General features: G+C 40.9%; 2 protein-coding genes and 1 long non-coding RNA gene across 3 annotated transcripts; 2 read left to right on the top strand and 1 right to left on the bottom strand.

The window, feature by feature from the left end:
• Positions 1-34,455: 34,455 nt before the first annotated feature.
• Positions 34,456-38,420, top strand: LOC110936135 (succinate dehydrogenase subunit 5, mitochondrial). Its single transcript, XM_022178468.2, has 4 exons — positions 34,456-34,702; positions 36,228-36,538; positions 36,632-36,817; positions 38,111-38,420. Exons 1-4 carry the CDS (start codon positions 34,552-34,554, stop codon positions 38,165-38,167), a joined length of 705 nt encoding a protein of 234 aa, XP_022034160.1. The 5' UTR covers positions 34,456-34,551; the 3' UTR covers positions 38,168-38,420.
• Positions 38,421-45,023: 6,603 nt separating this feature from the next.
• LOC110934546 lies at positions 45,024-45,403 on the top strand. The gene is made up of 2 exons (XR_002588427.2): positions 45,024-45,086; positions 45,169-45,403. It is a non-coding gene; the product is annotated as an uncharacterized LOC110934546 (long non-coding RNA).
• A 2,119-nt stretch (positions 45,404-47,522) lies between these two features.
• Positions 47,523-50,516, bottom strand: LOC110936134. Its single transcript, XM_022178467.2, has 2 exons — positions 50,270-50,516; positions 47,523-48,145 (listed from the first exon to the last, which is right to left on the bottom strand). Exon 2 carries the CDS (start codon positions 48,141-48,143, stop codon positions 47,712-47,714), a length of 432 nt encoding a protein of 143 aa, XP_022034159.1. The 5' UTR covers positions 48,144-48,145; positions 50,270-50,516; the 3' UTR covers positions 47,523-47,711.
• Positions 50,517-72,089: the final 21,573 nt, after the last annotated feature.

Genomic DNA, 72,089 nt, shown 5'->3' with positions numbered 1-72,089 from the left:
CCAATCACCTTCACTCAAATAAGTTTCGTCGGTTCTTAAACAATAGACGTATATAAACTAACCAATACAACTCCTCGAAAATCCCTGAAAATCTAAAGATCCGCAACGAATGGGAGCAGGCTCCAAAGGGCGGCAGCCCCTGGCGGGGTCCAAGGGGCAGAGCCCCTGGCTGGGGTCGAGCTGATGAAACTGTATCAGAAAATTTTATTTTTCTGGAATTTGTCACATTTTCGAAAGGATAAAAAATGGCAATTTTTTGGCAAGTTTTGACTGAAAATAGAGATAACTGTCATTAGGGAGTTATATCCCAAAAATCCCATTTCATATACAGTTTTTTCTCTTGATCTTTTTCCTGGTTCAGACAATTTTTCGCAGCAACATACACCGGTTCATTTCTCAAAATCAGAGTTGTATCCGATTGAATTATTCGGGTGAACCACCGAAATAATTTGATCTAAGAGTGACATCACGCCTCTCTGATCACCCGACAATCTGAAATTCCCCAACAGTTAGAAATCCGTGTATTACACGTGTTAAATAAATGTAATTTTATATACTAAATAATAAAATAATATATCTTTAAAAAATCTCGTGTATTACACGAGTTGAATAATATATATTAATTAAATAATAAATAAGTTATTCTTTAAGAGCCCTGTGTATTGTAAAGGTTGAATAAATGTAATTTTATATACCAAATAATAAAAAAGTTATATCTTTAAAAACCTCACGGGTTGAATAAATGTAATTTTGTATATTAAATAATCAAAAAGTTAAATCTTTAAAAAATATTATTTATTGAAAGTTATATATAAAATTTATAAGTTAAGTAATAAAATCGATATAATATGTTTTTAATTGATGAAAATAAAAATAAATAATATATTACTAAAAAGTTTGGTTTTCATGATAAATAATATATCACTTTGAACTCTACACTCACCTACATTGAAAAGTATATAGATATTTAGTCAACCTGTTATTATATTGTCAGAAATAAAGAGTATAGTTATGATTTGCAGAAAATAACAAAAATTATCTTTCCATTCCTTACATTTTTCATGCTGTATAACAGTCATCACATGCTCATAAGCTGTGGTTTTAGAGATGAACTCCTTAAACTGCAGAGCATAATCATTCCACGCAGTACATCGCAAAACCTTACCCCTACATGAAAATAATATTCGTATGACGATAAACTAAACACTAATTTATGACCATTTTTTTACAGTCTATAATATCAAAACTAACTAAATGAATAACAACACAAAATCAAAGGAAATTTATGACATTTATTAAAGTAGTAAATGAGCCACAAATTAACTAACATATTCACTTGAATAATAAATTGTTGATCTCATTTATTACCATGATTCAACATTAGATACAAACATTATTGATCTCATTTATTACCATTACCATGATTCCACATTAAATACCAACATTCTTCATCTTATTTATTAACATCATTAAATACAAACAATGATTTGTACATGACTGAACATGTAAACGCCAACTTACTCCAAGTCTTGAATATCGAAATTCATCTTCTTAGTTTCTTTTGGAGGTCGACCAAAGAATTCAAGATATCCACACCAAACCACAGATCCAGCAACATCTATATGATCACATTATACAACAGTATAATTAAAAATTTCTAATTTATACAGATAAGACATGATTACAAAAATATACACTACCAACACTCAAAGAGTTTAACGCCTCTCCTTGAAGAATATCTTGATAAGCTCTAAAGTTGAAACCATACTCAACACCTTACTAATCTCTCACAGATGTAACAGTTGTGCATCGATAAAAGTAGATTTTATAATCATGTACTACAACTTTATATAAATCTTTATTTTCACCAACACCAAATTTCGACAGAATAACAACAGCATCTTCTTGAAGTTGTCCATCAAAAACAAGTATCAAATGACTTTTAATACCTGCTTGAATCTTAGCACCCTGAAGAACATTTAAACAAAGTATTTTTTTAGCATACAAAATTACAGTCTCTGATAGAACGGAAAAACACAAATACAAATTACCTTTTCATCAATGAAGATGAGATCCATTTTATAACCTTGATTCCATTTTCGAATAATCCTCTCTTTCATGTGCTACATATCTTTCCCAGGATTCAAATCGTTAATAAAACTAAGATTGTTACTCTCAACTGATGTTGACATGCTTCTAATTCGGAATTCAGATTGTGATCAAATTTCAAAATCAGAAATCATAGAAGATGGAAGTGTGATCAAATATGAAGAGGGAAATGAGAAAAAAAATCTTATATAAGAAGATGATTGACAGGAGTTTGTGAGTGACATGAATTAATTGCAAATTACTTATTCCCATGCATTTTGAATTTGAAATTGTCGGCAATTAACCTTTAACCTCTGCTAATATAAAAGCATTATATAATACCTCAACCTCTGCTGGGTATTAAAGTATAGACGGATATATATGGGCATATGTTTACTTTGGCAGACGTTTAATTGAATTTTAAAGTGATTTATATATTAAGACTTATGATGCAATAATGACATAACAAAAGCATTGTTGGACAGCCTGTATGGCTGCCACATTTGTAACACCCCCAAAAATACCACAAGCGGAAGCACCGCGGGAGGTGCGGCACATCAGAGTACGAGCCACCAATCACATTGAACCACACAAGTATTTAAATGAACATGTCATTAATTAACCAAGCAAGTCCAATTCCAAACGTTAAATCCAAAAGATATGTTTAGCGGAAGCATAAGTGAAATAATATCCAATTGTTTAAAGTTTCAAAACCACCAAGTCAACTGTTTAATCAAAAGCCACGATCCATGACCACTCCAGCACTCCCAGATAGCAAGTCCATGTCTCCAACCCTAACGACCTGCAAGCATGCAGACAAGTGTGTCAGACGACGCTGGTGAGTTCAAAGTTTTGTTTACGGGTGATGTTACCAAATGTCTGTTAAGCCGATTCAACGTTATGGTACGATGTCGCGTATAACATGCTAGATACCCTAGGGAGTGTGCCCATATGTATCCGAGGAGTGTGCCCCTTAATAACCTGGAAGTGTCCAGACCCCAATGCCCCTAACCAAGTATTGGTAATGATGCCCAGATAATTAGTTCACGCCCGTCCTTACATCCTGGTGTGAGGTGTCAAACCTAATAGCGCTATCAACTAATTACCCCATTGCCCTACAGGCAATCCAATAATGATAGATTCCATGTTCAATAACCAAAAGCCGATTTAACTGTTTACCCAAGTTTCCCTTCCAAATGTTTACTAGTTGTCCCAAACCACCGGGACGCATGCTTGAGAAAATGCAGTGAACTCACCTGGGATTGCTCGGTATGATACACAACAATTCAGTTACGCTACAAAGTGGTCAACCACGTCCTATCACAGTTATCATACCAATCAGATTCGTACACTAGTATTGCACGTATGTTCCACATATATATTAACAAGTTGTGTACAAGCATTGATCATCATGTTCACGTATAAGCATGGCAGTTCTATAGTAACTTCACATAAGCAAAGTCCAAATACGCGGCCCAATCGATTGGGCTGGTAACAGTGGGCCAGTCCAATAACAGAGTGTGCATGTTCTCGGTCTCGAGTCGAGACTAGCAATCTCGAGTCGAGACTAGTCGGTCTCGGGTTATATTGATTTCGAAGTCTTGAGTCGCAACAGCGAGTTCTCGAGTCATCATGGTCTGGTCGAGACTACACGGTCTCGAGTCGCAACCGGACCCGCAACCTTGGTCTCGAGTTGTGTTGTTTTGTGCCGGTGTTATGGTCTCGAGTCGAGACTAGGAGTTCTCGACTCGCAATCTCTTGTCGAGACAAGGTGTGTAACTGACTTCCTGATTTGTAGTCCATGATTTCCGTAACAAGTTGTAAACAGATTTGGCAGTTTCAAATCAAATCAATTAACAGTTTTGCTATAATCCAAACGAATCAAACAACAGTTTTTATCCAGAATCATGCATGTTCATATTGTTATCAAGAACCAATAATCCCGAAATCAAACAAACATTCGATCAGACCATTAACATCTAACTCATGGTTATCAATCTATCATGCAATCGTTAATAACATCAGCAGACTAATCACCCTATCGAAACTGTGCATATCATACACCTACAGTCGGTTATATTTATTCCTTCGGTACTAATCATGCAATACCATTAATAATCATATCAACACATAAACATTCATATCAACATGTAAGCCAGATAACAATGAAAACACTAACCGGTTGGTAGAATAGTTTCGAAGGAACAAGAGCTTCGAGAGAGAGGAGTGTTCGGCTGCCTATAGTTTCGATCGAGAGAGATTGTGTGTGTTCCTTGTTGCACAAAATGAGAAGCCAAACCCTAAAGGTGTATGCTTGTAACCGTATAAGAAGGGAGTGGGCCGAATCCCTGCTTGGGCCGCCCCAGGGTCTCGAGTCCAACAACATGGACCGAATGGGTTGCGTAGGCAAGTGGGTTGTGTACTCGGGTTATGTAACATATAAACATTCATGCACATTGTCACACCCCAACCGATGGCGGAATCATCGGGGCGCGGCACTGAGCGAAACAGATTGTTCAGAAGTCTCCACAACAACTATCATACAATTCAGTTATATAACACGTCCCATACCGTGTCCCAAATAATAACAAGTTATCATAGAAATCAACTAAACAATATGGGAACTGTTCCGACAACTCAAATTCTTAATTATTACAGACCAAATGTAAATATTGTCTTAAGACCTCTAGACGGCTATCCGTAAATCTTACTGACTACAGGTGCCAGTACAAGATCTACAGATAATTATGGCCCTGGGGCAGGTACGTGGACACTGTCCTAAGGTCACAGGCTCCTAGAAGCTTATTATTGCCTCGCTTCCCTAGCACGCTAGTAGCTTAAACACCTGTCACATACGTTAAAATAAAAGTCAATACATATAATGTAAAGGTGAGTACACAAGTTTGATATAGCATATAGAGTTCGAATAGTTTACGCATAACCAAGCACGTACACAAGGGAAAACGATGCATGTAAATTATCGACATGGGACCATCGATACCAATGACTTCGAGTTGACTGTCCGAGACAGTTCGCAATACATGATTACCACCGTAATCCATGCAAGTAATTGTCCTTAGCAACCCCCGTGTGAACGGGTGCTGAGTCCAAACTATAGTACTACGTTGCTAAAGCAGGCAGATAGCACTCCACGTGTAAACATAATAGACAGCAATCATTTAGACAAGTAATACATGCAAGTAGGTTAGCGTTCAAATAGTTTGTGTTGTTTGTGAATTTGATAGATTACGTATGTAACACCCAAAAGTGCTGAAAGCAAAAAGGGATCGAGTATACTCACAGTGGTTGGTTGTGGATTGAAGGGAGCACTGAGAATAGGTTAGCCTGAATAGTTCGATAACACAACGATGAGTAACGCGGAAAAGTAAACAATGTACTTGGATCGAGTAGGCCATTCGATCGGACAGCAGTTCGATCGAGTGGGCTGTTCGATTGGTTTGAAAGTCCGTTCGAACATCCGTTCGATCGGCCGGCTGGCTCGATCGGCTGGTTCCTTCAAGTGGATTGTTTCTTCCTTTGATGTGAAGGATGTGTTTGTGTATGATGGTTTGTACTACCTTTCAAGTTGGCCGATCGAACAGCTGTTCGATCGGTTAGCCCAACCGATCGGCTAGCACTTCATTGTTTTCAAATATGTCACTCGATCGGCTGGCATGCTCGATCGGGTGACATTCCAATGTTTCGAAAAGTCTAAGTGTTTTGAAGTATAGTATCTCATGATTCGAGCAGTAATGATTACAATCGAGTGGCATAGTCGATCGAACAGTACCTCGTCAATACTACACTTCATGAGTTTGTGGGACTAAGTGCTAATCGATCGGTTAGCCTAGTCGATCGGCTGGCATAGTCGTTCGGTTGGGCTGTTCGATCGAACAGCCTAGCCGTTCGGCCAGCTTCTCGATTCGGTTAACCTATCACTTAACACTTGTTTCTTCCCGTTAATTGTTGATGTTTTAGAGATATTTTGACTACGAGTTGAACCACAAAGCTGAAGTCCCTACTTAATCTACTGACTCGAGCAGGAATCACCCAAGCTCGGCCAGAGGCGGTTTGGAACTTGAGTTTAACGTTTAACCCGGAATCGGTATATCTCTCGGTTGAACCCGAATCTTGAACCATGTGTTTGTTTAGATTGATTGTAAATCGGTTCAAGTCTCGTTTTCACCTTTTTGAGTGTAAAAGAGTTGAAAGATAGATGAAAACCCATCTTCCAATCCTTTCCCACCGTGAAATGTTAAGATCTTTGGAAGATTTTAGGTTATTTCTGTGGAAATCGGTTAGATCTAGCTTATTCATGGTTGAATGAAGTCAAGAACATGAAGTTCTTGATGAACACCAAGAACACCATGATGACATCACTCAAGAACACCTAGATCTTGGTGATTTCACGGATGAAATTCAGATTTTGAAAGATAGAAAGATGGAGAATCGATTAATGAACAAAAACGTACAAGGATTAGAGCGAAATACTTACCGGTTTGAGAGAAATCTGAGATTTAGTGAGAAGAAGAGGCTGGTCGGTCAGAGCTTTTCCAAAAGTGGAAAGGTTGACAAAGACAGCCCTATTTATAGGCTTCCAAAAGAGGAAAGGGTCAGCTGATCGAACAGCATCCCTGATCGAGCAGCTGTCCGATCGAACAGTCTGTTCGATCGGCTAGCCTGTTCGATCAGGTTGCCCTGTTCGATTGGCTAGCCTGTTCGATCAGGTTGCCCTGTTCGATCGGCTAGCCTGTTCGATCAGGTTGCCCTGTTCGATCGGCTTGCCTGGTTTTTGAGTGTTTCGCGACGATTTTCGATATTTCGAGTTCGATGAACGATGATTTGAGAATGATAGAATTCCTAATCAAATTACTTTTAATCCCAACTACTACATCTAACATACAAGCATCCTTACACCACGATTTGGATTCGATTTCGATTGAGTTTGATTCACCTTTGAGTCTTGATTGATTTGATTGATTCACCACACACTTTAACATAAAAGTAAACATGCACAAGTAACACATACGGCACACACACACGTATAAAAAGTACTAAAATCCCCACACTTGAGTTTGATGATTGATTCGATTAGCTTGATTTTTGATTGACTAGCTTTATTGCGTTGTTACTTCCTATCATTCACAGTCGGTCGTTGATTCACAGTTCGATTATCGGTCGATTAGTTTGATTATACAACACTTACTCCAAATAATACGAAAATCAAAATGAAACTAAAATGAAATTAATCTTTATTAATCTTTAATTCCAATAACAGTCAACACTTGACTTTGACTTTGACTTTGGAAAAACACGGGGTGTTACAGTCTCCCCTCCTTTAGGGAATTTCGTCCCGAAATTAGGCCGAGAACCGTACATCGCCGTGTGATTTTTACCAATTTGATGCTTCAGATCTATCTGAACAACTGCGGGTACTTGGCCTTCATGTCACTTTCGAGTTCCCAAGTGAACTCCGCGCCTCGTTTGCCTTCCCATCGTACTTTTACAATAGGAATGCGAGAGCGTCTGAGTTGCTTGGTCTGTCGGTCCATGATTTCGACAGGCTTTTCCACGAAGTGTAGTGTCTCATTGACCTGAAGATCGTCGAGTGGTATTATTGCGTCGTGGTCGGCTACGCATTTCCGAAGGTTTGAAATATGGAAAGTCGGGTGGACATTGCTGAGTTCCTCCGGTAATTCGAGTTTGTAGGCAACTTTACCGATCCTTTCCAGAATCTTAAAAGGTCCAACAAATCGAGGCGCAAGTTTCCCTCTCTTGCCGAATCGGACTACTCCCTTCCAAGGTGATACCTTTAGGAGCACGTAGTCGCCAACTGCAAATTCGCGGGGCCTGCGTCGTTTATCGGCGTACATCTTTTGTCTGTCCCGGGCCTTCACCAAATTTTCCCTTATCTGGTGGATCTTGTCAGTCGTTTCTTGCAGAATCTCGGGCCCAGTCAATTGTGAATGACCGACCTCGTGCCATACAATAGGCGAGCGACATCTCCTACCATACAAGGCTTCGAAAGGTGCCATTTCGATGCTGGAGTGATAGCTATTATTGTACGAAAATTCGACTAATGGTAGGTGTTTGCTCCAACTACCACCAAAATCGATAACACACGCACGGAGCATGTCTTCAATAGTACGAATCGTTCTTTCAGTTTGCCCGTCGGTTTGCGGGTGGAATGCGGTACTCAAATTCAGCGTCGTACCAAGAGCTGCTTGAAAAGTTTCCCACAATCTCGATGTAAACCGAGCGTCGCGATCAGAAATGACGTCTCGAGGCGTACCATGATTCTTAATGATCTCGTCGGTGTAGATTTGGGCTAGCTTGGCCACCTTATAGTCTTCTCGTATTGGCAGAAAGTGGGCTGATTTGGTTAGACGGTCGACTATAACCCAAATACTGTCGTGACCTGATGGCGTGGTCGGAAGCTTAGTTATGAAATCCATAGCTATGCTTTCCCACTTCCATACGGGTATCGGCGGTTGTTCGAGTAAGCCTGAAGGTCTTTGGTGTTCAGCCTTGACTCTTGCACAAGTTAAACAGCTACCAACATATAGAGCAATATCCCTTTTCATCCCAGGCCACCAGTACTTATAGCGAAGGTCCTGGTACATTTTGTCCGCACCGGGATGAATGGAATATCGGGATTTGTGGGCTTCGTTCATGATGATCTTTCGCAAATCTGTCCTCCTCGGAACCCAGATTCGGTCCAGATAATAGAATATCCCGTTGGCTTTGCTCACGAGCTGAGTTCCATCGTGATAGATTCGTTCTTTCTTCAACGTACGCTCGTTAAAGCAAGCGTGTTGTGCTTCGCGGATGAGAGCTTCGAGGTTATACCGAGCCTGGATGTTTCGAACACCTATCACGTAATTCTTTCTGCTGAGGGCGTCTGCAACTACATTCGCCTTGCCTGGGTGATAACGGATCTCACAGTCGTAATCGTTGAGAAGTTCTACCCATCGGCGTTGACGCATATTGAGTTCCCTCTGGTTAAAGATATGTTGTAGGCTCTTGTGATCGGTGAAGATCGTACACTTTGTACCATACAGGTAGTGTCGCCAAATCTTTAAGGCAAAGACAACTGCGCCTAGCTCGAGGTCATGGGTTGTATAGTTCTTCTCGTGGATTTTGAGCTGTCGAGATGCGTAAGCTATAACCTTGTCTCGTTGCATGAGAACACAGCCAAGTCCAAGGTTTGAAGCATCACAATAGACAACGAAGTCATCGCTTCCGTCCGGCAGTGTAAGAACCGGTGCATGGCACAGCATGTGTTTGAGGGTTTGGAAAGCAGTCTCCTGCGCGGTTCCCCACACAAAAGGCTTGTCTTTATGGGTAAGGGAGGTAAGTGGTACAGCAATCTTTGAGAATCCTTCGATGAATCGCCGGTAGTAACCAGCTAATCCGAGAAAAGAGCGAACTTCTGACGGATTCCTTGGCGTAACCCATCCCTTGACTGCCTCAATCTTTGCAGGATCAACGTGTATACCCCGACTATTCACAATATGACCCAGAAATTGAACCTCTTCCAACCAGAACTCACACTTGGAGAATTTGGCGTAGAGTTGGTTTCCCTGAAGCAACTCGAGAACCAATCGCAAATGCTGCGCATGTTCGGCCCTCGATCTGGAATAAATCAGGACATCGTCGATGAATACAATGACGAAACGGTCTAAGAACGGTTTACACACGCGATTCATCAGATCCATAAAGACCGCGGGTGCGTTGGTCAAACCAAAAGGCATGACAACAAATTCGTAGTGGCCGTATCGGGTTCGAAAAGCGGTTTTGGGTATGTCTTCCTCTTGAATCCGCAACTGATGGTAGCCTGAACGTAGATCAATTTTGGAGAAACACTGAGCACCTTGTAGTTGGTCAAACAGATCATCGATTCTTGGTAAGGGGTATCGGTTCTTGATGGTCAGCTTGTTCAATTCCCGGTAATCGATGCACATTCGGAACGACCCGTCCTTCTTTTTGACGAAAAGGACTGGTGCGCCCCATGGAGAAGTGCTCGGGCGAATGAAGCCTTTTTCAAGTAACTCTTGGAGTTGGTTCGAGAGTTCTCGCATCTCAGATGGAGCGAGTCGATACGGAGCTTTGGCCACTGGGTTGGCTCCTGGAATAAGGTCGATTCGAAAGTCGATATCACGATTAGGAGGTAATCCAGGAAGATCATCAGGGAACACCTGAGGAAATTCTCGGACAACAGGAACATCCTTGACTTCAACTTTCTTTTTCTTGTCCGTCTCTGCTACAACAATGTTGGCCAAGAAGGCTCGATATTCCTTGCGGAGATATTTGCGAGCTTGAAGACAGGACATGAGCTTGAGATCTTTTGCAGTAGTTTCACCATACACACATAGAATATCACCACTAGCTAGCACAAAACGAATCATCTTTTCGGCACACACAACTTCAGCATGGTTTTCACGAAGAAAGTCCATGCCTACTATGACATCGAAACTTCCGAGTTGCATTGGGATGAGATTAATCGGGAATATATGATTGTTGAGCTCGAGAGTACAATCACGGAGCACAGAATTGACAGCAATGGTTCTTCCGGTAGCGATTTCTACTTCGAAGGGTGTCGAAAGATAAGAGCGCTTACGTCTAAGAAGCTTCTCAAATTCAAATGACACAAAGCAGTTATCGGCTCCAGTATCAAACAAACATGATGCATATATACCATTCACAAGGAACGTACCATTGACCACGTTGTTATCAGCTTGAGCCTGGCGTGCGTTGATGTTGAAAGTTCTGGCGTGAGCGGCTTGTTGTTGAGGCTGTTGTTGTTGTTGCTGGGGTTGTTGAGCTTCTTGTTTCACCACCCTGTTCGGGCACCGGTTTGCGAAGTGGTTAGGGTCACCACATGCAAAGCAGGTCCGAACATTGTTTGCCGGGGCCTGTGCAGCTTGAGGAGCTTGAGGAGCAGGTAGCAGGGCTTGGTTAACAGCGGCTTGAGCTTGAGCTTGACGAGGACCATAGCGACAACTCGCAGTGAAATGCCCGTAGACGTTACAGTGGACACAGAAACGGCAGGCCACACCCACCGGGTGATGATAAGAACATGTAGCACAGAGTGGGTGGGGGCCGGTGTACGCACGCTTCGCTGGCGGCGCATTGATCACTGGCGCTGAACGCTGTGGCTGTTGCTGCTGGGCTGGTACAGACTGTAGTGGAGCAGCAGTGGTTGCGGCAGCGCAACTTTTGTTCTTCTTTCTTCTTCTCGAAGACTTGGAGGCTTGAGTGGTGGTGTTGTCGGTTGATGCGGCGGTGACTTGATGCAGGGGCTTGACTTGCTTATCCCAGAAACCAGCCTTCACCCGCTTGTTATTAATCTCAGCGGCGAGCAGGTAGGTCTCCTCAATCGTTGCGGGCTTTGAAGCTAGGACAAAATCCGCTACACAGTCAGGAAGAGCGCGGATGTACTTTTTAATGGTCATGTCGGGAGTCTTGACCTGGTCTGGACAGATGATGCTTAACTGCTTGAAGCGAGCAGTGAGACCGGCGTTGTCACCCTTGTCTTGTTTAATACCCCAGAATTCATCCTCCAACTTATGACGCTCATGGGAGGGACAGTATTCTTCGATCATGATTTCCTTCAGCTTCTTCCATGACAGAGCATAGGCTGCGTCGTTTCCGCGCTTGTTTCTTTCAGCAGTCCACCAGTCCAAGGCACGGGACTGGAAGACGCCAGTAGCATTGAGAGTCCGGAGATTATCTGGGCATCCACTTTGACGAAAGGTGACTTCTATCGAGTCAAACCAGTGAAACATAGCCGTTGGACCATCCTCGCCGGTGAACTCTTTTGGCCCACATGCCTTAAATTGCTTGAAGCTAAAAGCAGTCTTGCTGGATTCTTTCGGAGCATCAGCTTGTGACATCTCAGATGATTTGCTGGCGTTCTCATAAACCTCACTCACGGCCTTCGCCACGGTCTTAGAGATGATAGCAGCCAGACGTCGATCTCTTTTCTCCTGGCGGGTAAGACGCGAGCGTGATCTAGGTTGTCCAGATGACGACATGGTCTGCAATAGACATCGTCACAGGCTCAACACAACGAATTCGAGTCTCACACGTTCTTAGATCTCTAAAGCTTAGAATCACGTCGCATCTCTCGTCACGTAACACATATAATCACATAAGCACATAATCATAGAGGCACATAAGCACAGAAGCAATTAGAGCACATAAGCAATTAAACAAATAGGGCACTTAATTTCCTAACACGTACGCATTTTTATCACAGAGGCGGTCTGAAAACAGAAACCTATAACCACAAGTCGAGTGTCGTTCGTTTGCGTATCGGATAGCATCACATTGTATCGTCTAACTTAGTCGTATAGCGTAGCATAGCACACGGGTTTCGTTTAGATCACATCAACAGGGATTTGAATCGAGATAGGATAGCAACAAAGGTCACGCAGATTGATAACAGATGGAGTAACCAACAAATCTTAAAACACGTAAACAGGTAAATCATATAAAATCAACAAAACAACACTCAAAATCGGAAAATGGATTGTCTGCGGCTACTAGACTTTGACTAACCATGGCAATTTAACTATTCACAGTTGACTTGTCGTCACTTTCGACTCTAGGGGACATGTTCCTGCCTCGATTCTTGGGCATTATGCATGCGCATTCTAGGTCATACTCGTGAGTTCAGGTCGTTGGAGTCCGTCAATTGCCTTGGCGAGATAAAATAAAGTTGGAATAACTGCCAAGGTTAGGGTTTCACCCCTAGCTCAGCAATTTCTTCCTTGTTTTAAGAAATTTTAGAGGAAAGTTTTCATCAAATTACGGGTTTCAGCCCTCATTTGGTATAATTTTCCCCTGTTTGTTGATAGAAATTCACACAAAATAATTGGCAAAAATTTGTAATCTTTGGTAGGAATTTGCGGGTTTCACTCCTAATCCCGTCCAAATTACAAAATTTGGCTCGGAGTTCGGATGTAATGATAGAATAGAAGGAAACAACATAAAATAAGCACATAAACTTGGTCTCTTGGTTCCTAACTATAGTCTAGGTCTCTAAGACAGCGATCCGGACTAGATCGTGTCTAACCTAATTCCCTATAGTTATGGCTCTGATACCAATCTGTCACACCCCAACCGATGGCGGAATCATCGGGGCGCGGCACTGAGCGAAACAGATTGTTCAGAAGTCTCCACAACAACTATCATACAATTCAGTTATATAACACGTCCCATACCGTGTCCCAAATAATAACAAGTTATCATAGAAATCAACTAAACAATATGGGAACTGTTCCGACAACTCAAATTCTTAATTATTACAGACCAAATGTAAATATTGTCTTAAGACCTCTAGACGGCTATCCGTAAATCTTACTGACTACAGGTGCCAGTACAAGATCTACAGATAATTATGGCCCTGGGGCAGGTACGTGGACACTGTCCTAAGGTCACAGGCTCCTAGAAGCTTATTATTGCCTCGCTTCCCTAGCACGCTAGTAGCTTAAACACCTGTCACATACGTTAAAATAAAAGTCAATACATATAATGTAAAGGTGAGTACACAAGTTTGATATAGCATATAGAGTTCGAATAGTTTACGCATAACCAAGCACGTACACAAGGGAAAACGATGCATGTAAATTATCGACATGGGACCATCGATACCAATGACTTCGAGTTGACTGTCCGAGACAGTTCGCAATACATGATTACCACCGTAATCCATGCAAGTAATTGTCCTTAGCAACCCCCGTGTGAACGGGTGCTGAGTCCAAACTATAGTACTACGTTGCTAAAGCAGGCAGATAGCACTCCACGTGTAAACATAATAGACAGCAATCATTTAGACAAGTAATACATGCAAGTAGGTTAGCGTTCAAATAGTTTGTGTTGTTTGTGAATTTGATAGATTACGTATGTAACACCCAAAAGTGCTGAAAGCAAAAAGGGATCGAGTATACTCACAGTGGTTGGTTGTGGATTGAAGGGAGCACTGAGAATAGGTTAGCCTGAATAGTTCGATAACACAACGATGAGTAACGCGGAAAAGTAAACAATGTACTTGGATCGAGTAGGCCATTCGATCGGACAGCAGTTCGATCGAGTGGGCTGTTCGATTGGTTTGAAAGTCCGTTCGAACATCCGTTCGATCGGCCGGCTGGCTCGATCGGCTGGTTCCTTCAAGTGGATTGTTTCTTCCTTTGATGTGAAGGATGTGTTTGTGTATGATGGTTTGTACTACCTTTCAAGTTGGCCGATCGAACAGCTGTTCGATCGGTTAGCCCAACCGATCGGCTAGCACTTCATTGTTTTCAAATATGTCACTCGATCGGCTGGCATGCTCGATCGGGTGACATTCCAATGTTTCGAAAAGTCTAAGTGTTTTGAAGTATAGTATCTCATGATTCGAGCAGTAATGATTACAATCGAGTGGCATAGTCGATCGAACAGTACCTCGTCAATACTACACTTCATGAGTTTGTGGGACTAAGTGCTAATCGATCGGTTAGCCTAGTCGATCGGCTGGCATAGTCGTTCGGTTGGGCTGTTCGATCGAACAGCCTAGCCGTTCGGCCAGCTTCTCGATTCGGTTAACCTATCACTTAACACTTGTTTCTTCCCGTTAATTGTTGATGTTTTAGAGATATTTTGACTACGAGTTGAACCACAAAGCTGAAGTCCCTACTTAATCTACTGACTCGAGCAGGAATCACCCAAGCTCGGCCAGAGGCGGTTTGGAACTTGAGTTTAACGTTTAACCCGGAATCGGTATATCTCTCGGTTGAACCCGAATCTTGAACCATGTGTTTGTTTAGATTGATTGTAAATCGGTTCAAGTCTCGTTTTCACCTTTTTGAGTGTAAAAGAGTTGAAAGATAGATGAAAACCCATCTTCCAATCCTTTCCCACCGTGAAATGTTAAGATCTTTGGAAGATTTTAGGTTATTTCTGTGGAAATCGGTTAGATCTAGCTTATTCATGGTTGAATGAAGTCAAGAACATGAAGTTCTTGATGAACACCAAGAACACCATGATGACATCACTCAAGAACACCTAGATCTTGGTGATTTCACGGATGAAATTCAGATTTTGAAAGATAGAAAGATGGAGAATCGATTAATGAACAAAAACGTACAAGGATTAGAGCGAAATACTTACCGGTTTGAGAGAAATCTGAGATTTAGTGAGAAGAAGAGGCTGGTCGGTCAGAGCTTTTCCAAAAGTGGAAAGGTTGACAAAGACAGCCCTATTTATAGGCTTCCAAAAGAGGAAAGGGTCAGCTGATCGAACAGCATCCCTGATCGAGCAGCTGTCCGATCGAACAGTCTGTTCGATCGGCTAGCCTGTTCGATCAGGTTGCCCTGTTCGATTGGCTAGCCTGTTCGATCAGGTTGCCCTGTTCGATCGGCTAGCCTGTTCGATCAGGTTGCCCTGTTCGATCGGCTTGCCTGGTTTTTGAGTGTTTCGCGACGATTTTCGATATTTCGAGTTCGATGAACGATGATTTGAGAATGATAGAATTCCTAATCAAATTACTTTTAATCCCAACTACTACATCTAACATACAAGCATCCTTACACCACGATTTGGATTCGATTTCGATTGAGTTTGATTCACCTTTGAGTCTTGATTGATTTGATTGATTCACCACACACTTTAACATAAAAGTAAACATGCACAAGTAACACATACGGCACACACACACGTATAAAAAGTACTAAAATCCCCACACTTGAGTTTGATGATTGATTCGATTAGCTTGATTTTTGATTGACTAGCTTTATTGCGTTGTTACTTCCTATCATTCACAGTCGGTCGTTGATTCACAGTTCGATTATCGGTCGATTAGTTTGATTATACAACACTTACTCCAAATAATACGAAAATCAAAATGAAACTAAAATGAAATTAATCTTTATTAATCTTTAATTCCAATAACAGTCAACACTTGACTTTGACTTTGACTTTGGAAAAACACGGGGTGTTACAGTCTCCCCTCCTTTAGGGAATTTCGTCCCGAAATTAGGCCGAGAACCGTACATCGCCGTGTGATTTTACCAATTTGATGCTTCAGATCTATCTGAACAACTGCGGGTACTTGGCCTTCATGTCACTTTCGAGTTCCCAAGTGAACTCCGCGCCTCGTTTGCCTTCCCATCGTACTTTTACAATAGGAATGCGAGAGCGTCTGAGTTGCTTGGTCTGTCGGTCCATGATTTCGACAGGCTTTTCCACGAAGTGTAGTGTCTCATTGACCTGAAGATCGTCGAGTGGTATTATTGCGTCGTGGTCGGCTACGCATTTCGAAGGTTTGAAATATGGAAAGTCGGGTGGACATTGCTGAGTTCCTCCGGTAATTCGAGTTTGTAGGCAACTTTACCGATCCTTTCCAGAATCTTAAAAGGTCCAACAAATCGAGGCGCAAGTTTCCCTCTCTTGCCGAATCGGACTACTCCCTTCCAAGGTGATACCTTTAGGAGCACGTAGTCGCCAACTGCAAATTCGCGGGGCCTGCGTCGTTTATCGGCGTACATCTTTTGTCTGTCCCGGGCCTTCACCAAATTTTCCCTTATCTGGTGGATCTTGTCAGTCGTTTCTTGCAGAATCTCGGGCCCAGTCAATTGTGAATGACCGACCTCGTGCCATACAATAGGCGAGCGACATCTCCTACCATACAAGGCTTCGAAAGGTGCCATTTCGATGCTGGAGTGATAGCTATTATTGTACGAAAATTCGACTAATGGTAGGTGTTTGCTCCAACTACCACCAAAATCGATAACACACGCACGGAGCATGTCTTCAATAGTACGAATCGTTCTTTCAGTTTGCCCGTCGGTTTGCGGGTGGAATGCGGTACTCAAATTCAGCGTCGTACCAAGAGCTGCTTGAAAAGTTTCCCACAATCTCGATGTAAACCGAGCGTCGCGATCAGAAATGACGTCTCGAGGCGTACCATGATTCTTAATGATCTCGTCGGTGTAGATTTGGGCTAGCTTGGCCACCTTATAGTCTTCTCGTATTGGCAGAAAGTGGGCTGATTTGGTTAGACGGTCGACTATAACCCAAATACTGTCGTGACCTGATGGCGTGGTCGGAAGCTTAGTTATGAAATCCATAGCTATGCTTTCCCACTTCCATACGGGTATCGGCGGTTGTTCGAGTAAGCCTGAAGGTCTTTGGTGTTCAGCCTTGACTCTTGCACAAGTTAAACAGCTACCAACATATAGAGCAATATCCCTTTTCATCCCAGGCCACCAGTACTTATAGCGAAGGTCCTGGTACATTTTGTCCGCACCGGGATGAATGGAATATCGGGATTTGTGGGCTTCGTTCATGATGATCTTTCGCAAATCTGTCCTCCTCGGAACCCAGATTCGGTCCAGATAATAGAATATCCCGTTGGCTTTGCTCACGAGCTGAGTTCCATCGTGATAGATTCGTTCTTTCTTCAACGTACGCTCGTTAAAGCAAGCGTGTTGTGCTTCGCGGATGAGAGCTTCGAGGTTATACTGAGCCTGGATGTTTCGAACACCTATCACGTAATTCTTTCTGCTGAGGGCGTCTGCAACTACATTCGCCTTGCCTGGGTGATAACGGATCTCACAGTCGTAATCGTTGAGAAGTTCTACCCATCGGCGTTGACGCATATTGAGTTCCCTCTGGTTAAAGATATGTTGTAGGCTCTTGTGATCGGTGAAGATCGTACACTTTGTACCATACAGGTAGTGTCGCCAAATCTTTAAGGCAAAGACAACTGCGCCTAGCTCGAGGTCATGGGTTGTATAGTTCTTCTCGTGGATTTTGAGCTGTCGAGATGCGTAAGCTATAACCTTGTCTCGTTGCATGAGAACACAGCCAAGTCCAAGGTTTGAAGCATCACAATAGACAACGAAGTCATCGCTTCCGTCCGGCAGTGTAAGAACCGGTGCATGGCACAGCATGTGTTTGAGGGTTTGGAAAGCAGTCTCCTGCGCGGTTCCCCACACAAAAGGCTTGTCTTTATGGGTAAGGGAGGTAAGTGGTACAGCAATCTTTGAGAATCCTTCGATGAATCGCCGGTAGTAACCAGCTAATCCGAGAAAAGAGCGAACTTCTGACGGATTCCTTGGCGTAACCCATCCCTTGACTGCCTCAATCTTTGCAGGATCAACGTGTATACCCCGACTATTCACAATATGACCCAGAAATTGAACCTCTTCCAACCAGAACTCACACTTGGAGAATTTGGCGTAGAGTTGGTTTCCCTGAAGCAACTCGAGAACCAATCGCAAATGCTGCGCATGTTCGGCCCTCGATCTGGAATAAATCAGGACATCGTCGATGAATACAATGACGAAACGGTCTAAGAACGGTTTACACACGCGATTCATCAGATCCATAAAGACCGCGGGTGCGTTGGTCAAACCAAAAGGCATGACAACAAATTCGTAGTGGCCGTATCGGGTTCGAAAAGCGGTTTTGGGTATGTCTTCCTCTTGAATCCGCAACTGATGGTAGCCTGAACGTAGATCAATTTTGGAGAAACACTGAGCACCTTGTAGTTGGTCAAACAGATCATCGATTCTTGGTAAGGGGTATCGGTTCTTGATGGTCAGCTTGTTCAATTCCCGGTAATCGATGCACATTCGGAACGACCCGTCCTTCTTTTTGACGAAAAGGACTGGTGCGCCCCATGGAGAAGTGCTCGGGCGAATGAAGCCTTTTTCAAGTAACTCTTGGAGTTGGTTCGAGAGTTCTCGCATCTCAGATGGAGCGAGTCGATACGGAGCTTTGGCCACTGGGTTGGCTCCTGGAATAAGGTCGATTCGAAAGTCGATATCACGATTAGGAGGTAATCCAGGAAGATCATCAGGGAACACCTGAGGAAATTCTCGGACAACAGGAACATCCTTGACTTCAACTTTCTTTTTCTTGTCCGTCTCTGCTACAACAATGTTGGCCAAGAAGGCTCGATATTCCTTGCGGAGATATTTGCGAGCTTGAAGACAGGACATGAGCTTGAGATCTTTTGCAGTAGTTTCACCATACACACATAGAATATCACCACTAGCTAGCACAAAACGAATCATCTTTTCGGCACACACAACTTCAGCATGGTTTTCACGAAGAAAGTCCATGCCTACTATGACATCGAAACTTCCGAGTTGCATTGGGATGAGATTAATCGGGAATATATGATTGTTGAGCTCGAGAGTACAATCACGGAGCACAGAATTGACAGCAATGGTTCTTCCGGTAGCGATTTCTACTTCGAAGGGTGTCGAAAGATAAGAGCGCTTACGTCTAAGAAGCTTCTCAAATTCAAATGACACAAAGCAGTTATCGGCTCCAGTATCAAACAAACATGATGCATATATACCATTCACAAGGAACGTACCATTGACCACGTTGTTATCAGCTTGAGCCTGGCGTGCGTTGATGTTGAAAGTTCTGGCGTGAGCGGCTTGTTGTTGAGGCTGTTGTTGTTGTTGCTGGGGTTGTTGAGCTTCTTGTTTCACCACCCTGTTCGGGCACCGGTTTGCGAAGTGGTTAGGGTCACCACATGCAAAGCAGGTCCGAACATTGTTTGCCGGGGCCTGTGCAGCTTGAGGAGCTTGAGGAGCAGGTAGCAGGGCTTGGTTAACAGCGGCTTGAGCTTGAGCTTGACGAGGACCATAGCGACAACTCGCAGTGAAATGCCCGTAGACGTTACAGTGGACACAGAAACGGCAGGCCACACCCACCGGGTGATGATAAGAACATGTAGCACAGAGTGGGTGGGGGCCGGTGTACGCACGCTTCGCTGGCGGCGCATTGATCACTGGCGCTGAACGCTGTGGCTGTTGCTGCTGGGCTGGTACAGACTGTAGTGGAGCAGCAGTGGTTGCGGCAGCGCAACTTTTGTTCTTCTTTCTTCTTCTCGAAGACTTGGAGGCTTGAGTGGTGGTGTTGTCGGTTGATGCGGCGGTGACTTGATGCAGGGGCTTGACTTGCTTATCCCAGAAACCAGCCTTCACCCGCTTGTCATTAATCTCAGCGGCGAGCAGGTAGGTCTCCTCAATCGTTGCGGGCTTTGAAGCTAGGACAAAATCCGCTACATAGTCAGGAAGAGCGCGGATGTACTTTTTAATGGTCATGTCGGGAGTCTTGACCTGGTCTGGACAGATGATGCTTAACTGCTTGAAGCGAGCAGTGAGACCGGCGTTGTCACCCTTGTCTTGTTTAATACCCCAGAATTCATCCTCCAACTTATGACGCTCATGGGAGGGACAGTATTCTTCGATCATGATTTCCTTCAGCTTCTTCCATGACAGAGCATAGGCTGCGTCGTTTCCGCGCTTGTTTCTTTCAGCAGTCCACCAGTCCAAGGCACGGGACTGGAAGACGCCAGTAGCATTGAGAGTCCGGAGATTATCTGGGCATCCACTTTGACGAAAGGTGACTTCTATCGAGTCAAACCAGTGAAACATAGCCGTTGGACCATCCTCGCCGGTGAACTCTTTTGGCCCACATGCCTTAAATTGCTTGAAGCTAAAAGCAGTCTTGCTGGATTCTTTCGGAGCATCAGCTTGTGACATCTCAGATGATTTGCTGGCGTTCTCATAAACCTCACTCACGGCCTTCGCCACGGTCTTAGAGATGATAGCAGCCAGACGTCGATCTCTTTTCTCCTGGCGGGTAAGACGCGAGCGTGATCTAGGTTGTCCAGATGACGACATGGTCTGCAATAGACATCGTCACAGGCTCAACACAACGAATTCGAGTCTCACACGTTCTTAGATCTCTAAAGCTTAGAATCACGTCGCATCTCTCGTCACGTAACACATATAATCACATAAGCACATAATCATAGAGGCACATAAGCACAGAAGCAATTAGAGCACATAAGCAATTAAACAAATAGGGCACTTAATTTCCTAACACGTACGCATTTTTATCACAGAGGCGGTCTGAAAACAGAAACCTATAACCACAAGTCGAGTGTCGTTCGTTTGCGTATCGGATAGCATCACATTGTATCGTCTAACTTAGTCGTATAGCGTAGCATAGCACACGGGTTTCGTTTAGATCACATCAACAGGGATTTGAATCGAGATAGGATAGCAACAAAGGTCACGCAGATTGATAACAGATGGAGTAACCAACAAATCTTAAAACACGTAAACAGGTAAATCATATAAAATCAACAAAACAACACTCAAAATCGGAAAATGGATTGTCTGCGGCTACTAGACTTTGACTAACCATGGCAATTTAACTATTCACAGTTGACTTGTCGTCACTTTCGACTCTAGGGGACATGTTCCTGCCTCGATTCTTGGGCATTATGCATGCGCATTCTAGGTCATACTCGTGAGTTCAGGTCGTTGGAGTCCGTCAATTGCCTTGGCGAGATAAAATAAAGTTGGAATAACTGCCAAGGTTAGGGTTTCACCCCTAGCTCAGCAATTTCTTCCTTGTTTTAAGAAATTTTTAGAGGAAAGTTTTCATCAAATTACGGGTTTCAGCCCTCATTTGGTATAATTTTCCCCTGTTTGTTGATAGAAATTCACACAAAATAATTGGCAAAAATTTGTAATCTTTGGTAGGAATTTGCGGGTTTCACTCCTAATCCCGTCCAAATTACAAAATTTGGCTCGGAGTTCGGATGTAATGATAGAATAGAAGGAAACAACATAAAATAAGCACATAAACTTGGTCTCTTGGTTCCTAACTATAGTCTAGGTCTCTAAGACAGCGATCCGGACTAGATCGTGTCTAACCTAATTCCCTATAGTTATGGCTCTGATACCAATCTGTCACACCCCAACCGATGGCGGAATCATCGGGGCGCGGCACTGAGCGAAACAGATTGTTCAGAAGTCTCCACAACAACTATCATACAATTCAGTTATATAACACGTCCCATACCGTGTCCCAAATAATAACAAGTTATCATAGAAATCAACTAAACAATATGGGAACTGTTCCGACAACTCAAATTCTTAATTATTACAGACCAAATGTAAATATTGTCTTAAGACCTCTAGACGGCTATCCGTAAATCTTACTGACTACAGGTGCCAGTACAAGATCTACAGATAATTATGGCCCTGGGGCAGGTACGTGGACACTGTCCTAAGGTCACAGGCTCCTAGAAGCTTATTATTGCCTCGCTTCCCTAGCACGCTAGTAGCTTAAACACCTGTCACATACGTTAAAATAAAAGTCAATACATATAATGTAAAGGTGAGTACACAAGTTTGATATAGCATATAGAGTTCGAATAGTTTACGCATAACCAAGCACGTACACAAGGGAAAACGATGCATGTAAATTATCGACATGGGACCATCGATACCAATGACTTCGAGTTGACTGTCCGAGACAGTTCGCAATACATGATTACCACCGTAATCCATGCAAGTAATTGTCCTTAGCAACCCCCGTGTGAACGGGTGCTGAGTCCAAACTATAGTACTACGTTGCTAAAGCAGGCAGATAGCACTCCACGTGTAAACATAATAGACAGCAATCATTTAGACAAGTAATACATGCAAGTAGGTTAGCGTTCAAATAGTTTGTGTTGTTTGTGAATTTGATAGATTACGTATGTAACACCCAAAAGTGCTGAAAGCAAAAAGGGATCGAGTATACTCACAGTGGTTGGTTGTGGATTGAAGGGAGCACTGAGAATAGGTTAGCCTGAATAGTTCGATAACACAACGATGAGTAACGCGGAAAAGTAAACAATGTACTTGGATCGAGTAGGCCATTCGATCGGACAGCAGTTCGATCGAGTGGGCTGTTCGATTGGTTTGAAAGTCCGTTCGAACATCCGTTCGATCGGCCGGCTGGCTCGATCGGCTGGTTCCTTCAAGTGGATTGTTTCTTCCTTTGATGTGAAGGATGTGTTTGTGTATGATGGTTTGTACTACCTTTCAAGTTGGCCGATCGAACAGCTGTTCGATCGGTTAGCCCAACCGATCGGCTAGCACTTCATTGTTTTCAAATATGTCACTCGATCGGCTGGCATGCTCGATCGGGTGACATTCCAATGTTTCGAAAAGTCTAAGTGTTTTGAAGTATAGTATCTCATGATTCGAGCAGTAATGATTACAATCGAGTGGCATAGTCGATCGAACAGTACCTCGTCAATACTACACTTCATGAGTTTGTGGGACTAAGTGCTAATCGATCGGTTAGCCTAGTCGATCGGCTGGCATAGTCGTTCGGTTGGGCTGTTCGATCGAACAGCCTAGCCGTTCGGCCAGCTTCTCGATTCGGTTAACCTATCACTTAACACTTGTTTCTTCCCGTTAATTGTTGATGTTTTAGAGATATTTTGACTACGAGTTGAACCACAAAGCTGAAGTCCCTACTTAATCTACTGACTCGAGCAGGAATCACCCAAGCTCGGCCAGAGGCGGTTTGGAACTTGAGTTTAACGTTTAACCCGGAATCGGTATATCTCTCGGTTGAACCCGAATCTTGAACCATGTGTTTGTTTAGATTGATTGTAAATCGGTTCAAGTCTCGTTTTCACCTTTTTGAGTGTAAAAGAGTTGAAAGATAGATGAAAACCCATCTTCCAATCCTTTCCCACCGTGAAATGTTAAGATCTTTGGAAGATTTTAGGTTATTTCTGTGGAAATCGGTTAGATCTAGCTTATTCATGGTTGAATGAAGTCAAGAACATGAAGTTCTTGATGAACACCAAGAACACCATGATGACATCACTCAAGAACACCTAGATCTTGGTGATTTCACGGATGAAATTCAGATTTTGAAAGATAGAAAGATGGAGAATCGATTAATGAACAAAAACGTACAAGGATTAGAGCGAAATACTTACCGGTTTGAGAGAAATCTGAGATTTAGTGAGAAGAAGAGGCTGGTCGGTCAGAGCTTTTCCAAAAGTGGAAAGGTTGACAAAGACAGCCCTATTTATAGGCTTCCAAAAGAGGAAAGGGTCAGCTGATCGAACAGCATCCCTGATCGAGCAGCTGTCCGATCGAACAGTCTGTTCGATCGGCTAGCCTGTTCGATCAGGTTGCCCTGTTCGATTGGCTAGCCTGTTCGATCAGGTTGCCCTGTTCGATCGGCTAGCCTGTTCGATCAGGTTGCCCTGTTCGATCGGCTTGCCTGGTTTTTGAGTGTTTCGCGACGATTTTCGATATTTCGAGTTCGATGAACGATGATTTGAGAATGGTAGAATTCCTAATCAAATTACTTTTAATCCCAACTACTACATCTAACATACAAGCATCCTTACACCACGATTTGGATTCGATTTCGATTGAGTTTGATTCACCTTTGAGTCTTGATTGATTTGATTGATTCACCACACACTTTAACATAAAAGTAAACATGCACAAGTAACACATACGGCACACACACACGTATAAAAAGTACTAAAATCCCCACACTTGAGTTTGATGATTGATTCGATTAGCTTGATTTTTGATTGACTAGCTTTATTGCGTTGTTACTTCCTATCATTCACAGTCGGTCGTTGATTCACAGTTCGATTATCGGTCGATTAGTTTGATTATACAACACTTACTCCAAATAATACGAAAATCAAAATGAAACTAAAATGAAATTAATCTTTATTAATCTTTAATTCCAATAACAGTCAACACTTGACTTTGACTTTGACTTTGGAAAAACACGGGGTGTTACACACATTTTCACACAAAACTCGGGTAACATGTTATTCAAATAAAATTCACATAATCACGTAACGTTACACAAGGACAGGTTCGAAATACGAGTTGTCACATCATCCCCAACTTGAAAGAAATTTCGTCCCGAAATTTGATAAGCACACCACAAACGAAAGTAAATCACAAAACGGTGCAATGCTAAATCAAGATGGTTGTGCATTTTCCGCGGGTGTCACATCATCCCCAACTTGAATGGGGATTTCGTCCCGAAATTCACTAGTTGCATTAACATTAGATTCGCTAGGTTTTGTCTTGTCTTTGGGGAACAAATGTGGATACTTAAGCTCCATCTGGTCCTCGCGTTCCCACGTGAACTCTGGTCCACGTCGCGAGTTCCAACGGACCCTCACAATTGGAATACGACTATGCTTACGAACTTTAACTTCCCGATCCATAATCTCAACTGGTTCTTCGACAAACTGTAACTTGTCGTCTATCTTCAGCTCTTGAAATGGTACAACCAGTGTTTCATCAGCCAAACACTTCTTTAACTGCGACACGTGAAACACATCATGGACATTACCCAACTCAGCAGGTAATTCCAACCTGTAGGCCACCTTTCCAATTCGTTCCAGAATTTTGAATGGTCCCACATAACGAGGGTTTAGTTTGCCGCGTTTCCCAAAACGCACCACACCCTTCCAGGGTGAGACCTTTAACATAACGCGATCATTAACTTCGAATTCCAATGGTTTACTACGCTTGTCAGCATAGCTTTTCTGGAGATCGCGAGCTGCGGCCATACAGTTTCGGACCTGCACAATGTTTTCTGATGTCTCAAGCACGAGCTCAGGGCCTGTGATCTGACTATCACCCACCTCAAGCCAACAGAGAGGTGAACGGCATTTCCGTCCGTACAGTGCTTCGAATGGAGCTGCCTGTATACTAGTGTGGTAGCTGTTGTTGTAGGAGAATTCTATCAACGGTAAGTGCTTCTCCCATCCTTTCCCAAAATCGATTACACATGCCCGTAGCATATCTTCAAGTGTCTGGATGGTGCGCTCGCTTTGACCATCCGTCTGCGGGTGATAAGCGGTACTCATGTCGAGTCGTGACCGAACGACTTATGCATTGCTTGCCAAAGATCAGAAGTGAAACGTGGATCTCGATATGAGATGATAGAAGTGGGTACCCCATGTCTAGAGACGACTTCTTTAAGATAAACCGCTACTAGTTGCGAAAACTTGTCTGTCTCCTTGATTGCTAAGAAATGCGCTGACTTCGTGAGGCGATCAATAATCACCCAAATGGTATCGTTTCCAACCTGAGTTCTTGGTAGTCCTGTCACGAAATCCATGGCGATCTGTTCCCACTTCCATGTGGGTATCTCTGGTTGCTGCAGTAGACCTGAGGGCTTTTGATGTTCCGCTTTGACTTTAGCACAAGTCAAACATTTGCTGACGTAGGTTGCGATGTGAGCTTTCATGCTAGGCCACCAGTATGTAGTTTTCAAGTCGTGGTACATCTTATCTGATCCAGGATGTACGGAGTAACGTGACTTATGTGCCTCTTCCATTACAAGTTCTCGTAAGTTGCCATAGAGTGGGACCCAGATGCGTCCGGTTACGTAGTAAGCACCGTCTCCCTTTTGCTTTAGGCGTTGTCTTGAGCCACGTAAAGCTTCAGCTCGAACGTTCTCTGGTTTCAACGCTTCTAACTGAGCGTCTCGTATCTGGGAAGGAAGACTGGACTGGATCGTGAGTTGCAATGCTCGCACACGCCTAGGTGCATTATCCTTTCTGCTGAGGGCGTCAGCTACGACGTTCGCCTTGCCCGGATGATACTTGATGGCACATTCATAATCATTTAACAGTTCAACCCATCGTCGTTGCCGCATGTTCAACTCTTTCTGGTCGAAGATATGCTGAAGACTCCTATGGTCGGTGTAGATGGTGCATTTGGTACCGTACAAATAGTGCCTCCAGATCTTCAACGCAAACACCACCACTCCTAATTCCAAGTCGTGAGTCGTATAGTTCTTCTCGTGCACCTTCAACTGACGAGAAGCATAAGCTATCACCTTCTCGCGTTGCATCAACACGCAACCGAGACCCTGAATCGAAGCATCACAATAAACCACAAAATCTTCGGTACCCTTTGGTAACGATAAGATCGGTGCACTGCAAAGTTTCTGTTTTAACAACTGGAAGGCTTCTTCCTGCTTCGTTCCCCAAGAGTATACCATGTTCTTCTGTGTCAACGAGGTGAGAGGTTGTGCGATTTTTGAGAAATCTCTAATAAACCTCCGATAATATCCAGCAAGACCAAGAAATTGGCGCACCTCAGAAAGAGTCTTTGGTGCCGCCCAATTTTTAACTACATCTACTTTTGCAGGATCCACATGTATCCCTTTTTCATTAACAACGTGGCCAAGGAAATGTACTTCTCGAATCCAAAAATCGCACTTAGAAAACTTCGCATACAGTTGTTCCCTTCTCAAAAGTTCCAAGATGAGACGTAGGTGACGCTCGTGATCCTCCCTGTTCTTTGAATAAACCAAGATGTCATCGATAAACACTATAACAAACTCGTCGAGATATGGCTTACATACGCGGTTCATGAGATCCATGAAGACCGCTGGTGCATTTGTCAATCCAAACGGCATGACCAAAAACTCGTAGTGTCCGTAGCGCGTTCGAAAAGCCGTCTTGGGAACATCCTCCTCTCTAACCCTTACCTGGTGATAACCCGATCTCAAGTCGATCTTCGAATAGAAACTTGACCCTTGCAACTGGTCAAACAAGTCGTCGATTCGTGGTAACGGATAGCGGTTCTTAATCGTTACCTTGTTGAGCTCTCGATAATCGATACACATACGGAATGACCCGTCTTTCTTCTTTACAAACAGAACTGGGGCTCCCCAAGGCGAAGAACTGGGTCGAATGAAACCCCTATCCAACAACTCCTGTAGCTGATTAGACAGCTCCTGTAACTCTCCAGGTGCTAGCCGGTAAGGAGCTCGAGCAATTGGAGCCGCTCCCGGCGCAAGATCAATCTGAAATTCTACTTGACGGTGAGGAGGTAACCCTGGTAGCTCCTCTGGGAACACATCAGCGAAGTCTCGCACCACTGGTAGGTCTTCGATCTTTCTCTCCTCAGACTGAGCGTTAGTAACTAACGCTAACATTGCAGGATACCCCTTTTGTAGATACTTCTGCGCATGCATGGCCGAGATAATACCAACCATCGTCCCACTACAATGCCCTTGGACTAATAATGACTCCCCATCAGGGAGAGGAATACGCACAATCTTCTCCTTACATAAAATTTCTGCTTGGTGCTTAGACAACCAATCCATGCCTACTACTATGTCGAAACTTCCGAGCGTAACGGGAAGAAGATCAATATCAAACACCTGACCCACGAGATCTAGTTTGCACCCCGAAAAGGACATTCGAAGCTTCTATCGTCTTACCATCTGCTAGTTCTACTACCTGCTTAACTTCTAAGGGTGTTGGGGTTATCCCTAATCGTCGACTAAATTCTAGGGACACATAACTCCAATCGGCACCGGAATCAAATAATACAGAAGCAATACGATTGTTTACAGGAAACGTACCAGTTACAACATTGCCGTCATTCCTGGCATCTCCTGCTCCAAGCTGGAACACTCTGCCTCGAGCACCATTTCCCCCATTGTTGCCGTTGTTGTTATTGTTGTTCCCAGCATTGTTGTTATTCGGGCGGTTGTTGTCGTTAGCGTTCTGGTTTAGTTGGGGGCAATCCCGCTTAAAGTGACTCTCATCCCCACACTGATAGCACCCCTTCCCGAAACCCTGGTTCTGCTGGGGTGGTTGTCCCTGTTGTCTCTGGTTCTGCTGGTTTTGTTGCTGCTGGTGTTTGGGCTGTGGGGCCCTACAATCCCTGGCCTCATGGCCCGCTTTGCCACACCTGTTACACATTCGACCACACGGCCCAAAATGATGATAGCCACACTTGTTACACCGTGGCTTCCTCCCCGCATACTGACCCTGACTTTGACTACCCCCTTGGCCTTGATTGACAGAAGACGACTGGTTGATGCTGCGGTTGTTGTTATTATCTGGTCTTTTCTGTGTCTGACTCGCACTAGAGGCTTTATCATAGTCACTCCACTTCCTTTTGTTATCATTAGCGGACGCAGTGGCAGTGGGCGCAGCAGCTGTAGTGGTTGAAACACGCGGTGGTAACGAGTTACTCTCTACCTCTTGATCCACAATCTTGTGGGTCAAACGAACAATCTGTGTCAAATCATTGAGGTGGGCTGCAGTGACTAAACTCTTCACACGCGGAGGCAGCCCCTTGATGAATAACTCAATCCTCCGGGACATAGTCCAGGACAAGTTCGGGCACATGTCGGCCAATTCATACGATCGCTTCACATACGCTTCTACTTTAGATCCAACCATTTTCAAGTCATAATACTCGTTTTCCAACTTCTGGACCTCGTCCCGAGGACAATACTCCTCCCTGATCAGTTCTTTAAAGTCATCCCAAGTTGTAGCATTCGCTGCCTCGATGCCCAACAGTTGAACTTGGGCATTCCACCACGTTAGGGCACCATCCGCCAAGGTACCCGCATCATATTTCACCCTGTCCCCAGCGGGACAGTTACAGATGGCAAACACAGACTCTGCTTTCTCGAACCATCTCAGAAGTCCCACAGCCCCTTTAGTTCCGGTGAAGGTCTTTGGCTTACAGTCCATAAACATTTTGAACGTACACGCAGGCTGGTTGGGTTGGGGTTGCACTTGCTGACCTAAATGACGAAAGGAAACACATTATAGGAGTGAAAAGACGTGTACGCGGTAGAAGAGGAAAAAGTACTTGGTACATTCCGTACCAGCTTGATAGGCTGCTAAGGCCTCAGCCACACGGGTATTGATTAAGTCAGTCAACTCAGCCTGAGTCATGTTGATGTTGCCACGTCCGTTTCCTCGTCCACTCATGATTCTATAGTTGAAAATGAACTGATTTAGGAGTCGATCAAGGTGGAAGTCATGTATCACACTAATATCAATTCACTACCAAGTTCGTACACAAAATAAGGCAGAACCCTTCTCACGCTCGATAAGACTCATTGGGACTTGCATGCGCCTTGCTTTATTATTAAGTGTGCACCCATAATAATAAGGCAATTTGCACGTTCGACTCAGAGCCTCTTAGCTTGCGCTTCGAAGTTTCCCCCGTTCAATCTACACATAAGTGGTATCACAAGGCTACAATTCATATGATTCAAAGAGTAGTGTCACATTATCAAGTCACCATAGTATCTAACGTTTCATTCCATGCTAGTTGTGAGTGTGTGATTACTAAACAAGTGATGCACAAAGTAAAAGAGACGAACCTTGCAATCTGGAGCTGAGTGTCATGATCGATTTTCGAAGGCGTTCGGTTATAGTCTGGTTTTACAAAAACGTTTTAAAACCTAGTTCACTATAACCAGTGGCTCTGATACCAAACTGTAACACCCCCAAAAATACCACAAGCGGAAGCACCGCGGGAGGTGCGACACATCAGAGTACGAGCCACCAATCACATTGAACCACACAAGTATTTAAATGAACATGTCATTAATTAACCAAGCAAGTCCAATTCCAAACGTTAAATCCAAAAGATATGTTTAGCGGAAGCATAAGAAATAATATCCAATTGTTTAAAGTTTCAAAACCACCAAGTCAATTGTTTAATCAAAAGCCACGATCCATGACCACTCCAGCACTCCCAGATAGCAAGTCCATGTCTCCAACCCTAACGACCTGCAAGCATGCAGACAAGTGTGTCAGACGACGCTGGTGAGTTCAAAGTTTTGTTTACGGGTGATGTTACCAAATGTCTGCTAAGCCGATTCAACGTTATGGTACGATGTCGCGTATAACATGCTAGATACCCTAGGGAGTGTGCCCATATGTATCCGGGGAGTGTGCCCCTTAATAACCTGGAAGTGTCCAGACCCCAATGCCCCTAACCAAGCATTGGTAATGATGCCCAGATAATTAGTTCACGCCCGTCCTTACAGCCCGGTGTGAGGTGTCAAACCTAATAGCGCTATCAACTAATTACCCCATTGCCCTACAGGCAATCCAATAATGATAGATTCCATGTTCAATAACCAAAAGCCGATTTAACTGTTTACCCAAGTTTCCCTTCCAAATGTTTACTAGTTGTCCCAAACCACTGGGACGCATGCTTGAGAAAATGCAATGAACTCACCTGGGATTGCTCGGTATGATACACAACAATTCAGTTACGCTACAAAGTGATCAACCACGTCCTATCACAGTTATCATACCAATCAGATTCGTACACTAGTATTGCACGTATGTTCCACATATATATTAACAAGTTGTGTACAAGCATTGATCATCATGTTCACGTATAAGCATGGCAGTTCTATAGTAACTTCACATAAGCAAAGTCCAAATACGCGGCCCAATCGATTGGGCTGGTAACAGTGGGCCAGTCCAATAACAGAGTGTGCATGTTCTCGGTCTCGAGTCGAGACTAGCAATCTCGAGTCGAGACTAGTCGGTCTCGGGTTATATTGATTTCGAAGTCTCGAGTCGCAACAGCGAGTTCTCGAGTCATCATGGTCTGGTCGAGACTACACGGTCTCGAGTCGCAACCGGACCCGCAACCTTGGTCTCGAGTTGTGTTGTTTTGTGCCGGTGTTATGGTCTCGAGTCGAGACTAGGAGTTCTCGACTCGCAATCTCTTGTCGAGACAAGGTGTGTAACTGACTTCCTGATTTGTAGTCCATGATTTCCGTAACAAGTTGTAAACAGATTTGGCAGTTTCAAATCAAATCAATTAACAGTTTTGCTATAATCCAAACAAATCAAACAACAGTTTTTATCCAGAATCATGCATGTTCATATCGTTATCAAGAACCAATAATCCCGAAATCAAACAAACATTCGATCAGACCATTAACATCTAACTCATGGTTATCAATCTATCATGCAATCGTTAATAACATCAGCAGACTAATCACCCTATCGAAACCGTGCATATCATACACCTACAGTCGGTTATATTTATTCCTTCGGTACTAATCATGCAATCCCATTAATAATCATATCAACACATAAACATTCATATCAACATGTAAGCCAGATAACAATGAAAACACTAACCGGTTGGTAGAATAGTTTCGAAGGAACAAGAGCTTCGAGAGAGAGGAGTGTTCGGCTGCCTATAGTTTCGATCGAGAGAGATTGTGTGTGTTCCTTGTTGCACAAAATGAGAAGCCAAACCCTAAAGGTGTATGCTTGTAACCGTATAAGAAGGGAGTGGGCCGAATCCCTGCTTGGGCCGCCCCAGGGTCTCGAGTCCAACAACATGGACCGAATGGGTTGCGTAGGCAAGTGGGTTGTGTACTCGGGTTATGTAACATATAAACATTCACGCACATTTTCACACAAAACTCGGGTAACATGTTATTCAAATAAAATTCACATAATCACGTAACGTTACACAAGGACAGGTTCGAAATACGAGTTGTCACAACATTAGCTTTTCTTATGTCACTGGGTTTCCCCTTTTATAAAAACTATAGATAGATGGGGAAATTGGAAAAATTTACATAAGTTTTAAAAAAGTTTCACGCTCTCAGGGAGAACTAGCATTTGACGTTCACGCACCTTGCCGGCAATAATAAGAGTGTTTAAAAAGAGTATTAACCAGTTTACTTTCCCGTCTTCTCCGTTTCGCATGTCCAGTTGATCTTAATCGCTTCCCGATATTCCGTAAAGCTCCCGAAAAGCTCCTTAAACCCGATGTTCAAAGGGTCATGCATAGTAATGTTATGACCCCGAGATCTATGGACGTAGTTTTTAAAAGGCTTAGTTTTGCTATTCAAAAAGGGGTAGCGGCGCAGCTTGTTGCCCGTTTACCAACTATCTCGATGTAAATTACCTTTAAACACTTTAAAATTCTTTTAAGCCAAAAAGATACAATCCAATTTTAGGAAATATCCTTGGATTCCAATCATAGTAGGCCATTCGAAACATAAATTCATGTAAAACATAAACTTTAAAACAATTAAACAACGAGTTTGCAACCACATATCAAAATGGATAAGGGTAGTTTTGTGATATGTTTTTTTTTTTACTTTTCCAATTCCATTATCAAAATTACAAACTAAATGAGACATGGATTTTCAATGGAATTAGTTCCAATTTTGATTCTATTTCCATTTCCTTTAAAAACATTATCTGAACCAAGTAGCCCCTAAAGGAATTCAAAATCCTTCCAAATTTTGAAGGAATTCAAGAAAAGTCATTGGAATCTTTGACCGGTCACCAATGTCTAAAACTTCTTAACCCGAACTCATCCGTTGCCAACACGCAACACCTTGCCCCGACCCAACCCGTCGCCTACCCGCAAAAATTCGATCCGGTTAGCCCGTGCCGAACTGTAACGTCCCACTGCGACCCGACCTAGTATCGATCGGATACATCTAGTCTCGACTCGTTAGCGGCCTGAAACGTCTTGACCCGATGAGTTAAAAACCCAAACTGTATCGAACCAACTCGGCCTGTTATCGACTCGAAACATCTCGACCCGACCTGGCTCTGTTAACGACCCGAAATGGCCTGACCCGAACCGACCCGTTAATGGCCAAAACTTCTCGATTCGTCCTGAAACGTATCGAATTTACTCAACCTGTTAATGCCCGAAATGACCCAACCCGGCCCGTTAAGGAAACGTCTCGACCCAAACCAGCCCGTTAACGACCCGAACTGGCTCACCTGATCAGAGTGAAGGAATCGATAGATTTCAATTTATTTCCCAAACGAACACATCAAGAACAGAATTAAGATCCCAGTTTGTCAAAATAGCATGATATCTGCCATGAATATAATATTCTAATGCAAATACCCAAACCAAAAAATGTTTATTCCCAAATATGACGACAACGATTCAAGATACAAGCCCTAAAAAAACTCTATACAAATCTCAGAGACCATCACATAATAATCTCAATATGACAAAGACTGAATAAGAACCACAAACAATCTGATTCAAGATGAACCAGATTCTGGACTAAATTCTAAGTCGCCACTCGAGGAGAGGAAAGAGAATTGAAAGGAAAGAATATCTGAACCTCTCATATCTCAACTGAACACAACAAGCCTTTATATAGCAACAGCAACATCAGGTCATAGGCAACCATAAATCCATCAGCCCTTTTAGCCCATCAACTCCTCAACTATATAATAAGCCCAAAACAGCAACGAGTCCAGCCCAACACGATCATGAGTCCACAACACTCCAGCAGCCCACAACATAACAAGTCCAATCATAAAAAAAAATATGCATTAGAAAATATTAATATGAGTTATATGTTTGACATTTAAATTGAAAATAGACACATTTCAACACATTTCAATCAAATTCCAACTCCTATTAAAATGTTTAAATTCCAAATCCAATTTCTTAGAAGTCCAATTACTATGCTAAGTCCAATTTCAATTTCATTACTTCCAAATCAAATTCCAACTCCTATTATTAAAATGATTAAATTCCAAATCCAATTTCTTAGAAGTGCAATTACTATGATAAGTCCAATTTCAATTTCATTACTTCCATAAAACGAAGTTTACTAAAAAGACAGGGGCTATATCGATGCATGTCTATAAAGTAGGAGACTTAACATGTAATATTTATTTATTGGGAAAACAAAACTTAACATTCTGTCGTTCTCATTTGCAAAAACAAATACATTCTTCCTGCATATAGCACGAGGGCTCAATAAGCTTTTTTTCAGATCCTTCATTTGTCACTCATCTAAGCAGCTATGGAGAAATTGATGATGATGAGGTCTATCTATCGTTCTATCGCACGTAGATCTTTAGCTTTCACCGCCACCGCCGCCGTCACCACCAACCACCACTGCGTCCGCCGTGAAATCCACCACTTGCGGCACTCTCCGGCGTCGATGCTTTCCAGTAACATTCTTTTCTTTCATTTTATTTGTTTGTGCATATCTGTTATTCAAACCACTCGAAAATGATATTATTGATTTGTGTTAATTGCATGTTGTCATCATGATATTACATGATTTTAGGGCTAATGATGTCTATCAAGATTAGGGATTAGTGAAGCACTATTTTAGGGCTAATGATGTCTGTTAGGATTAATGAAACAGTATTTAGGTATTGAAAATAGTTTAAATTAAATATTAGTAGTTTGATTGAGGAATAGTCTTTAAGGAAACATGATTGGAAGAAAAGTGTGAATGTTTAGATGAAATTATTAGTACAGTTAATCAGATAAAGAGAGAGGACACGTAGAGACACCTAGAAATTGGTACTGGTACTTGAACGGGAAATGTACAAAAATTCTTACGAAATCACATTAAGCTCTATGCGCACCTAGGCGTTTAAGTCCCCGAAACTGAAGGGTGAAGGGGGGTGCTTAACGTACTCTTGGTGTTGCTCTATGTACAACCGAATAAGTTCTATGATTCTATGAGTAAATTGCCATTTTAGTCCCTGAGTTTTGGTCCAAATTGCCATTTTAGTCCAAATAGTTTTTTTTTTCTCCTTTGGGTCCCTGACTTTTCTTTTTTCTTGCCATTTTGATCACATTGACTAACTCAGTCTAAAAATCTGGTTATAACCAGGGGTAACTTTGCATAACTGTTGTGTAGTGATAACCAGGGATAGTTTACAACATAATTTATAAACCCCAAAATAATTTAATGCCAAAAATACCCCTGATTATAACCTGGTTTTTAGACTGAGTTAGGCAATGTGATCAAAATGACAAGAAAATGGAAAAGTCAGGGACCCAGAGGAGAGAAGAAAAAAAACTATTTGGACTAAAATGGCAATTTGGACAAAAACTCAGGGACTAAAATGGCAATTTACTCATGATTCTATCAAGTATCAACAACCGAAAGTTGCATCTGTCACATCTCTTTTACGTATCAGCATTTTTATCATTCATCTCTTTGGTTGTTGTTATATATCAGTCTTATAGAGAACCTAATTTTGACTCCAATGTGCATGAAGTGATGTCTCAAGGCCCCGAGGCGCTTAATTAAAAACAAGGTCTTGAATCAGATTATTGCAGTTTTTGTTTCTCCAATTTCTAGGCAAATCATTACTCGTCATCTAGAAGCAAGTCATGAAATGTCTACTAGACAAAGGATTAGTTATTAGAGATATGCATACATACATACTAATAAACACGTAGGGTAAGTAGAGATCCGCAACTTCACAAGAACCACATAAGCACTTGGGCATAGTGTTGGGTCCGATATAGTGGAAGAGAGAAAGAGGCGCAGTTACGTGATTACATAACCGCTATATGTATAACAGTTTAAGTAATATGCATAGTTGTTTTTGTAGTTCTTGCAGTTCAGCAATATATATATTTGTGTGTGTGTGTGTTTAATCCCAATATTTCTTTTTGATTGAGTTTCTGAGGTGGAAATGAGAAACTAATTATTATATTCTCCATGTACAGGCAACCATTCCTCTTTTGCAATGGGAATTGGAAGCACACGTTGTTTCAGTGATGGCTTGACACACTTACCAGACATAAAAGACGGTGATATCAAGCTTGCTTTTAAGGAACTTATGGCTGTAAACTGGGATGAATTACCAGACACTGTTGTTAATAAAACCAAACGAGCACTGTCTAAAAACACCGAAGACAAGACTAGTCAAGAGGCTTTAGCCAACCTTTTACGGGCTGCAGAGGCGGTTGAAGAGTTCAGTGGGTTTCTTGTGACTTTGAAAATGGAAATCGATGATAGTGTTGGGATGAGTGGCGAGGTGAAGTGATATCTCTTATGAATAGATTATATATTTTTTGGCTTTTTTGTTTATTTTTTGTCTAAATGGATTATATGTTAAACTATGTTGCAGAATGTGAAACCTTTGACCGATGAAGTTGCTAATGCACTAAGTGTAGCGTTTGGGCGTTATTATGCATACTTGGACTCTTTTGGAGCCGATGAGGGGTATTTGCGGAAGAAAGTTGAGAATGAGTTGGGGATGAAACTGATACATCTTAAAATGAGATGCAGTGGTCTTGGTGGTGATTGGGGAAAGGTATGTCCTCTCTTTCTCTCTCTCTCTCTCTCTCACACACACACGCACACTTTTTGGTGGTTGAAAACCTGAAATGTTGTGGTTTTGTATCGTATCTAGTATGTGATAGATCTTGTTGCTTTAGTTCAAGACATTACAACTCAGAATCTGTGTAAACATCTATGCGGTTAATACGGTAAAAAATCGGATATCGGTCAAGGACCGAAAAAATCTTGATATCGCGGTTAGGTTTTTGGGTTGGGGTGGGGGTGGGTTTATTTTGTTTGTGTTCTCGTGGTTCTCGCATGAACCCTACCCTATATATATAGAGAGAGAGAGAGAGGAAGGTTAACGTACATTACGGCTTAACGTACATCACGTACGACAGGTAATTACGCACGTTCATTTTAAAATCACGCACGTTATAACTCAAAAAACCAAAATCACGCATGTTGAAACTCAATAATCACGCATATTAAAAAAATTAATCACGCATGTTATATAACAAATCACGCACGTTGTCGTACGTGAAGTATGTTAAGCCGTAATGTACGATATACTTTCTATATATATATATATATATATATATATATAGCAATTTAACACTAACAATTCAGTATACCATTAACAAATTAACCTTTTGCAACTTGCAAAACACTAACAGTTGTGGCAAGTAGGAACTAATTAAGACTTAAAACACTAATAGCAACAATAAGAAGAAAGACGAATGGTAGAATTAAGAAGAAAGGTACTCATATCGGTGATATATCGGATTATCGGTCAAATATCGCCGATAATATCGGTACCGATATTTGACACTGATATTTTACATGGGGACCGATAACCGATATATCGGTGATATATCACCGATATTAACTGCTGGTGTTTCATTTAATTGTATTCTTCTTCTTTCTTTGGATAATAACATGATAAAAAGTTATTAGTGGCGAACTGGCAGCTATAATCCATTTACTTATAAACAACTCAATTTGGGTTATGGTTTATCTTTAACGAGTCAAATGGGTTAAATAAAACAAATTAGCTAAAAGAGATACAAGTCAAAAGGTTGAAAATCTCATATAAAGTGTATTTTTAGTAAGTACAACCTCCTAAATTGTTTTATGATATAATTCTTTGTAACATTACAAGTTTTGTAATCATATATAACACATTAGGTTATGCGTTAATAAAATGTAAAAAAGTAGATCGAAATGTTGCTTTTCAACCCAACACAACCTGACCCATCTCGACCATACGTAAACAACTCATTATAACCTGTACGTATTTTGAGACCATGTTCTTATCTAATTGCAGGTGACTGTTCTTGGAACATCTGGACTTTCTGGTTCTTATATCGAGCACAGAGCGTAAATCTGGTCTGGCAGAACCTTGTTTGTTGTTTCAGAAACGTTGTTCATATAGGTTGTTTTCTTACTGTGTCTTATTGACTTATTTGGTTTTTAACCAACGTAGGTTTGGTTGGATATTGGTCTCAGCTCATCAACCAAATAATAACAGACCAACCAGATGTTGGAGCTGGTGTTTTGATTAAACTTGTAGTCATTTCACATTGAGATCTATAAGAAATAACGGCACCTTTGAACTCGTTTCAGTATGCCTTGGTTCTATGCGTTTTAAATGGAAAACCAAAAGCTGAAAAATGGGCTGGTTGGATAACGGGTCAAAATACGTATTCCCTAAAGCGTAGTTTTATCATTTTACCTGGAGCAATGCAGCACTCAGTTTCATCGAGACCAATTATGTGATTTCTTATAATAAAAAAAATACATGTGTCTTATATTTGAGCAACTGAATTTGAAACTGCTTTTGCTAGCATCCTAAAAGGGGTCGTCCTAGATTGACATGAGATAAAGTTAGTGAGTGACACGAGACTTGAGATTTGAAGGCATAGTCTATCTGTGAATCGGAAGGTGATATGAACAAGTTCTTGATTTTAGATTTGTACTTTATTTACGATTAATTTCGGTTATTTGCTCGCCCTTGTGTAAGTTGGTCGGTATTTGATATTTGTGTTGATATATTCTTTTTAAATGTCCAACAAAGCCCGGCCGCCCTAGTACACCCGTATGCAAAAGGCCAACCATGCATGCGATCGCAGACAACGCTGGTGACCCGGCTCATCACCAATTCTAGAAGAAACCCACTGCCCAAAGTTCTACTGTGATAAAACTCCTAGCTTACGCACATTTTGTCCCAAACAAAACTTCAAACCAACGAACTCCGTTGTAAAAAAGTTATGAGAGTACCGCTAGAGCACTGCGCTGCCATTTGATGATATTTGGGTTGATATACTCCAAATATCTTAATCAATTAGTTTTATTGCACATGCTCGATAATATATATTCTTATGTTCCCCTTAAAGTCAAAGGAAACAAAAAAGTAATCTCAGCCATTGGATGAAGATGAAATTAAATCCTGACCCTTGTAATTCAGAAAAAGAAGGGGAGGTTTTTTTTGTTCACTTTGACTTTCTCATACTAAATTTTGGGAAAAATATACCCCACGATCTATCTATAACGTAACATAAAATAACTGACCTAAACAAGTGGAAATTCTATATACTAATGTTCCCATTAATCTCAACTGTTTTTTAGGATGATCTTGACCATTCAAAGTCCATAACTTTTAATCTTCACCGTTTAAAATCACATTTTTCTTCTAGAAGCAGCAATTTACGGAGGTTTTGCAATGCTGCGGTTACCAAAAACCACCAATAACCACCTTCCCTTTCAACCTTGCCTGCTTCTGTCTCTCTCTCTCTCTGGTCAGCCTCTAGATCTCTGAACAGAACTCTGCTTCTCGATTTTTCCTTGAAGGGATGTGCATCAGCAGCACAAACGAAGGGGTATGCATGAATGAGAATCGATGTTGTCTCTAGGGACTCGGTAAGTTTCGTATAGTTTTTTTATCATAGATTCTTGATAATAATATATGATTCAAGCCTTAAAGATTGACAGCTAAAGTTTTGGTTTCATTACTCAAATTGAACTCACAAATCCATCAATTGTTTTTTACTGTTTATGCTTTTTCAGTTCTAATTTGTGATTCACGATTCAAGCATTCCAGGGTTTTTAGAGCATCAATTTCCGAAACTGATTCACCATTCAATCACACAATTAAAGTATTTCACGATTCAAGCATGCCATGGCAAGTGTGGAACCGGAGCAAATCCGTAAAGAAGAATAAAGTTTTGATGTTTATTTTTTCTGTTGTAAGAAAAAAAAAGTTGGGTGTGTATGAAAGCTAATGTTTTGTTCATCTGTATGTTCATGTTCAACTTATTTGTTCAATTTGATCAGCGGTTAGTATTTTCTGTTTTAGTTTAAAATATAATTATAAATCAATTGATGGTTTTCAAAACTATGCTCTTTCTTGCAGCCATTACCTCATTCAAAGAACAAGTTGAAGCAGTGTAATATCTTGATCAGCAATTGGTTTTGATTTTATGGTTACTAAAGGTGAAAACATTTGTTAAAAGTTTGTAAAAAAACTGATTTTCATTTTTGAAAACACACATCCAGACACCTTTTTGATCATAAAAGTATCATGCTTTGTGTGAAAATTTGTGCTTTTTTTCTTGTGGAAGTTTGATCCTAATCACTGTTTGGATGCTAATTATTTCTGATGGTTAAGGTTCTGCCGGTGATATAAAAGGGATCTGAAAGTGCAAGAATTCTTGCAGCTACTTTGGTATGAATGCTTCTTAAGTTCCTATGATAACAATTACCTTAGAACTACAATCTTTGATTGTTCCCCAAACCCTATGTTTCTTATGCTTTGTTCTTAACGTACAATACAGTATGTATGGAGTTATGGTTGATACTAATTTCATCAATTTCATCGATTGCCTATATGTCCCAGATTTATGATCTACATTGCTATTGGGGGCTGAACTTATGAGTGTTTAGGATAACATTGACTCAAATTAGAGAGAGACATATTAGGCTGATGTTAATGCTCCAAACCTAGAATTAAAGGTATGACCATTCTAAACCTTTTGCATATAAATACTTTTCTAAACTTGAAATGTTGTACCACTTCTCAAGAGTATTTCAGTGAATGGAAGGGTTGAACTGATTATGGTTTATTTTATTTTATTTTTGTGTTATGTGTGGTAGGTAAAGGTGGCAAGGCAAGTTGATTGGGTGACAACCTAAATGGGTTGGGTTAAAAAACGGTAACTTTTTGGTATGGGTTGGGTTGGGTTGATTACATAAATTATTTCAAATGTTGTGTCAAACTTGACTATAAGGGTAGAAAATAATCTAATTTAAGTTGAGTATGTGTACACTATTTCTAGTAATAATCTAATTTACCACCTCTAAGGGTAGAAAATGGATGTTTTTTTTTCACTTTAACTGAGTTCTAATACTATTTCCCTCTTTTTAAGAAAGATATCAATAAAAACACAAGGTCTTGCTTTGAGCGTTTATTTGTTGTATTATTACTCAAGATTATGTCATCTTTTAGATGATCTTTACCTCTGTTAATGGAAACCCTTTTGTTACAAGTAGGAGTTTAGGGTTAAGTGGGATGTTAGGAGGTAACCATTTGGCCAATTTAGAATATGGTTTTAAGGGTTTAGAGTGAGGACGGCATATATTATGTTTGGATAAAATACTGTGGAAAATGATGATGATGTGATGTTGACTTGCAGGAAGACGTGTTTGGACTTTGGATGGCTTCAACAACACATAAGGGTGATGTGCAATTGTGCATTAGCCTTAAAGTGGGCAATTTGGATACAAGTCAAACAGATTTTAGTTTGGTTGACCTGGAACATTTTGACTAAACGTTTCTAACTTTTTTGCAATATACTTTGATATGTTTATATTTGTACACAGAATGTTAATTTGTATACAAAAGGTTTCTTAAATTTTAGTTGTGACCCACTTTTAAGTTTATAGCTATTATTCATGAATAGTTGCTAACCCCATATAATAATTAATAAAGCATCCGTGTAAGGGCCAAACTCACGAGCGTTACATAAATACCCGCCAAACTCGCGAATAGAGCCCGTCAAGTGACATAAGTACCTAGTCAAATTGTTTTTATTTACATTGCAATAAAGAGATATACGTCATGATGACCTTGAGGTACCCGTCCACCGGACGGGTATATAACTAGTTTTAATGGTTCACATTACAGAATCTTTTGTATTTTAAAATTTTGTTCAGACAATAACCACATAAGTCAAATTTTAAGGGGGTTTATTTTATGAGTTTTATTTTTTTAATAACTTGCCTCAACATGATCGAATATAACAATTTTTGCTTCAACTAATGAGTTTCAGTTTTTAATAACTTGCCTCACAAGAATTTAATGATTCTATTTTTATTTTTTTTAACCGCAAAGAATCTCACGTGTAAACCTACCCTGCTCGGGGCTATGTCGAAGGTCGACTACTGGATCGCCATGAGACCACGCCCCCGTCAGATTCGAACCCGAGATTAAAGCCCCGATTCATCCCTTCACCCAGATGTCCTTTGAAAATGATCCAAGCGAGAATCGAACCTACGTATCCACTAGGGAGGGTAGATCAATTTACCACTAGACCAAGTTCTCAGAACATTGAATGATTCTATTAGTCTTGTTTTTATCTGACTTGTTTAAATACGTTTGCAAATCATTTTACTTGATAATACAACAAAAAGTCCTGACAATTTGGTCTAATAGTTAGTCACTTGGGATCTCTTCTTGAAGTCCCAAGTTCAACTCCCACTAGTATCACTTTGAAGGACATTGGTGGTGGCAATGAAGTTTAGAACTAGGCCTTTCTGGAGGTCGCTAGTTCGAAACCAGCCGAACCGGGTTTTCCCCGGAACTGGTGGCTCGGGTATGCATCCAACTCTGACCGTTACGAAGGAGGAAATACATTTGCTCGATTGAGGGCATCACCGGATGCTTATCCGGTGATTTAGTTGGCCGTTAAAAAAAAATATATATACAAAAAAAAAACTTGTTTGTCCATGTTCTACAGAAAATTAATATGTTAATTATGATTTAAAAATAAATATCAGTACAATCTATATATATTCTAAAGTTTAGTTATATGTTCTATTTTAAAACCAAAATTTATGGTTGTTTTAAATGCATCATCCTATAAAAATCCTATTAATTGCATTTAATTTATATTAAATAAATAAGAGATAAGATAAAAAAAATAAAATAAAATAATTATATATCAATAATCATTAAAATTAATATCATCAATAACACATTATACTAAATAATATATTATAGATAAAGGTAGATTAGTTTCAAGTTAACTTTGATCTATATATATTCTAAAGTTTAGTTATATGTTCTATTTTAAAACCAAAATTTATGGTTGTTTTAAATGCATCATCCTATAAAAATCCTATTAATTGCATTTAATTTATATTAAATAAGTAAGAGATAAGATAAAAAATAAAATAAAATAATTATATATCAATAATCATTAAAATTAATATCATCAATAACACATTATACTAAATAATATATTATAGATAAAGGTAGATTAGTTTAAAGTTAACTTTGATCTTAATTTGTTTTAATAATTGGTTTAAAGATAATTATTCCAAACTTATGATTATTCTATAAAATGATCTTTGACAAGGTAACCATAAATTTAAATTTCGAAGTAACTAATATATTAAAAGTAGCTCAAATATAATTCGTAATAAAAACACAACAATATATTTTCAAAGAAAACATATAATAAAAAAAATAGGTAAAGGGATCCAAATGATATCAAATATTAAGAACTTATCCATGATATTAGTATCAGAATTTAATAGATTAAGATAAAATTTAAATCGAAAGATCATAAGTATCATAAAAATATCATTAAATTAAAGTTAAAAAGTAAAGAAAAGAATTATTATTATAATATTAAAATAATAAAAATATATAAAAAACTATATATATTATTAAAATATTAAAATTACTATTTGTACCGATACCAAACAAGACCGTACCGGTATTTTCGATACTAGTACCGGTTGACACCAAGCTTATCCCACCCCGTGATACTAAAAAATCATTAAATTAAAGTTAAACAGTAAAAAAAAGGAATTATTATTATAATATTAAAATAATAAAAGTATTAAAATAACTATATATATATATATATTCTAATATATTATTAACAAGATTTTGGCTAAATTAATTAGATTATTATAAATAATAATAATAATAATTTACAAATAAAACAACACAATTTGTAACAAAGCAATGCATGAAACACCATATTAACATATAGTACAGTACATTAATGCTAGAACCTAATCTATACTATATTATAAAGCATTTCATAAGGATACCAACCAAATTTAAGTAATTACAATCTTTTATACTTATGGTACAACAACTTAATGATGTTAGTAAGGGGTGAAATGGTCTTTCTACATTAATATTAAAAAATAAAAAAAATAATTATCTATATCTATATCTATCTATCTATACTATATTATAAAGTATTTCATAAGGATACCAACCAAATTTAAGTAATTACAATCTTTTATACTTATGGTACAACAACTTAATGATGTTAGTAAGGGGTGAAATGGTCTTTCTACATTAATATTAAAAAATAAAAAAATAATTAAATGAGAATATAATCACAATTAATTATAATAATACAATAATAAGTTCGGTTCTTAAATGCAATTAATAAACGAAACCTATTGGGATAAACCGCAAAAGCACTCCAAAGGTCCAATTTCAATCAATATGTAATAAATTTGACCGATTAAGGAATCTCCTATCATTGCTATAAATTCACCATTTCACTCAACATCAACTCCTTTGTCTACTATTGTGCGAGTTAGAGTCGAAAAGAAAGAGATAAGTTGATATGAAATTTATTTATCTTGGTGGAAAGGTGTGTTCTTTTATACCCATTTCAACATTTATTCGAAAAAACTTTGGTTTGTTTCTTAAAATATTCAAATGGGATAACAGTTTTCTTTTACATAATCTATGAGTTTATATTGATGTTTTATTATGTTTTTGGTGATTTAGTGGTTTTTTTTTTCAAATTATGATTTTATATTACATATAAAGTATACACACAGGTTATTGGATACAAAAAGACAGACACTTCATACTTCATCAAGGTACCCTTGCATGACTATAGTATCTGGAACCATTTATCAATGTATTGTTTAATTGTTCATAAATTTATAGTCTTTTTCCTTTTTGCAGCTTCATGTATATGGAGGTGTAAAAGGGTGGGTACGAGAAAAGTTATTCATTTGGAGATAGACATTTATTTGGCCTATTGGTATTTCCTTTTTTAATTTCTACTTTACTATTTTTTTTAAACATACGATGCTTTTGTGTGATTTAATTGATACTATATATAGGCAATATAGATGCAGAGGAAATATTTGAGGAGGTATTGTTTGACAGGATTGGGCAGCAAACTTTAAGGGCTCGGATGTTTTCAACCCGCGCAAAAGATTTAAATTGATTGCGTTTATCTATACTATCGTATAAAGCATTTCACAAGGGTTCCAACCAAATTTAAATAATTGCAACATATTATGCTTATAGTACAACAACTCAATGAAGTTAGTAAAGGGAATTAGTCTTTCTACATGAGTATAAATTGATAAATACAATTAAATTGATAACTTTATAAATTAAGTATTGTTAAATACTTGATAAAGAATTAAATCATTTGACTTAGTTGAACATCATCACCTTCCTCATATTTACATTGCTTTTCCATTTCAAGTTCTCCGTAACCGATTACTTGATTGAATTTTATAATTAAGTCATTATTATTTGGTTTAGTAATTGCTAAACATCATACAAATAAGGTTACAACCTTTTTTGCAATTTTATCAGATAGTTGATGAACATCATATGAAATAAAAATAAAAATAATAATAATAATAATAATAATAATTAAATATAAAAAAACTTAATCAACGTTATTATGAATTTAATTATAACTATAAATGGTTTTAAAACTTAAAAGATGCTAACCAATTAGAAACGAAAATTACTAAAAGGTAATTTCATGGGGTTATTATTATCTATAATACCTAATAATTGCAACAATGATGATTAAATAATGAACTTAATTACAGATGGTTTAAAACTCAGAAGAATGCTCTTTGCATCTTACCTCAAGTCTCATGGAATAAGGTTCAAATGATAACCATTGCATAATTAGGAACCACTTTTTAACCCTTGGATCGTATTTTGATGGTTGAGACCTTTAAGTGCAATATCTATATCTCTAAGATGAAGATAATGTATGGTAATGAAGATTTGGAGCAGCAAGAGGTAAAAACAGCCCGAATTTTTCCTTTTATAAATTCGATTCGATTCGTGAGTGTTAGTGTGTGTGTTTATATTGATTAGGGTTTCATCAAATGCAATGTGAGGGTTTCCAATCGGTGTTTATACAAATAATATAGAACCCAATTTTTATGTATGTGTATGTAGTGTGTAGTATGGGGTCTTGCTTACCTCATTCAAGGAATAACAATGAAAGACAGGGGTCATTGATTTCGAAAAACTCCGTCCCTTTGTTCGCCTTCTTCCTGATTTTAAGTTACGGTGAGTCAATTTCCTTTTTTCTGATTCTAATCGATTAAGAACTATACGTGATTAACCAACGAATTGTGGTAGATTTTATGTTTCTATTGCAGTATTTGGATTGAATTGACTGTTGCAATTTAATAATCGTCAGTTATAGTTCGTTTTTTGAATATAGAGAAACACTGACTTATTTAAGGTGCTTGATTTGGGTGAATAGTAGCAATATAAACTGCTATTGTAATTTGGTGTGATATTCAATTCAATATCAGCAACCTAATCAAATTGTTCCCTAAACATAGAGTAAATGTGTTCACCAGCAAGGTAATAATATGTACTAATTTTCAATTATAAGAGACTTCTAATAAGGAAATATAGCTATTAGGTTATGTCAAGGTAAGCATAGTTTATAAAGAATATGTTGCAGAATAAAGTTAATACAACATTTTAGTAATAAATAATAAACTGCTTTCTTATCTATAAAAGGGAACAAAACCTGCAATTTGACTTTTAGATGTCAAAACTGAATTTATATGTATATGTGTATGTAGTATAATATATATATTTAACATCTATTTTACACCATCTAAAACAATGAAAAAGAAAAAATAAAAATAAAAAAATTTGAAAACTGTGACGTCTTTTGAAGAGGGTTGAGAAACCACACGTCTATAGAATTGAAGTTTTGTGAGACCACATGTGGTGGGGCGCAAACCTCTCTCAAAGCATCTTAAAAACGCGGGGGAACACTGTACCCTCGGGCGTTTTGGGCCTTTTTTTGACTGGTAGTGCTACCACAAAGCGCCGAACGAGGAGTGGACTTTGGTCAAAATAACCATGGTCAAACGGCTAACTTTAAAAAAAACCGGTTTTTGTTTTAAAAATCTATACTATATTCGCACTTTCGTACCGTGTCACGCACTATCTATATCAGTCGTCGTTTCAGGAAAAAACAATAACTATTATGCATGCCGTGCATCGCACGGGTGTTCCCCTAGTAATAATCAAAATCTCTGCACAAAAAGATTTACGAGGTCGTATGCATTAAATACAAACGTTTGTGGCTCTCACCTCGTTTCTCTTTAAGTAAAAAAAAAAAGTTTCTACTCTTTAACTTGTTTGATCAACCCATTTATAACTAAATGGGTAAAAATTGCCATTGCATTACTATATAAAACTTTAAGCAGATTTATTGCATTATTGGAGTCAAGAGACCTGTATGGCTGTATAAAGTACAAACTATAAAAGCTAGCCAATATGAAAAGCAGAGATACATATAATTTATGAGCATATCAAACCTATCTTCTAATGCAACCTGATTCACACCTATAATAAATCTACAAGGTACCAACCTAATTCAAACCGTAGATTTTCTAAGCCGCTGAGCCGTGAGTGAAATGAGGGACCGAAGTTTAGCCACAGCCGAAGTCTTATTCGGCGGGCACTTGGTCAGAGCCACATTTAACGACCTAAAGGCCTCCTCAAGGTTGCCAGCAGCCAAATACGCAAGCCCGGCTTTATAAGCTTCATCTGCCCTTCGGGCATCGTATAAACCAGAAGAACTAATGTTTCCGTCATCAACGCTCTTCTTGTTTTTGGGAAGAGGAGCTGAAGAATTCAGGAATTTCGATGCCTTGGCATACTCTAGAGATGAAATGGCCGAATTGATCTCAGCCATTAAAACTTCGGGCTTTGAGGGTAAATGCTTGATGTTGTCATAGACGCTCCAACGGGGAATTGCAGCCCGAGAAACCGTCTTTTGGTTGTTTAGTGTTGTTTTTGCTGACATGACTGAAGTAAGAAAGAAAAAGGTAAATGTGAGTTATTATATAGTTCGGGATATAATCAAAGGCAAAAGAAACCAAAACAGACACAGAAAATGACCTTTTGAATGATAAAACGGGTCAAAAGAGTCAAAACTTGCCGAAAGCGTATTCAAAATACATAAAACCTCATAACAGTTATATTAAGAATATAACACTGGAAATGGTCAACGTCCGGTATTAGCATTGTGAAGCATGAACGGTATGCTATGTTTATAGCAGACTGAACTCACAAATGGCTACAGAACAGCATTTCTCATGATTGATTTATACAACAAGAACTTTTGGATTCGACTTCCTTTTTCGACTTAAGAATTGATCTGGGCTGTAAATTTTTGTAAAACAATATTGATAGCCACATTACAGATTATAAAAGCAATTACCTAAGCAGTCAATAGCGGTGCTATAGCGGTTAGCGGACCTCAGGGTGTGTAGCGGTCCAAATAGCGGTGGCCTATAGCGGTTCCGCTATTAGCGGCGCTAAATACCGCTATAGCCGGTGCTATAGCGGTACTACAGTGGTGCTATAGCGGTGGCCTATAGCGGTTATAGCAGTAACGGTGTTTAATTGTGTTAATTCTTAAATTAAATACTTCAAAGTTACTATTAGTATTTGATTTGCGACAGGTTTTTGATAATGGAATGATATTACTAATAATATTTTTCAAAGATATATTTATATATATATAAAAATACATAAATTATGCATGGTATAAAAATTACCTCTATACCACCGCTATAACCTATATATCATATAGCGGACCTTGACCGCTATTCGATTTTGGACCGCTTTAACTGCATAGGTAATTACAGAACCTCATAATACTACCGACAACAGATTTTAATGAAATCCATATCTTGTACCCTAAATTACTTTCATATCAGAAAAAAAAATCAAAAACATAGTTATCAACTTATCATGCTAAATTACACTCATCAGTGTAAAAACATCTGTACCATTCTAGTTGCAGTGTGAAGAGGTAAACACTTAACAGGTAGCACCCAAACGGTCCGGTTTTGGATCGAAATATACAGGACAGGCGCAGACGACACGATGGTGATTCAGTATCACCGATGCAACAACAGTTCAGATCAAATAATTAATAAAAGGAAATTACCGATCATCCAAAGGGCCGCCCCGTTAGGCTTATCAATCTAGGCAACCCAAAAACAAGGGCCTCCAATTTTTTTTCTTTTCATATATTAGACTTGTTTTTAGCCTATTTTAAACAACATTTCTAGGCCCATGATTTAGAATTTTACTTTAGGAGTCAACACTATTCACGCACGCTTCATTCCAGAATCCAACAGCAGTGCCGCAACGCGCTAACCCTCGTTACTTGTGGCGTCTTTTGAGTAACCAATGTGGAATTGATTGCGGATTGAGCGAAATTAGGGCCGACATTAGGAAAAAACATCGCTATGGTTATTCAATGTCTCAAATTTTAATCTCAATAGGGTCCCGACTTTGTAGTTTGCTTAGGGCCTCCAAAAACGTTGGAACGGCCCTGCAAAGAGTGTCCCAACACACCCCAACAAACTAGGGACCACCAATAACAAACTAACAAACTCATATGAGGTCACTATGTTTTACCAATAGATTTCTCTAATATATACAAAAACTCGTACGCTCACGCTAACGCCTATTTCGTACTTGGCTATTTGTTATCAAAGGTGAAGATATCTCAGAGTTAAGCTACCCGGAGTTTTATTGAAGCTACATAGTGATCACAAACATCTTCATCTGGCTAATTTTAGCTCATATTAATCCTAGATCCAGTCTCACAAGAAAAACAATTTGTTAAAATTGTCAATCTATAAATGAAACGTCAAAAAGCATGTGCACATGAACCATGTTAAGCCTTTGAAAACAATGCATAATTCCAGATACAGAGAAGCACATGAACCCTAGAAGAAGGAAACGTCTACCAATTAATAATCAACAACAATGCGTAAAGCAATACGGAATCTTCGGAAGCATTTTACAACAATATCACAGATCAATATAGGCAAAATCAATTTAATTTGAACGAATTAGATATACATTCATGAAAAATAAAAGTTATTAAGCTAATTTTAGGTAACAAGTTACCTATAGAATGATTATGCGGTGTGCGTAGAGCTTGATGATATGAGAAATTGGAGGATTGGTACGGAACAACGCAATGGCGGTGACGGTGGTGGTGGTGGTGGTTGCGGTGGCGGTGGCGGTGGACGGTGGAAGCATCAACGTTTGTGTGGCTTAAAATTCTGCAGCGACGAGAAAGGAATCTAACTTTTTTTAGTGACGCATTTATGATTTGTAGGTGTCACATCAATTTATCACGATCTTTTGACACGATTATATCCCACGAATATTTTGTTTCTATTAATATATTTGGATTTGGTCTGGTAGATTGCTTTCGGTGGCAATGTTTTCAAACCCGACCGGACCGGCCGGTCGGGCCGGGATATGTTCTCAAATCGGTGGTATATCTTATTACACTAGTTAGTGCACCAAACTAAACCAATACCACGGTTGTTAGACGATACTTAGTCAGACGTTTTTTTTTTCCTTAAGCACGCCTGATGAGGATACGTCCCTAACCGGACCGAATCATGGCTACAAACAGATCGGGCCGGGCCTTGCACCACGAAACGAACCGGACCCTACGATGGTCCGGTGTAACTAACTAGGCCCCACCTCCATAACCGTCATGACAGCGACTGGTCCGACCCTAACTAACTCGCCACGTCAGCACACCCAAAAGCTATAAATACCCCGCCAAAGCCTCCAGCAAGGGGTAATCGCTACTCTCTCTCTCCCTGACTTATTTCCTCCTCACAAATACTTATTCTCACGCCCGAGCTTGGTCACAGAGAGGCCCCCCTCCCTGTGACGAGGCTAACGGCGTGCTTGTCTCTTGTGATCTTGCAGGTCTCTTGTCGGATCATCTGAAGTTCTACTCTGGCCAGTTCGTATCAACTGGTTTTTGAGTCTTCAGTGGCGCCATCCCCTCGAATTCACATAATTCATTTCGTTGTTCTCATTTTTTCGAAGTAATGGCAGAATTACCAGCAGTAGTCTCCACCAGTCCTTTCCCATCTTACAATGATATATGGGAAGGAAATGCTAATTCCACAATCGCTTCAGCAGCAGTTATCGCTTCAGCAGCCTCGATAGGCTCCACATCGGCTCCTCCAGCTGCAAATGTTGTGGGTGGAAGTTCTGTCACCACACTGTCCGTTACCGCTCCAGTTGTCACGCCACTACCGAGTTTCGACAACGCTTTCCTCTTAAGGAACGCTGATCTGTTGCGACAGTTACAGCAGCAACAGCAGAGAGATGAGATGCTGCAAAGTCTCCGAACAAACTTGTTTACCAGTGCCTACTCAGGGGGAAACCCTGTCTCCGTCGGTCCTTTTGCTTCTGGATCTCTGGTAAGTTCTATGATCTCCACTTCTATACCACATGTTACACAATTCTCATCCGTAACAAGTGCTCCGATGAATAACGGTCTAAACGACCTGTTTCTCCAGGGATCTCTGGGTTTAAACCCCCAAGACCAAGAGCTACTCATGCCATATCATCCCACGTCTATGACGTCGCAGTCGAAGTTCACGCTACGGATTGTCAATGTTCCACTCCCAGCTAAGCTGAAGATGCCTCCCACGTTAAAATTTTACGATGGTACGTCCGACCCGGACGACCACATGTTCGCGTTTGCCGGAGCGGCTAAGGTCGAGCAATGGCCAATGCCGGCTTGGTGTCTTATGTTCGCCCAAACTCTCACCGGATCGGCTAGAGTTTGGTTCGATGGATTGCCAGAGGGGTCGATCGATCACTTCGAGGACTTCCGACGTATATTCTTGCAAAACTTTTGTCAGCAGCGTCGCTGCAAAAAAGATATTACTGAGGTACACCACATCAAGCGCCGCGACGGAGAGTCCGTAGAAGATTTTATAGACCGTTTCAACCGAGAAAGTATGCAGATAAGTGGAGCAGTAGATCAGCTCCGAGTATCGGGTTTTTGTCATGGTGTACGTAACAATCAATTGGTGGAAAAACTTCACGAAGATCTCCCAAAGACCATGGAGACACTCATGGAACGGGCTCGAGCTTTCGTTCGAGGGAAGAGTGCCTGCGGCCAACCGAACGAAGCGACTGCCAGGAGCTCCAAAGCCCGAACTACGTCATGGAGACGGAACGCATCGCCACCAAAAGACAGGAGCAATAACTGGAACAGAAACCGTGGTCCGTATCAAAAATCCGATCGAAGCAGTTTCCGGACAGGAAACGTACGATTCAACAGTTTCTCTGAATTATCAAAATCGCCGAGCGAAATACTCAGCACGGAAAACACTCGATTCCCCACTCCATTAAAGCAACGGCCCACCTCAGATAAGCACTCCAAGAAGTATTGTGAATATCACCGAGACAAAGGCCATACAACTGACGAATGTTGGGCTCTAAAGCAAGAAATCGAAAAGGCCGTCCGATCCGGTAAACTCTCACATCTTGTAAAAGAAGTAAAAGATGGAAAGAAGCCAGCGACAGTAGTTGACAATCCGAACACCGAACCGGGAATCAATATGATCCGGTCAGCAGAACCGAGAGGAATTAAACGGTCGAACCAGCATATGGCAGCATGGATGCGTCAGCCGACGTATTTTCCTCCGGTCGACCCCGAAGACGCTCGGGACGGACCGATCATAATTTCAGCTGTTGTCGCCGGACACCTGGTTCGACGTATTTACGTGGATGGAGGAAGCGCCTTTGAGATCATGTATATCCAGTGTTTCCAACAACTGAATCCCCAAACAAAAAGGAAGTTAATCGAAGTATCTACCCCATTGATAAGCTTCTCAGGAGAAGTAGTCCGTCCAATAGGACAGATTACTCTTCCAACCACATTCAAAGACGGTAGCAAAAGCAGGACGGTGCCATTAACTTTCCTTGTTGTTCGAACTCATTCTTCGCACAACATAATACTCGGACGCCCCGGATTACGAGCTCTTGGAGCGATCAGTTCGACAATACACGGAGCTATTAAGTTCCCTACCGAAGCCGGTGTTGCAACCATCTGTTCGGAATCAAATTCGCTAGTCGCTGAAGTAAGGCATACAGCCGAAACAAGCTCTAAGAAGTCCGAAGTACCTACGGAGCTATGGGCAATCAATCCGGATTTCCCCGAACAACAAGTGGCTATCGGCGCTCAACTCCCAAAACGAACGAAGAAACTTTTATGGGAATTGTTAAGCAACTCGATAGATGTCTTTGCGTGGCAGCACTCTGATATGCAGGGAGTCCCCAGATCGATGGCACAGCATCACCTAAATGTAAAAGATTCAGTCAAACCAATAGCACAAAGAAAGAGACACATGGCACCGGATCGAGCTAAAGCCATAGCAAAAGATGTTAAAAGCCTCCTAGACGCGGGGATCATTCGGGAGGTTCGGTATCAAACATGGGTATCAAACCCCGTGATGGTACGAAAAAAAGATAACTCATGGAGAATGTGCATCGATTTCACCGATCTAAACAATGCGTGCCCGAAAGATTGTTTCCCTCTCCCAGAGATCGATGAGAAGATTGACTCCGTTGCAACATTCAGGCTAAAATGTTTTTTGGACGCTTACAAAGGCTATCACCAAATACAAATGGCGGTCGAAGATGAGGATAAGACGGCCTTCGTCACCAATGAAGGAGTGTTTTGTTTTACTAAGATGCCGTTCGGTTTGAAAAACGCCGGTGCTACGTACCAGCGTCTGATGAACAAAGCTTTTAAGGACCAGATCGAACGAAACGTGGAGGTGTACGTCGATGACATCGTGATAAAAAGCCATGATGAGGCCGCCATGCTAAAAGATATACTCGAAACATTTACTCGGCTCCGAAGCATTAACATGAAGTTGAATCCGAAGAAATGTACATTCGGGGTAGAAGAAGGCAAGTTTCTCGGGGTCATGGTCGGGTCAAAAGGCTTACGAGCCAACCCCGACAAGATTGACGCTGTCCTTACAATGAAGCCCCCGACATCAATTAAAGAAATTCAGTCCTTAAATGGACGATTGGCCGCTCTCCATCGGTTTTTATCAAAAGCTGCAGACCGATCGCTCCCATTCATGGACGTTCTCAGAAAGAGCTTTAGATCGGAGTTTAAATGGACGGGAGAGGCTGCACGAGCTTTCGAAGAACTTAAAGAATGTTTGGGCACCCTACCAACCCTCACCGTACCGGAAGAAGACGAAGTATTAACGGTATATTTAGCTGCATCGTTCGGAGCCATCAGCGCGGTATTAGTTGCCCACCGAACTGGAAAACAAATCCCCATTTATTATGTAAGCCGAACGTTAAAGGACAACGAAACAAGATATTCAAATTTGGAAAAATTAGCCTTGGCCCTAGTCCATGCTTCAAGAAGGCTTCGCCGATATTTTCAGGCCCATCCAATCGAGGTACGAACGGACCAAAGAATCCAACACGTTCTCCGACGACCCGAAGTCTCAGGCCGAATGGCGAAATGGGCGATTGAGTTGGGCGCATTCAATATTACCTTCCGAACTAAAGGTCCGTTGAAAGGACAGGTGATAGCTGATTTTTTGGTCGAAATACCGGAAGAGAAAGAAACTGAAGAGGCAGGCAAAGCTCCGGAGAAGCCATGGTCTTTATATACCGACGGTGCCTCTAGTGCCGAAGGATCAGGAGCGGGCCTAATTCTCACCGATCCAGACGGAACAGACGTAACGTATGCGCTCCGACTAGAATTCAAAAGTTCCAACAACGAGGCTGAGTATGAAGCTCTCCTGGCCGGCCTACGCCTAGCACAGAAAGTCGGAGCCAAGAATGTTGTAGCCCATGTAGACTCGCTGCTCGTAGCAAATCAGGTAAATGGAGAATACGAGGCGAGGGAAGCAAACATGATCGAGTATCTCGAGCAAGTAAGGCAGGCAATGGCTTTGTTCGAAGCATGTAGGGTCGAACATATCCCCCGAAGCAAAAACAAAAAAGCGGATGCATTAAGCAAATTGGCATCAGTATCATTCAGCCACTTGGCCAAAGAAGTGAGAGTGGAAGTTTTAGCTACACCGTCAATCGCAGCTCCGCAAGTAATGCAAGTTGAAGTTCCACCACAAACATGGATGACGCCGATAATTAATTATTTGGTGCATGATGTTCTGCCAACTGACAAAGCGGAAGCAAGAAAAGTCCAGATCAATTCCCTCCAGTATCAGATGCAGGAAGGAGGATTATACCGAAAGACCTTTCTCGGACCATTGCTAAAGTGTCTGGATCCGGAGCAAGCTAGTTACATCATACGGGAAATACACTACGGCATCTGCGGTATCCACGCCGGACCCAAAATGATCGTAACAAAGGTAAAAAACGCAGGGTACTACTGGCCCGGAATGCATGAAAGCGCCGTAAAAGAGCTCCAGCAATGTGACGAATGTCAAAGGCACGCACCAACCAGCCTCCGATCTAAAAATGAAATGATACCAGTAACCGCCGCATGGCCTTTTCAAAAATGGGGAGTTGACATCGTCGGACCTTTTCCGAGATCAAGCGGAAGCGCACAGTATCTGTTGGTCGCGGTGGATTATTTCACCAAGTGGGTAGAAGCTCGCCCGTTTACAACCATCTCCGGCTACAATGTGACGCGATTTTTCTGGGAGCAAATAGTGTGCCGATTCGGCCTACCGCTCTACATCATAAGCGACAATGCAAAACAGTTTGCAGAAAACCCCTTCAAGCGATGGTGTGAAAGGTTAAAAATCAATCAAGTTTTTTCCTCGGTTGCCCACCCTCAGGGCAACGGGCAGGTTGAACAGATCAATCGACGCATCGTCGACGGCATAAAAAGAAGGCTAGGTCAGGAAGGAAAAGGTTGGGCGGACGAACTGCCAAACGTCCTATGGGCACACCGAACACTGCACAAGACCAGCAACGGTGAGACACCGTTCAGCTTGACCTACGGTACCGAAGCAGTAATTCCGGCCGAAATCGGGCTCCCAAATCAAAGATGCAAGAATTGGGAAGAAAACGAATGTGAACTCCGTTCCAACCTTGACCAACTGGAGGAACGCCGAAACATAGCGGCAATCAAAGAGGCTCGGTATAAGAAAAAAATCGAAAAGTATTACAATGCTCGGGCTAAAATTTACAAGTTCAAAGTAGGAGATTATGTGCTCCGAAACAACGACGCAAGTCGCACCGAAACCCCCGGCAAACTAACCCCAAAGTGGGAAGGGCCATACAGAGTCAAGGAAGCCAGTGAGAAGGGCTCGTATGTGCTAGAGAAGCTTGACGGAACCGCAGTGCCTCGAACATGGAATGGGGTACACTTAAAAAAGTGCTTCATGTAAACAACCAGCTGCGGCTGAGGAAGATCGCTAATTTACATTTTTAGTATTTCCAGATTTCAATATGTAAATCGGGAGGGTATTACCCCGATAACTTTTTATTTCCTTTGTAATCGGGATGTTTTTTCCCCGAACTAGTAAATAAAGCGATCTACATCTTTATAAACATAAAGATAGCATACATATAAGTTCGAACAAAATTTCTAAACGTGCACGAACGGGCCACGACCCATGCCTCGCGCTGATCGAGAAGGCTTAAATAGTTCAAAAAGAAATTAAAATCTATTGAGCAGGCGAAGCACTTCATCCGGTGCGATCGCCAAGTTAAAAGTATACGGCTAAGGTTTGGACGCAAACCGAGGCTAAGTAACTAAGTTAAAATAAAAATGACTTAACACAAAAACACTCATTCGCTGTGCAATTAAAACTGTTTCAAGCGAAGCATACCAACGAAACACATTGTACGATTACAAAGAAACAAAAACATTAAACTTGAACTATATTATCATCGTCCCCAACAATGGGAAGTTTGCTTCTTTGTTGGATAACAGGTAGGGGCTCGTCTATCAAATCAGCTACCTTGTCAAGAACGGAGATATTAAGCTCATCAAAAGCTTTCACCGCAGCGTCCAGGGGACTCTGAGCTCCGGCATCGTAACCTGGAACCTCCTCCGCAGAGCCAACCAGATCCTGCGCGGCCTTAAAACCCTGTTTTATCCCTTCATTCGCCCCAACCGCGTTGACACTGTTGACCAGGTCAGCAACCACCTTCTCCAATTCAGGGCTTTGATGCACCAACTTCACAACCCATGCAACCCCCTCGGTCAAAAACCACTGCTTAGTGAGTTTGAGCTCCGATAATTGCGCATATGCCTCAATCATATCACGCTCGCACCGAATCAACATCTCTCTTGCTTCATCAATCGTCGTCTTGTGCGACTCGATCTCCCTGTCGCGAGATCTCTCTATTTCGTCTTTAGCTGCAAAGAGACAATGCTCCAAAGGATCAATAACAATAATATATAAAAAAAAGGAGGACGATGAGAAGATTGTAAACGTACCATCAACCAAGCGATGGTAATCAGCCAGAAGCTGATCGTGGGACGTCTGCATCTCTTTCAGTTCGGCGGCATGCTTCATCTCTGCTCTGGTTAATTTTTTCTCCAAATCAGCAAGTTTTGACTTAGAAGTCTCCAAATCTTGAAGAGCTTTGTCACGAGCCTCATGGGCCGCAGCGGCCGAAGCTTGAGAAGACTTGGTAACTTCTTTGGCTTCTGATACCTGCCCTTTCAGTCGGTCAACTTGAGATCGCAGGGAAACTAGCTCCTGTTTCGTTTTAGATCGAACATCACCCTCGCCCTTCAAATGGGCAATCTCACGTTTAAGCTTGTGGCACAACGACTCCGACTCGACCCAGCGTTTGTACGTCTCCACCACCAGAGAGTTCGACTGAGCTTGATTCAGCATCAAGGTATTTCCAAGCTCCGGTCCGCTCATCTTGCGATAATGGGAATGTTCTGCAGGAGTTCCTAAGTGAAACAAAGACATCTTGGCCGAAAGGGCATCCACGATCCTATCTTTATTCACCAGCGACCATTCTGGCACATACTTCTCTAAAGCATGAGCCGCATCCGCACCTTCAAAATCGCCCGAACCTAATTCCCGAGACAAGAACACAGCCTCAGTGTCATACCATAGAGGGGAGGAAGAAGCACTGTCCCCACCATCAAGCGGCGAAGAGCTTGGCCTAGACACATTAGATGCAACTCCCGTAGTAAACTTACCCGAAGGAGAAAGCACAATTTTCTTGGGGTCGGACGTACGCAAGTCCGTAACAACCTTAACACCCCCCTTACCAAAAGATAACGGGCTCACAGGAGTTTGCAGCGGATGATCCCGCGGGGTGCGGCCCTCATGAAGATGAGCATCCAAGTTTGCTAGTACACCTCCAGCAGTAGAAAATTCGGTAACTTGGTCGTCATCATCAAGTGTAATTGTTTTAAAATCTGCCTTCGTCCTTTTTGGCTGTTTGGCTTTTGGGTCAGTTTTAGTGGGAGCAGCACGTTTCCTCTTCAAAGCAATCTGAGGCTGTTCACCTTCGTCTTCACCATCTCCCCCGACGTCCTCATCTTCGTTCCGATCATTGTTTCCTTTCTCCCCACTAGCATGCGTCTCAGAATCTCCGACAGAAAGATGGACCCCCTCATCCTCGATAATAATTTTAGAACCGGAACCCTTCGTCATCGATGAACCAGCTTTCCGACCCCCAGCATCATCCGCCGTAACCATCGCCTGAGCTTGAGCAGCTGGCGACACAATAGGGGCCGAACCTGAAGCACCTTGACCACCAGGAGCCTCCGGCTCGCGAATCGGATAAAGATTTTGTTGCACGAGCTGCAAATACGGAGTATCACCCTTCGGAGTCTTAGTAGCACGGACATCCAGCTCCTTCGAGTCGAAGGACTTCAACCGCAGCGCCTCCTTCAAACCCATAACTGCACAAGAAGGCAAATGATAAGTAATATCTACCAACCTAAAAAAGAAAAAGAAGGGGGCTCGAATATAAATAAGTAACACATAAATGTATAAGAGACTCTATACAACTAACCCTCTTTGTTCCACCGAAGGGTAGGATACCACTCCGGCTCGGCCCACATCGTACTGATCCGACCCATGACGAGGATGTGTTCCGGATATTTCTGTATACGTCCGGCCTCCTTTATCAAATCGGCGTATAGCTTCTCGTTATACGAAAAATCTTCAGGAAGAGGAGGCGGGAGTTTCGACTTTTTTATCCTCCACACCATGAATTCCGGAACGCACCGATCATCAACTAGAAAAAAGTGATCTTTCCAGTCCTTTATGCTCGTGGTGATCCATGTATAGCAGCAAGAACTCTTGTCCCTAACTTCAAAAGTATACCAATTTCCGGACCGGTTCAACTTGTAGAAAGCTCGGAACACATCCAAATCCGGCTCGGACCCTAAGCTACGACAAGCCAACTCAAAGTGACTGATTTTGGCAAGGCCAAAAGGATTCACTTGAGTCAAGTGTACCTCATGAAAAAGGAGAACCTCAACCAAGAACTTCGTCAGAGGCAGACGGCAGTTACAGTAGTCGAAAAAACGGGTGTAAATCCCAATCTTCCCCGGGACGAAAGGGTAGATAGGCGTATCTTTTTCCGGAAGAATAGGGTTTAGCGATTTAGGAATCGCATAACTCTCCACATACCAGTCTAACCCCTTTTGAGTCAAGACGTTAAAGCAGCCAGAAAGATTGCTTTTATTCGCCATAACAGAAGAAAAAGAACTTACTAACCTGAATAAGCAGATCGATGTTTTTTCTCGCCAAGAAAGATGAAGAAAGGAAGAGAGGAAGATGAAGGATAAAGGTATAAAGTAAAAAGTAAAATCGAGAAATCACCTCTCCCCTTTTTTATAGGGATATGAAACCGCCTCAAGGCCCCCAATCAAACGACGACACGTCATGATAACTGACGCACACCAACCGTCACATCGGGCGGAAAATTTAAAACGACTGACAGTCACCAATCTTAGATCACCGCCCAATTTCAAAATTTTAAAACCGCCAAGCAAAAAGACCGTGAACTCCAGAACACTTTGACAAATAGTTCGACATTTTTGCTAAACAAACATTACGAACTAGGGGGACTTGATGAGGATACGTCCCTAACCGGACCGAATCATGGCTACAAACAGATCGGGCCGGGCCTTGCACCACGAAACGAACCGGACCCTACGATGGTCCGGTGTAACTAACTAGGCCCCACCTCCATAACCGTCATGACAGCGACTGGTCCGACCCTAACTAACTCGCCACGTCAGCACACCCAAAAGCTATAAATACCCCGCCAAAGCCTCCAGCAAGGGGTAATCGCTACTCTCTCTCTCCCTGACTTATTTCCTCCTCACAAATACTTATTCTCACGCCCGAGCTTGGTCACAGAGAGGCCCCCCTCCCTGTGACGAGGCTAACGACGTGCTTGTCTCTTGTGATCTTGCAGGTCTCTTGTCGGATCATCTGAAGTTCTACTCTGGCCAGTTCGTATCAACTGGTTTTTGAGTCTTCAAATTGCATTTTTTTCAATCAAATTGCATTTGGCGTTGTATTTTCCACGCCTTGCTTTCTATTATTTGTTCAATCATCATTCATCTTCCTTTTGTTTGTCCAATAAAGATTTTTGATGATTTTTTTTTATTTAATTTTATTACATCTCTTTTAACATAATGCCCCACATCCCTACTATACCCATTTTAGAAAATGTCCATAATGCTCTATTGCTGACTGGGCTGTCACATAGCGCAAAACGCCCAAGGGTATGAGCATTACCACTACATATGGTCTTAATAAAATACAAGGTTTGTGGGTAATAAGCAGTGTTGTAAAAATTGCGACTAGTCGGCGATTAATCGCTAGCCGGTCCGTCAGTAACTGAGTAATTTTTCGTTAATCAGTCCATTAATTGCTAGTCGAGCCTAGTCGGCCAGCCAAAAATCGACGATTCCGGCAAAAAAAACCTGTATATTCCGACCAAAACCTCTTAATTCCGGCCAATTTCCAACCAAACCATATGAATTCCAACAACTAATCTTGTATATTTAAAAAAATAAATTGAGTAAAAGTTAAAACCTAGCTAATTAAAATAATTACCTATAAAAATGTGTATATGTATACATAAAACTGAAAATTACATATAAAAAACCCGATCCGATTAATCTCGAGTAATCCCGAGTAGTCGCTAGTCCCCACCTCACCGGCCGACTAGCGACTAGCGAGTTCTCCAACCTTAGAAATAAGTGGGCTAGTAACATATAGGATTGGTTAATAATTGCATATACGTTCTCGTTTTAGTTTTGTTAAACATCAGTCTGCTACGCCACAAAGCACGGGTGGGTAACCCTAGTTTAAACCCAACTGAAAACCAAATATGTTATTCAGTTTAATTAGTTTGAAATCGGATATTAAACAAATAACGATTTAACACACAAATCAACGTTATTTTATATCTATGAAAAGGCTATGCTGTCAACATTACCTTTTTACTTATTTTTTCGGGTTTTTTTAGACCCTAACTTTTTAGTTTTTACGATTTGTTTGTTATTATTATTATTATTATTATTATTATTATTATTATTATTATTATTATTATTATTATTATTATTATTATTTAGACCCTAACAATTTAGTTTTTTTCCTTTTTACTTTTTTTTTTGTTTTTTTAGCTTTTTTCAGTTTTTTTAAACTTCATATGTACTATCTAAATAAAGTTACAAACCTGTCATGTATTATTGTTTTTATGGTCATAACGAGTGCTTGTAAGGCCTCCTAATACAAGATCTCACTCAGCTAAAGCAACCAACAGGTGTGCGGAATCCACCTGATGATCAACCACTGCAGATGAAACACTAGAATGCAAGGATTTGAGGGAGAAATCAAGAATACACTGAGTATTCTTGATGAAGATGAATGATGTCACTCACACAAAGCAGCCGCCAGACAAAACACAATGATTAGGGTTAGGTGCACAGAATTTCACACAGAATCGTTACCTTGTCTATTCCATATAAAGTTATCTATACAAGGTGAAACCCGGACTTTCAAGACTAACTAGAAAGCCCGGACAAAACATATAGCACAAAGCACAGACCTTTTGCCTAGACAAAACTCAGACAAAAGCTACACATACAAAACTCTGACCTTAGCCCTATACACAAAACTCTGACTAAGGAAATCCTCCCAAAACTTGGACAAATTGTCCCTAGGAACATCTTGGGACTAATTTTGAGCATATGTACAAAAAAGACCCTAATAAATTGGAAGACTTGCACTTATCACCAAAAGTGCATTAACAAACCCCCCCCTTGATCAGTGCATGGTCTTCATTGAACTTGAGATCTTCAAACTTTCATTGGTAGCATGGGAGTCATGCACTTATCACCTAAGGTGCATTAACAAACTCCCCCTTGATCAGTGCATGGTCTTCATTGGTCTTGAGATCTTCATCCTTTCTTCGAGAACTGCTTCCTGCCCAGACCTTGTTCTTCACACAGAACTGAACCACCTTGATGAACTGGTCAGCTAGAACACGATCTTCTTCATTGTATTTTAGACGCAGGCGCCGAAGCTTCTTCAGATGTGCTTCCCTTAAGGTTGGCAAGCCAAATCAGATCCAGCACTTTAGCAATCTCAAGCGTCACTTTCTTTTCAGAAATCACTGTTTCCCCAGTCTTGAGATGCACGATCCAGACGCACACAGCTTCTCCAAATCTTCCATCTTGAGATGAAAGATCCAGATGCACACAGCTTCTCCAAATCTTCCATCTTGAGATGAACGATCCAGACCTGAAACACTTAACCCCGGATTAAGAAACTTGACCCCGGAGACATCGGCCCAAACCTGGATCCCAAGAATAAATTCCTATAACCCAGAATAAACAATTGAAATATTAAACAACTAACATTTAATAACTTATTTAAACAATTTTCACAACCCTAGAGTATTCTTAATAAGATAACTCGCACATAGAAACAAGAAAGCAAAATCTTTTTGTGTTTTTTTTTTTTAATTTTTGACTGAAATGGAAATTAAACCTACGAACGTATTTACACTAATTATCTTTTGGCGAAATCGGAGCAAAGGAATCATATCGGTTTTTCTGTCAGTATCCGACACAAGGACCATAGCATTTAAATTTAATCTTTTAGTATGATGTTGACAGATCAAGACGTTCAACGGTATTGTGGTCCACTTAAGTTTTAGCACGCTTTCGAACATTGTTTTCGAGATATGAAATTAAGTGTCTTAAAGGCTGACAGTAACTATGTTTACCCACCTCAGAATATACTCCCGTATCAAGGTATGCGCGAGAGATCATCTTACTGGTGAGTATACCATTTATCATCTGTTTTTGACGTATAAGCTAATGTGAGATACTCACTTATTTGGAATTGAAAACAAGTCCTTTGTGATAAAATCACTTATTGAGGAGGAACTTGAATTTCAGATGCGAAGGGCACAGGAGCAAGTCCTTTGTGATAGAATCACTTATTGAGGATAAACTTGACTCCCGCATGATTTTGTGGGACATGTGATTGTTTATCACTTATTTGGGTCAAATGCATCATGTATTAAGGATATTTACACGTATGTATGGTATCATGGAAGATCTAGACTTGCGTCCCCGTTGTTTTCCGGTAAAAGAAACAACCATGATACCCAGATGATAAACAGCATAAAGACCACGTATCTCAGAACCTCGGCAATCTATCAAACGAAATTATGGTACCAAGACCATATATCCGAGAGATGCGCCACACGAGTTACGCAGTTCATTATGTTTATATACCAAAGACAGGTTCTTATTTACGCGTAAAACCTACCGAAGCAACGTATAATGAAGTTGTCACAGTTAACGGTTAATTTTATATAACCATAGTCCTGCACCAGATACGACTAACCGATGTACTATCATTTCCCTTATATCTCAACACGACTTCATTTTAAATTTTTCGAATGTTTTGGTATTTTTCTGAAATTTATCCTACAACTAAGTAAAATATTTTTGGAGTTTTTCAATTTTTCGAAAGCGGTAAGAACTGTACAGAAAAGATAAAATAAAGTTTCTATGCGAGTTTTGAAAGCATTTTACTCTGGGTTGATCATGCCAATCATTCAGACCAGATTTTCAAATCTAGCCCGATCGAATGTTTTCGTAAACAGGTCCGCAAGATTATCCAAGGTGTCTACCCTAACAACTTCTATTAAACCCTTCTCAGCACAGTCGCGAATAAAATGATGCCTAACATCTATGTGCTTAGTGCGTGAGTGATTAACTGGATTGTTTGTTATGGAAATGGCAGAGTTGTTATCGACAAGGATAGGAGTTCGAGTAAAATTCAAACCGTAGTCTCTCATTTGCTGCTGAATCCACAAAACCTGAGCACAACAGCTTGAAGCAGCAATGTACTCGGCCTCGCACGTGGATAGAGAAACGGTAACTTGTTTTTGCATTGCCACGAGACAAGACGATTTCCAAGAAGTTGTGCGCCGCCAAAGGTTGACTTTCTGTTCAGCCGGCACCCTCCGAAATCTGCGTCAGCATATGCGATCAAATCCAGACCACCTTCAGCTGGATACCACAATCCAAGCTTAGGCGTCCCTTTCAAATATCTGAAAATACGCTTGACTGCTTTCAAGTGCGACTCCTTCGGAGTTGATTGGTACCTAGCACACAAACAAACAGAGAACATAATATCTGGTCGTGAAGCAGTAAAATACATCAATGAACCTATCATTGCTCGATATAGAGTCGGATCCACTTCAGGATCTTTCTCATCATCGGGTGAAAGCTTGAGATTTGTCGGTAGAGGCGTGTCATAGGGTAAGCTATCTTCCAATCCAAATCTTTTGAGAATCTCGTGGACATACTTTGTCTGATGCACGTACGTCCCGGTTTTTTCTTGACTCACTTGAAGACCTAAAAAGAAGGATAACTCGCCCATCGCGCTCATTTCAAATTTTGACTTCATCACCGCTTCAAACTCACGACACAATTCTTCATTTGAAGAACCAAAAATTATGTCATCAACGTAAATTTGCACAATCAGAAAATCTCCCCCTTTCTTCAAAATGAACAGTGTGGAGTCAATCGCACCACGCGAGAACCCATGCTCCAATAGATGCTTTGACAACGTCTCGTACCATGCTCGAGGGGCCTGATGGAGACCGTAGAGAGCCTTGTCCAACAAATAGACTTTGTTATCTAACCCTGGAGCTTCGAAACCCGGTGGTTGGGACACATACACAGTTTCATGCAATTTCCCGTAAAGGAAGGTGCTTTTCACATCCAACTGATAGACTTTGATACGCATGTGTGCATCAAAGGCTAGAAACAAACGAATAGCTTCCAGTCTTGCCACCGGTGCATAAACTTCGGTATAATCAATCCCTTCCTCCTGATTGAAGCCTTGAACAACCAACCGTGCTTTGTTTCTGACAACGACACCCTTATCGTCTTTCTTGCACTTGAAAACCCATTTCGTGTTGATTGCATGTTGGCCCTTTGGAAGATCGACCAAATTCCACACCTTTAACTTGTCGAACTGAGCTAACTCTTCTTGCATCGCCTCACACCAAGAATTATCTTTCAAAGCCATTTGATAGTTTTTCGGCTCTACCTGAGAGATAAAACATTCATGCAGGCTAAGATTGTAGATTTCTTCTTTCTTGATAGCAGAGAACAGACATTGCATCTCTGAAATACTCCTTCGCGTTTGCACTCCAGCGTTTGGATTCCCAATAATATTATCAACAGGATGATGAATATTTGTTCTAGGAACTGGGATTGCCGGAGCTTGAAGATTGTTTCCCAAATTCGACTGAATCTCCCCCTCAGCATTTGCATTACTACTAGAAGCTTCACCATTACCAGAAGACGCAACAACATTTGGATATGCTGAAAAGTCAACGTATAGATCTCCACTTGTAGTTTGAGCGGCTGCATTGGGGATCTGCTCAGCAACCACATCATTTATGGTCGAAGAATCAGCGACTGGAACACTCGAAGACACATTAGTTGGAATACTTGCTCTCCAGCTCGCATCCACTTCATCTTTGTTCACAAGATGTGTGTATACAACCTCCGAATCTTCTTCTGAAACATCAGGAAGATCAAATGAATCAAATAGTTTATCATAATCATAACCACTTTTGGGACCGAATTCGGACGGTGGAGGATCAAAACTTAAAGGAGTTATGTCAAACACGATCTCCACTATTCGCTTCTTGATGTTATAAACGCGTTTGTTTGGAGTTCCATTGACATAACCCAAAAAGAACCCAATTTCACCAATTTCCCCCATTTTCGGAGTATCTTTGGTGCGTTTGATAACACATTTAATCCCAAAAGGCTGAAAACCAGATAGGTTCGGTTTCCTGTTTTCAAGCAATTCATAACACGTTTTATCTTCTCTTTTGACAGTAAGCACATGATTTAACACATAACATGCAGTGTTTACCGCCTCGGCCCAGAAGAAAATTGGCAATTTTGATTCAGAAAGCATAGTGCGGGCCGCCTCAATTAGGGTACGATTCTTCCGTTCTGCAACTCCGTTCTGTTGAGGAACATATGGAGCGCTGAACTGATGAATTATTCCCATTTCCCGACATAACTCATCCATATAATGCTTTTTAAACTCAGTGTCGTTGTCACTTCGGATTTTCTTAATAGGAAGTGAATAATTTTTCTCAAGTTGTTTGAATAAATCTCTTAAAATACCAGCAGTTTGATCTTTAGTTTTTAAGAAAAATACCCATGAGTAACGTGAGAAATCGTCAGTGACAACTAAGCAATAAGACATCCCACCAATGCTAGCAACATGGATCGGGCCGAAAAGATCCATGTGAAGCAATTCAAGTGGTTTTTGGATTGAGTTAACTGTTTTCGGTTTATGAGGCTTTCGTTTGATTTTTCCTTTTTCACATGATTCACATTTGTTGTGCATATTTAAACTACGTAAAGGAACCCCCAACACCAAGTTGTTTTTCACTAAGTGGTTCATTTTTCGCAGATGCACGTGGCCCATTCTCCTATGCCAGAGATACGATTGATCTTCAGTCGCCTTCGAAAGTAGACATGTCGCTAGAGCAGACGAGTTAACCAACGGGCGCATGTCCATGACATATGTGTTATTCACCCTTGGAGCCCTCATAACGATCCAATCTTCAGGAACAGCAAATCCCGGACGCAAGACGAAGCAAGCTTTATCAGTGAACAACATCGTGTACTTGTTGTCACAGATTTGAGAAACCGACATCAAGTTATGCTTCAGTTCTTCAACATAGTTCACTTTATGCAGCGTGATTTTTCCATTTGACACAGAGCCTTCACCGGTGATGTATCCACCCTTTTCACCGGAAAAGTTCACATAACCACCACGAATTTGTTTAAAATTTTTCAATAACTCTTTATTTCCTGTCATGTGTCTGGAACAGCCACTATCAATATACCAAATATAGATAGCCCTCTTCAGCTGCTCCTACACTCCCCAGCAAAAATTTAGTTAGAGTGTGGGACCCAAGCCATGATGGTCTTGGGTCGTCCTGATTCGTCAACATAAGAAAACTCTTTGAGATAACCATCATCGCCTCTGTGTCCACCATTTCCATTTCGGAAATTGTTGGAATGAGTCCCCGCAAATCGAGGATTATACGGAGTTGACGATCTGTTGGTATAACCAGAGTTTCCATAACCTCGGCTTCCATAGTTTTGGTAATTGTAATTTTGATTCCTGGGTGGCTCAAAATTCCTACCAAATCTAGGAGCATCTTCGTGTCTTGAGAATGATCGTGGATGATTATCCGAATGCGGTCTTTGATTTGGAAATCGGGGGGGTGACGCATTTCGATCATTCACGAATCTGTTCTGTGCATGAGGTCTAGCATAGTTGTTGTTCGAACCTCCAGAACGTTTGTCATTCTCAACTCCTTGAAAGGTGACATGATTTTGTCGTCTGTGAGGGGTTTTCTCACGAGTATCATGTCTTTGAGGCACATTTTCCGATCTGTCCCCACGGTTAATGACAACGGGTTTCTCCTCTTGATCCTCATTTTGTTGTGATTTAACATTTGGTTTAACAACTGGTTGTACTTCTTGTTTAATCACTTTGTTTTTCTCAACCTTCTGATTTTTACCATTTTTCTTTTCAACATTAACTGATTCATTTTGTAGCTTTTCAACAAAAGGTTTCTTTTGATCAGGATCAACAAGTGATTTACCCCTGTCATCTGGACAGTCTGCTGCTAAGTGTCCTTTCCCACGACACTTGTAGCATTTGCGAATTTTCGCAGCATTCTTCGGACGTTCCTCATGATCGGTCGAAGATGATGAGGCATTGGTGGAATTTTTCAAAATTTGGTTCACAAACTGAGAGTTGGAACCTGTTTCAATTTTGATAAAATCCTCCCCTTTAACAAACTCAGTTTTAGGGACATTTTTCAAAGCCTTTTTACTTTTCCCACGTGACTTTGGTTTTGATTTCTCATTTTGAACTTGATTGAAAATTTCCAAAATCTTATTGCTTATCAAATTTTCGATGTTTTCAAGATTCACCTCATTTTTCTTTGAAATTCCACTCTTCTTCGACTGATCTGAGTCAGTAACTTCATCTGACTCAGGTTCTGACTCACTTTGTGGTTCAACTGTCAGAGGGGTCGTTGGCACAAAGTTTGCCAATTCAGGATCAATGCTTGGCATTGATGTATAATTATGGTTTACCGGCGGAGGCACCTTGTTATAACCAATGCCGAACATTTCTTCCTCAGATTCTTTGAGACGTTGGCTGTTAATACAGAAATTCATCACTTCGGATGAATCCCTGAACTTTTCAATCTTTCGTTGCAAATCTAAAATCAGATTATCTTTTTCCAAAATGATTTTGTTCTTTTCCAAAACACAATTTTGACTCATTTCAAGTTCAGATTTTAATTCCTGATTTCTAAGATTTCCCTTAGCCACAAGTCTCTCAAATTCAGAGATATCATTTTTCAGCGCTTTTATCTTAATTCGGTGTTCTTCATCCGAATTAGACAACACAGCAATGAGTTCTCTGGATTTTTCTAAATCTGCAATTAAGTTTGTGTTATGAAGTGCATATCTATCAATCTTAGTCACAAACTCAACACATCTAGCACATCGCTTATCTACAGAAGATGATTTTACCTCAATGCCAGCCATGAATGCACAAGCCTCGTTTTCTATGGAGTTTTCTTCCAACCTTTTAGCTTCTGCATCCGCAAATTGCTGAATTTCGGCTGTGGAGATGTTGAATTCAAAGCGTTCTCCCTTTTCTCCATCTTCTGTCTTGCTAGACTTCTCAACAGACTCTTCAATCGATGGATTTTCATTCTCAGCAACATTCCCCGAATCCAATTCTTCCCCAATAACCTCAGCTACAACAGTAAGCTCCTCAATGCTAGTCTCTTCGACAACCTCTTCACACACTTCTTCGTTCACAATTTCAGCTATAAATGCTTGTGACACAATAGCTCCCGAAATGTCTTCCAAAGCACAACCCCAATCATAAGGCTCAATCACATTCTGTAGAGGTTGAGCCACCATAGCATTGTTTGTCGAAGGTGTAAGATTGTCAGACCCACTTGAACGAGCACTTGAGTTAGAGGTAGCCGTTGAAGCATTGTTGTGAGGTCTTGAATTACTTCCTCGAGAATTGTCGTCAGATCTTTCCATTTTCGGCTTTCGACAATCACGTGCGAAATGCCCGTAGATACCGCAGTTGTAACATTTTACTTTGGACATGTCGACTCCCATTCGTGTCTTTGTCTGACCTCCTATGAACTTCCTACCCGTCTTCAACAGAAACTTCTTCGCTCTTCGAACTAACAGTGCCATATTGAGTTGTAGATCAAGTTCTTCCATTTCGTCTTGATCTATCTGATCAAAGTCCTCATCGAGACTTGACGGTTCAACGAGCTTTCCAAGACAGAAGTTCTCGTAGGCAGTCATGAAGGACGCCAACAGACTCATGTTTTCTTCAATCATCTTTAAACAGCTTGCATCTATCTTAGGAATGTTCAGGCTTGTTCCTTGAGATTTCTGAGCTCCACTAGAAGAGTACATCCCTTGATTTGAATTGTTTGTTCCACCTGAACTGTCATTGTTGCTTATGAAGGCGTGTTCACTTGCAGGACCTTCATTCTCCGAATACAAGGCGACACCGATACCACCATTACTACCCTTATCCGTTGGTTTCGAAGCCTTATATAACTGAGGATCTTGGATCTTCTCGAAATCAGATGCTTGATCTTCCATATTCCAAGCGTAACCCCTCAGCTTCTGAACAGCTTCTTCCAATGAAAGCTCTTCGTAGAGAACACCCTCCCTGATCAAAGCGGTGTACATATTCCATTCTCTCGAAAGACAATTCAGAAACTTCTCAACCTTCTCGAATTCAGTGTAGATACCCTCTTGACTTCTATCAAGTTCGCTCAGCAGATGATAAAATCGATTCACTGTGTCATCAAATGATTCATTCTTCAAAGCCTTGAACACAACGAATTGAGTCTTCAAACGTTCGAGACGTCGTTTCTTGTACATTTCGTTTCCTTCATATCGCTGGATCATACTATCCCACAATTCCTTTGAGCTATTTCTCTTACGGAACGTATGAAGTATAGACTGTGTCATTGCCATCGTTATCATTGACATAGCTTTCTCTTCACAGTCATAAAACTTCTTCTGGTCGTCAGTGAGTGCCAAATACGTATCAATCGTCAATGTACGTACTGGAGTAGCTCCACATCCTTTAACGATACACAACCAAATTTTGATGTCGTTTGCACGGACATATCTTTCGAAACGCTCCTTCCACTCAGGAAAATCAAGCTCGTTGATCAACAAAGGAGGTTTGTCGTTACTCCCTACCTCAGCATTGTGCTTGAGGTTTTGCACCATTGCAGTCAGATTGTTGTTTGCCATTTCAGAAAACAACAGTGGGCTTCCAAGCAAGAACTAACTTGGAGTGAAAACACGGAGTGAAGTGGAGTGAAATGTCTGAGCTTTAAACAGAGTTGCGAAACCCGGATCACACAAACCTGAGATAAAACACAAACAACAGAGAAACTCGGACTACACTGTTAGAAATTTAAACTCAGACACCTAAGACTTAATAAATTCAGACTCTCTAACCTTAGAAAAAGTCGGACCCTACAAACATAAAAGTCGGACACTCACTATGAAATTTGGACTAAAAATATTAATAAAAGGACAAAGAAGTCGGACTAAGTAGTTTAACAAAATTCGGACTAAACAACTCTAAAGAACTCGGACTACTAAAACTCTAAAGAACTCGGACTACTAAAACTCTAAAGAACTCGGACTATTCAAGCTATAAAACTCGGACTAATAAAGGACATTCAACTGTAAAAACTTCGGACACACTTAACTACAAACAAAGTCGGACAAAAGATACTTAAAAAAAATTCGGACACAAGGAGCTGAAGCTCGGACCTAAATATATTATATTAAAAAGAAAAACTCCGACTCTATGTATCTTATATTAAAAAACTCGGACTACAAAGCAAAACCACTATAATAGACTATTAAAACTCGGACACCTAATTATAAAAACAAAATAAAAGGCTAAAAGATCTCGGACCAAGGTTATAAAATTCGGACAAAATACAAGTAAAAACTCAGACTACTAAGACATAGCTAAAAGGTCGGACTCAATTGACTTACAAATAAAACTCAGACTAATAAACTAACACACAAACTTCGGACAAAGGTTGGAGTTTTGAAACTCAGACAAGTCTCAAAACTCAGAGGAAACCAATCTTCGGACTATCTCCCCAATGTGACTACACACTGGTTCAACAATACCTCGGAGACACAAACACAAAGTGTAAACCACGGACCAAGCTTCCAAAGATCAAACTCAGAATCTTTTTCACCTTCAAACCTCTGTATGAACAAGAAACAAAAACCCCTGTAAAACCCAGATGAAGAAAACACTAAAAATCACCAAACTAC

The sequence above is a fragment of the Helianthus annuus genome, chromosome 4 (assembly GCF_002127325.2).
Source record: "Helianthus annuus cultivar XRQ/B chromosome 4, HanXRQr2.0-SUNRISE, whole genome shotgun sequence".
Taxonomy (NCBI): Eukaryota; Viridiplantae; Streptophyta; class Magnoliopsida; order Asterales; family Asteraceae; genus Helianthus; species Helianthus annuus.
Note: the sequence above shows the minus strand (reverse complement) of the source record. Positions and strands in the feature narration are given on the sequence as shown.

Coding starts and splice junctions, on each gene's coding strand:
- LOC110936135 (XM_022178468.2), top strand. CDS start 34,552: ATGGAGAAATTGATGATGATGAGGTCTATCTATCGTTCTATCGCACGT. Junction 34,703..36,227: donor TCCGGCGTCGATGCTTTCCA/GTAACATTCTTT, acceptor CTCCATGTACAG/GCAACCATTCCTCTTTTGCA. Junction 36,539..36,631: donor GTGTTGGGATGAGTGGCGAG/GTGAAGTGATAT, acceptor ACTATGTTGCAG/AATGTGAAACCTTTGACCGA.
- LOC110936134 (XM_022178467.2), bottom strand. CDS start 48,143: ATGTCAGCAAAAACAACACTAAACAACCAAAAGACGGTTTCTCGGGCT.